Genomic DNA, 56,863 nt, shown 5'->3' on the forward strand with positions numbered 1-56,863 from the left:
TCCACATCTAAACTTGCAGCCCAGGCTCTTATCCCAATGCTGTTGGTGCAATGTCTTTTTCCACTCCCAGGAATGCTCAGTCCTTGTCTGTGAGTGTCCAGAAAACAGGCATCTACATCCTCATGGGCTGCCTTAGGTCCTACACAATACCATGTCAGTGAACATATACATGCGGGGCATTCTTGACCCTAAAGGAATGATTGTGCAGATCTTTGGGCAGAGACCTCCAACTACCACACCCAGTTGCTTTAGACTGCAACTTCACGATGCAACAGGAAGAGAAGAGGCAGTGAGAAGTGTCAGGGAGACAGTGCCCTGAGGAAATCAAGCCTCCAGATTCTCTTTTCTAAGTGCCCAGTTTCCAGTGACAAACAAAAGCTTAGCGTCTGGAGGTCAGGCAGCTGGATGGGCAAAACTTAATGAGAACCGCCCACCTATCTCTCTTGCATCCACAGCTCACATCTTTGTGAGGCCTTGAAAGATCAGTCTGTCCATAAAATACACCTGCCTTCTAACTTTGCGCCTACAGTTTCCACCATTTAATACATTTCTCTGGGTTATAGTGCTCTTACCTGCCGCCGCCACCCTCCAGTTTCTTCCTGCTTGCTCCCTGATGCCTGAAATTCCTTTAACATGGAACAAAGGCTTTCATTTCATAGAGAGTGATGAGGCTTAAAATGCAAGCACCCCTCAGAGAGCAAGCACAATGATTTAAATTCACACCGTGTAACGGAGGTATAAATGAGTGATCAGGTTTTTTTCCTGAGAGCACCTTTTTATGAGGGAAAGGCAAAAGAAAGAAAAAGTATCCTGGAAAAAAGCAGTGTTGAAGAAGGAAGGGTAGTCTCGAGAGGGTAAGGGGCATGAGTCTGTGACTTTAGCATCCACCTGCCCCAGTGGGTCCTGGATAGCACGGTGCGGGGAAGAGCTGGGGCCTTCTCAGGGCGTTGGCGCTGGTTTGAAACCCAGCTGTGCACCTCTGACATGCTCCCTGACTTCGTGCATCCTAATTTTCTCACCTGTAAAATGAGGGAAATAAAACCCACCATGCCCATCTGCTTTGGGGGTTATTTTATTTTAATTGTGATGAAATAACATAACATAAAACTTACCATCTTAACCATTTTTAAGTGCATGGTTCAGTGGCATTAAGCACATTCACGTCATTGCGTAACTGGCATCGTTATGTATTTCCAGAACTCTTTTCATCTTGCAAAACTGAAACTCTGTACCCGTTAAACAATAACTCTGCATTCTTCCTTCTTCTCAGTGCTTGATAACCATCATTTTACTTTCTGTCTCTGTGAATTTGATCACTCTAGGTACTTCAGCCAAGTGGAATCATACAGTATTTGTCCCTGTATGACTGGCTCACTTCACTGAGCAAAATGTCCTCCAGGTTCATCCATGTTATAGTACACGTCAGAATTTCCTTCCTTTTCTAAGGTTGACTTATATCCCATTGTAGGTGTATGCCATACTCCGTTTACCTAGTCATCCATTGATGGACACTTGGATTGCTTCTACCTTGGCTGTAGTATATAATGCTGATATGAACATGGTGTACACATTTCTCTTTCAGACTCTGCTTTCTTATCTTGAGGATCTCTTTGAAACCCTCACTTCTTCTGGGTGTATACCCAGAAATGGAATTATTGGGTCATATAGTAATTCAATTTTTAAATTTGTGAGAAATTGCCATACTATTTTTCACAGAGGCTGCACAATTTCAAATTCCCGCCTATGGTGCCCATAGGTTCCAATTTATGTATATGCTCCATGAAACGTGTTCCTTTCTCTTTTTTTATAGTAACCATCCTACTTTTTTAAGTTGAGACATGCTTGATTTACAATATTGTGTTAGTTTCAGGTGTCAGCAAAGTGATTTCTACTTTTCTGTTCTTTTTTCTATTCTTTTCCATTACAGTTTATTACAAAATATTCAATATAGTTCCCTGTGCTATACAGTAAGTCCTTGTTGTTTATCTATTTTATATATGGTAGTGTGCATCTGTTAATACCATACGCTCAATTTATCCCTCCCAGCTTCCCCCTTTGGTAACCATAGATCTGTTCTCTTTTGTATCATATTTTAGATTCCACATATAAGTGATATCGTAAACTTGTCTTTCTGTCTCATTTCACTTAGTATGGTAATTTTTAGATCCATCCATATTGTTACAAATGGTATTGTTTCATTCTTTTCTGTGGCTGAGTAATATGCCCTCACATATATGTACCAAACTTCTTTATTCATCCTTCTGTTGATGGACACTTAGGTTTTATCCCTGTCTTCGCTACTGTAAACAGTGATGCTATGAACATTGGAGGGCATGTATCTTTTCAAATTAATTTTCACCTTTTCCAGATATATGCCCAGGATGGGATTGCTGGATCATATGGTAGTTCTATTTTTAGCTTTTTAAGGAACATCTATACTGTTCTCCATAGTGACTATACCAATTTATATTCCTACCAACAGTGTAGGAGGGTTCCTTTTCTCCACACCTTCTCAAGCATTTATTATTTGTAGACTTTTGATGATGGTCATTCTGATCAGTGTAAGGTGATACTTCAATGTGATTTTGATTTGCATTTTTCTAATGATTCATGATGCTGAGCATATTTTCATGTGCCTGTTGGCCATCTGTCTTGTCTCCTTTGTAGAAATGTTAAATTAGTTCTTCTGCCCTAACCATCCTATTTTTTTAAATAGAACCTGAATAAACTCCCCATGTACATGTTCAAAAGTCAAACAACTGAGTACATCCAACTAGAGAAGACTTGGAGAATAATGTAGGATTATTAATTACAGACTTCCTTGAAGGGTGGAGGATGCCTCCTGCTCTCTCATTACCACACTGAATCTCCTCCATCTCCTCTGTGGACCTCATGCTTCTTCCTTACCATCCCTTTCCAAGCATCCCTCTCTCATCTGACTTGCCCTGCTGTGTCCAGCCTCCACAGGAAGCAGAGTCTGGTCTCCATCTACTTCTGTCTCTTGGAAAGCAGTTGTCTGGAATTCTGGTGAGTATATCTCTTCATTTTGTTAGACACATAGTGAAAATCGCTTGGTACACAGTAAATAATAAGTGTAACTAATCTTCTAGTACCTACCTCATAGGGGTATTGTGAACATTGAATACATAAATGCACACACAGTTCTTAGAACACTTAAGTGCTATCTGAGGTTAGCTGTTATTATTGTGTTGGTCATATTGGGGAGCCTAATTTGTCAGGACTTAATCACTTTTGAGCAAGAGATGCTGCCAACAACTTTGGGTCCAGGTGACCACTTAGAGGAAAGTCACCTTGAAGTAGATAATCTTTGGCTTTTCCAGAACTTTAAAGTGTTCCCTTTTAAGGGTGTAAAAGTAAGGTGAATTCGTACCATCGCAGTGGGGAAATGGAATGACAGAACTTTTGTAGGCTGACAAAACCTTATACCCTTCATAGGAGAAGGAGATGAACAAATCTATACACAGCTCAGGGAACCTCTTTTTTTTTTTTTTTTTTTTTGCCACACGGCCTATGGGCTCTTAGTTCCCTGACCAGGGATCAAACCAGCATAACCTGCATTGGAAGCATGGAGTCTTAACCACTGGACCACCAGGGAAGTCCTCAAAGAACCTCTTAAAAAGAAAAGGAGTGAGAGAGAATCCTTTCCTCATGAAGAGTCTGTGTTACTAACAGGACCTCTATGTGAGATTTGTGAGGTTCTGACTGACTCAGCTGACAGAATCTGGAACAGCTGTAGAGGGCAACTCTCTGAGAAGAAGGGCCCCCTGGACTGGTGGGGCAGGTCCGGGGGCTCAGCGGGAGTCGGGGAGGAAGGCAGTGAAGAGTTCTGGCTTCTGCCTGCCTCTGGCAGCCCCTCTGAACTAGAAGCATCCCACCACAGCAGTGGAGAAGAAGTAACCAGTGACTCTACAGCCATGTCTGGTGGCTAGTTTATTTGGAACTCCCTGTATTTCCATAGTTTTTCACTTCTGAAAGAGGCACAAGAACCTGAGAATCTTTCAGTTTGCGTGCCTAGCACCCAGCCCATGTCTGGAATGAGGCAAGTACTCACTAAAGATTGTGGGACTGGAGTAAGCCAGAAGGGTAGGCAGGACCAGGCGCTGGGAGCCGGGGCGTCTCTTCTCTTCTTGCCTCAGTCCTGGAACCGAGTTGTTCCAGTGCTGCGGACTCTGTGAGTGAGGACAGGAGCTTTCTTTTCTTCCTCATGGTGTGTCGTAGTTTCACTCTGCCTTTTCAGCACTTAAAATCATAGTGTTTAAAAATGGAAAATCAAGGTTTGTCCAAGGAATGAATCTTTTTCTCTTTGCCTCTCTTTTCATGGGTTAAAACCATAGTATACTGAGTCCAGAGCATTAGGTCCAAATGGTTTTGCTTACAAAGGTGGAAAGAACTGGCCTTTATCTAATTATGCAAGAATACTGAGCGACTCTAGAACCTGGCAAACACCTATCCTGCCTCCTGGACCAGAACAAGAGGGCTGGTCCGCCTCCTGAGTACTCTGCCTACTGTGTATACAGCAGCTGGCATCGCATAGATGCAGCACCATGGTAACTGGCACAGTTTCAGACCCATCTTTTTATTACTTACCCCTTTATTCCCCCTCTCTTAAATTGCCAAGAGTTGTGCAAAGAAAGCAAGTTCTGTGTGGTCCACCCAAGCACATAGGAAGAGCAGACTTTAGCAGGGCAACCAAGGAAGGGGAGGTAACATCCACCTATTGGAAGTGAGACAGTTCTGGACTTCTTCTCCACAGACTAGCTGTGTGACCTTAGAAGTGACCCTGTCTCGAGCTCCAGATTCCTTAAAGGTAAACTGGGAAGGACAGGAGTAAACTCATCTCTAGGCCTTTTTGGAGGATTAAATATACTAACAAGTACTGTCTGGTAGTTCCTGGGTGAAGAGTTCCTTTTCTGTGGGGGCAGCCAAGGGCTGTGTGTATCAGCCCGGGAACACCAGCGGGGTCTCCTGGAGGGATGGAGGTGTTCATTTCCCAGGCGCTCCCTGACATTTCCCCCATCATCCATATTTGACTAACTGCCGCAGGCATGTTCAGACAGAAGTTTCTGGTGTTCAGGACCTCCTCTGTAAACAGTTTACATCCTCAGGCTGCTTTTCAGTGGGGCCCCAGCAAAGGCTCCTAAGTAGGAACCATGAACTCCTTCCTCAAGTGCTGCTGTTCTGCTCAGGATGAACCGAGCCAGAGGAAGGCCCAGCTACCAGCAATTATGAGCAGCACTGCAGTGCTTGGTATCTCCCCGCAGGGCCCTTAGGCTCACATCTGGGGAAACAGTTGGTGGGAGAACTAGAAAAAAAGATCCCTCTTGTTCTTCCTGATGGGCTGTATTCCAAAGGCAGTGGTTGACAGGAGCGTCTTCTGGGCTTTTCCCAATCCATTTAAAGGCATCTAAAAGAGATGAAAATTGTCTTCACCCCACCCTTTCTCTGCTCTCCCTCTTTCTTTTCTTCTCTTTTTGTCGCTCTTTTCTATTCTCATCCCCTAATAGGGATAGCTTTTTCAAAGTATCCTGGTACCAACAGCTCCGTACAAAAAAGTGCTATTTTCCCCTAAACTGAAAAAACCTATTATAATAATAATTTTGAGGCAGAAAACTCAAGGCCAAGGTAATAAGTGAACTTTTAAATCTTTTTTTTTTTTTTGATGAATGTTATACTACACACTTGTGGGGAAAAGAATCCAATATAGGTATGGGGTGTTTGTGTGCTCAGTTGTGTCTGACTCTTTGTGACCCTGTGGACTGTAGTCTACCAGGCTCCTCTGTCCATGGAATTTTCCAGGCAAGAATACTGGAGTGGGTTGCTGTTTCCTCTTCCAGGGGCTCTTCCCCACCCAGGCATCGAAACTGCAACTCTAGTGTCGCCTTCATCTCAGCTTTTTTACCACTTTTTTTTTTAACCGCTTTTTTTTTAACCACTTTTTTACCACTGAGCCACCAGGGAAGCCCCCAATATATGTACAGTATATATATTTTATGCAATGAATAGGATAAAAGCCTTCCATTGTCACCCATTCCCTCAACCCTCTTCCCTGGAGGTGATCACTACTTAGTAGTTTGATATGCATTCTTCCAGACATTTCTATCTTTTTTGGTCATTTGGCAGTTATGTCATGCTTGCCTACTATGTTCTGGGCACAGTGATAAGTGTTAGAAACAACAGTGAATAAATGTATATAGATACACATACATGTATTTATCTGTCGTATCTATTGGCAAAAATGGGCTGGCCCTCAGGACTCACCGGGCAGGCAGAGCGGCAGCAGCACAGTACACCTGCCCACACCCAGCTGGCCAGTGGTAGCTGAGTTCACACGCTGGCCACCACAGCTCCCATTACAGCCTGCTGTCCTGCTCATCCTGCTTCTAGTGTCTCTTCAGCAATAAATTCTGTAGGCACCGATTAAACAAGGAGAAGGAAAGATGAAGAAATAAACTTGAGGATATGAAAAATGCAGCCAGAGGAAGACTGTGTGTGTGTGTGTTTTTCTTAAAAATAGTCACTTCTTCATGCCTGTGGATGGGGTAAGGAATGTGTGTGTTGGGGTGGGGGTGGGGAATGGACAGTGAGTCCTCCTTTGTGATTAAGAGCAGTAAATGCAGTTAGAGACAGTAAGAAGTTTTGCTCCATACTCCTCCCCACGATCTGCCCCACCCCAGTTTCCTGCTCTGGAGCTGCTAATGAATAACCCATCTTACCACCACTCCCCGGGCACCGTCTCAGGCCTGGGTGCTTCGACAACCCTGAGGTTCAGGGGACATTCCTCAGCAGTTACTTAGCTGGGTGATGGGGGAAAAAAATGCAGCCTAATTGGCTCGTGGCCTTTTCTAGTGAATGAAGGTTTCTGTTTTAAGAAGTAAAGTGACTTCTCAGCGGCTGTTGATTCACTGCCCACAGGGAGATTTTTGAGCAGAGGCTTCCTAGGCTCGGTAGAAATTTGCATACAGCCTCCACTTCCTGCTTCGGAGCCTGTTCCACGGCTTACCTGGGCCGGGAGAGGGTGGAGGGAGGCCTGGAGCGGCCCAAGGTGGGGCGGCCCCGAGAAGAAGAGAGAGAGAGCGTGACCACCCGTGGCCAGCCTGTCTGTCCTTGGCGGCTCCAAGGTAAGTGGTTCAGTTGTCACCTGACTGACCTTACTTCTTAACTTCTGATCCATTTTCCGAAACACTGTTTTCTCCTTTCCTGAAAGTGCCGTCTCGCTTTCCTCCGCCTGCCTCTCCCCACCTTTCATTTGTTGGTTCGTGTACGGAGAGACAGCTCCGGCTGAGAACATGACAGCTACGTGTCGGCTGTGAGACAGGGCCAGTGGTTTAGTATTTCAGACGGGAGAGCGAAGATTAACTCTTTGAGGAATAGACACACACACACACACACACACACCCCTGTGTTTGAGGACTTAGTGTCCCCACAAGTTTTGATGAAGAAGACAACCCCCCTCCCCCTACCTCACCCCCCTTCTCCAGGGAGGGAGCCGGGGAAGGCAAAAATGAAGACTTTGGATTCCAGCCCCGGGACGCTCAGTGGCAGAGGTGGAAGGAGAACTCCTGAGTTTTTTTCATCCCTCTTTCACTCAGGGGAAAAAAACCCCAACACCCTGTTTATGAGCCAGGAAGTCCAGCCCTGTTCCGTGCTGGCTGTGGCTCTGCCAGCCCCTCTGCCCCAGCCCTCCACCCTCCCACACCACCCAGGCATTTGCTGGCACAGATAGCCGGCCTGAGCCTTTAGGAAAAACAAGGAGAGAAGTGCTATTGTTTTCTCTTAGAAGCTTATCGAGCTTCATGTGACTGTCAAGTTCAAGGTGGTCTCTTAGTATAGGGGGATATTTTTAAATGAACAGGAAAATAAGTAATAAAAACAGAGAACCTGAAACTTGGTTTCAGATTCTCCCTTCTCTGCTTGCTGACTCTGTGACTTAGGCAATTTACTTTTTTTTTTTTCCATGAGCCTGGATTTCTTCATCAATAAAATGTGGGTGGGGGTGGTGAGCTAAGAAGATTATGTTGAAATTTACTTCTAAGAAAATAAGGTGAGGGTGATGAGAATCCCAGAGGGGCAGCCATAGTGGGCGGTCTTAGAGGATATGTGTTTTGTTTACTGATGATTCAAATATATTAATCTTACCTCTCCTACTAGATAGTCCCTGGAGGAGAAGGGCTTAATCCTTCTTTACCCTCTAGCACTCAGAATACTGTCAAACACCTTGGGGGCGTTCCGGTTTCTTCCACATAAACTGCTCTGATTCGTTTCACTCATTTATAAAAGCTGAAGCCTTAGTCTGGGTGAAAGGCTGGGTGGCTAGGGGAGGGTACTGGGCAGCCCCATAGCTCTGTGGGAGAGCTGCCTGGAATTTAGGTATTGTTTTTGACTCTAGTTAAATAGGAGAACACAGGGAGTTTCTTGAATTAGTTTCTGTCCCATTTGGGTTACCCAGGAAGACATGGCCTGTGCACTTGCCCAGAGTCCAGGCAGCACCAGAGAGCTGGCACACAGGCCTGGCTCCAGAGGGCTGTGTTACTGACTTAGCTGGAGCTGGAAATGACTCCTTGGCTAGACTAGTCGCTTTGTGTGGGGCCTTTAATGGGAGGTGAAAGGAAGCTGTGAAGCACATCCTGACACCATGTAAGGGTGATGACTAGGATCCGACACATTATTAGAGGGTGGACACCCAGAATTCTTAACCTTTTCCAAACCACTACATTGTTTTAAAAAAGAAAAAAAAAATCATTGTTTCTTTTGAGCTCATTCTCTCCCTCCATACAGTTCACACGGGCCCTGGTTGAGTGGGATGGGCTGACTCAGGGCTTTTGGTATTGCTCAGCTGTTTCTGTGGAATATGAAGGCCCTCGTATGGTCCTCATCATGCTTTCAGATGACTCTCTCTCATCCTTGGATGAGAGGACAGGAATTTCAAGATGTTTCACCTGTGACGCGTTACTGATTTTTATTTTCAAATAACATGCACCATTATCTGAAATCAAGTCAGCTGTAGTTTGCTGCCAGCCAAGCTTTGACCCAGAAAGACCACCCACAGACATTCTTCATCTTGTGTCATTTGTGATGGAACGGCCCCTGCTTTGCTCGGTGCTTGGGGTGGGCTGACTAAGCGTGAAGTCTGGGCGTGTTGGGGAGAAGACTATTAACTCAGGGATACCTCACTTTGGGAGGGTTCAAAGATGGAAAATATTTAAGCCTGCTTCTCTCAAAATCAAGGAGCTAGTGACTTTCAAATGCTCTGAAAATAAGGAGAAGGCAGTCATAGCTGCAGAAATTCAGAATCATAGTTGCAGGCACTCAGAAAGATCGGCTATGGGGGTAGTTTGCCTTAATTAAATCTATGTTTTGAAGAGTTGATATCTCAGAAATATCCTGAATTCGAATCATTTTTCCACGACAGACAATTTTCGATTAGTCTTTCAAAACACATATGAATTGCAGGCAACTGCTGCATGGGAAAAAAAAGAGCACACAGATGAGGCATATTAAACTTTAAATTCCTTTCAGATCCAACGAGATGACCCCTAATGTTTGATCATATTTCCTTATCAAAACAGCCCTGCAGTCCTTCCGTGAGAAAGTATCTGAGGATTAGAGTCAAGCAGCTCTCCCCCGGGCCTCTTCTGTTTCTTCTAGTGCGTTGTCACCGAGGTATTTTTAGTTCATGAAGCCCAGGCTGTCCTTCTCCCTCAGACATTCGACGTTCTTTGCGTCTCTTGCCCTGCAGGCCTCCTACTCACCCACATGTGTGTTGATGCCTGAGAGTTAAGCTTGCTCTGTACCTCTGTGCATGTGCGTGTGTGCGTGTGCATGTGCGTGTGTGTGTGTGTGTGTGTGTGTGTGTACGCAGAACTTCCTGGAGACTTGAAGCTTTAAACTGGCTGAGGGAGGAAGGTGAGTTTTCATCCTGCTCGTGACCTGTGAAGCTATGCCAGTCTGGAGTGATTTCCTGATAAGGCAGCTGAGATCAAGTTGTTTGGGACTGACGGGAGCCCCCAGCCCGCGTGACCCCCTTCCTTCACCCTGAAGACCCAGACTGGCTGAGGTCTGGGCAGCTGCTTCAGTGATGATGGGAACTTGGCTTTTCCCACCTCACTGTTTCCTGCACTAAGGGTTCCAGTGTTTTTCCTTCTTCCTCTCCCAGGCCAGGTTCCCAGGGCTCCCTCCCACCACCCTTCCTCCTCTGTGCTGTTGACCCAGACTCTTCTGGGCTCAGCAGCTCCCCTCCAACACTCTTGCCTTTTACCTGCACTCGTTCTCTCCCACCCCTTCCAACTGCCCCTTGTCTTACCCAGCAACATGTCAAAATCACGATTTAAGTGAGCCTCTGTCCTCCACCAATAAAGGACAAATTTTTTTAGCTTTTCCTTCAAAGTTTCTCACTCTTCTGACTTCTCTTCCATTTTCCTTTCCTCCTTTCCATCCCTTCTTCTCCCCCTCTGGATTTTTTCCTTTCTGCCCCTTCTCCTTCATTCTGGGGTCTGGACTGAATTAAGAATCACAAAAGTGTGTTTAGAGAAACCTTATCTGAAACAAACAAACAAAAGAAACCATGGGCTGGTTTGAGGTTGTTCTGGAAACGGTGTTTACCAGCTTCCAGCACGGTGGAGTCAGTCCATTCCCATTAGCCCCGTCAGCCAGTTGAGCAGCTCAGAGGAGTTCCAGAGCAAACTTCTAATCAGGTCGGGTCACGCTGCACTGCCTTCAGCATGCTGTGAGCTGTACTGTGCAAGACACGAACCAGGGCCAGTAAACGTTCCCTCATCTCCAGGGCTCACCACTGCTTCCAGTCCTCTGGCAAACCAAGTGGAAGAACTTCTCTGTCTGGGAAATTCTGCAAGTAAACTTGGAAATATTTACTCACTGGAATTTGAACCCGAGCCATACAGTTCACTCAAAACCAACTTCCACTAAGCCAACTAATGTTGGGAAAGTTTGCATGCATTTGGGTAGTAAATGAAGAATGTTAATGAGTTTAAAGTTTTGTTGTTGTTGTTTTGTAATCCAGAAATTTCAGACACTTATGGGGAAAAAATGACTCCCTGGAGAATGAAGTAAGACCTTGAGAATCTGTGATTGCAAAGATCTGATCCAAATTGGATCTGAGGCTCTTCCTAGCTGTAAATTTATACATTTATTGATATATCCCCCCAAAATATTCATGCTGTGTGTCTCTAAGGCCCTTCAACCCTATGGTTGACCCAAAGAATGCTTAAAGAAAAAAAATCCAAGCAGTTGGTAACAGCAAGACTTGATCATTTAGGAGTTAGTAATGTGGTTTATTACCCACTCCAGTACTCTTGCCTGGAAAATCCCATGGACAGAGGAGCCTGGTAGGCTGCTGTCCATGGGGTCGCTAAGAGTAGGATACAACTGAGCGACTTTACTTTCACTTTTTACTTTCATGCATTGGAGAAGGAAATGGCAACCCACTCTTCTTGTCTGGAGGATCCCTGGGATGGGGGAGCCTGGTGGGCTGCCATCTGTGGGGTCCACAGAGTCGGACACGACTGACGCAACTTAGCAGCAGCAGCAGCAATGTGGTTTATTAATTACTCAGGCTGCTCACTGCTGCCCTTCCTCTGCTTCATGCTCTGCTATTTGTCTTCTTCCAGGGACATAACACCTTCATTAAATCCCATCCGTCCTTGCCTCAGAGGCGTCCCCTGGAAAATATCCCCTCTCTAGATGCATCGCCATTTATCATCACCCTTTGTTTGTGCTCTGTCAACAAGTTTTCAATTTATTTTGAATTCAGTTTATGATTAAAATTTAATGAGATCCAATCAAGTGCTTTTCTCAAATCAAGATGCCTCGGCAATCTCACCCATATCCTCTATTGTAGTGGCATGAAGGAAAGCCATCACAGGTTTCCAGCCTGGCTATTCTTCATAAAACACAGGTGGCAGGTATCCACGCCTCCTTAGCTTCAAGGTGAATGGCTCTGAAATCTATTTATTCCAGAAACTTCTAAGGTTTACTCAGTTCCTGACATCCCCTTTCTCTGCTGCCCCCAAAAGCTGTGCAAGTCCATGCTTCCAACCAAGAGGCAAGATGGTTCAGTGCACAGGCTCTGGTGCTGAACTGCCTGGATTTGAACCCCAGCTCTGCTCTTTACTAGCTCTGTGGCCTTGAGAAAGTTACTTGACCGCCCTGTGTTTGGTTTCCCCATTCCTACAATAGGGCTGATGCAGTGCCTACAAATAGGGTGTCTGTGAAGATAAGTTAATACATCCAAAACACTTGGAACAATATTTGACCTGTAGTAAACATTTGACAAATATTAACAATCTTTGTTAGAAAGGGTCAGCTTTCTTAAGTATATCCATTTCATTAAGTTTATATTGATTTACCAGCATAATCTATATCAGAGGTTGATAAACTACAACCCTTGAGCCGAAGGTGGCCCATGGTCTATTTCTATACCTGCCTATTGCTAGGAATTTATATTTTTAAAGGGTTGTGTACAAATAAGCTAACTAAAAAGCAGAGTAGGAGACAAAGACAGTTTGTGGTCCACAGGGTATGAACTATTTATTGTCTGGTTCTTTACAGAAAAGGTTTGCAAGTGTCTGATCTATGTGGTTTAATGGAAAGAGTTTGGAAATCTATAGGCTGGAATTGGCTGTGACTTTGAAAAAGCTACCTAATGTGCCTAAGGCTCTCTATAGTAGGAATGGTAGTGATACCACATATCCCTCCTCTGACCCAGCTGTTTCAGGACCACATGAAATGATGTATACTGAATCTGTATACTGAATCTGCCGGAAATACACACGTTGGTTAGAAAGATACAGGCTCCATACACTTTGTTGTTGTTCAGTCACTAAGCCGCGTCTCTTTGCAACCCTGTGACTACAGCACGCCAGGTTTATGTAATAGCTTTAGCATCCAAGTATAAAACAAGCAAACATGGTCTAAAAAAACAGTTCCAAAGCCAACTATTTGCTGTAAAACTAATAACAAAATAACCTTTGTTTTTGGACAGCTTGATATGGCCCAGACTCTACAGTCAGCACTTTATTTATACCTTCTTCTTTTATCCTTGCAATACCCTCCTATGGGGCAAATGTTGTTATCTCCCCTCCACACACTTTACAGATGAGAAAAATGAGGCCCAGAGAAGTTCAGTCATTTTCTCAAGGTCACACATCTAATCATGCCACTTCAGTTCAGTTCAGTTGCTCAGTTGTGTCCGACTCTTTGCGACCCCATGAACCACAGCACGCCAGGCCTCCCTATCCATCACCGATTCCTGAAGTCCACCCAAACTCATGTCCATTGAGTCGGTGATGCCATCCAACCATCTCATCCTCTGTTGTGCCCTTCTCCTCCTGCCCTCAATCTTTCCCAGCATCAGGGTATTTTCAAATGAGTCAGCTCTTCACATAAGGTGGCCAAAGTATTGGAGTTTCAGTTTCAATCATGCCACTAGCAGAGAAGGAATCCAATCATAAGGAGCTTGACTCTAGGGCCTCTACATTTAAGTCCTGCATATTTTCCACACCATAGAAATATGTATTGATTCAGGGTAAGCCTGTCTGGATGGCAGAAGCCACAGTTAACTGTGAACATGGACATGAGATCTGAATGTGTGTGCTGAGAGAGACGTGTGTCCTATGCACAGCAGGGTTAGGGTCTAATCTAACAGACCTGCAGAAAGAGAGGCGGACATGATGAGAAGAAAAGAAGTTTTGGATGAACTATGAGATGAGAAAGGTGGGACTATGAGATCAGACAGATTGATAATTGGACGCAGGATGTGCTGAAGGAAAGAAAGTTTGCTGGGAACAGACATGAGCAAACATTTGGAGGCAACGAGAGACAGACAGACAGACAGACAGAATGAATCAGAAATTCTGTGAATGGGACACCAGGGAGCATTGCCACGGGGGATGCCAAAGCTGCTGATGTCTTGATAATTATCTGCGAAACCGGGCTACTCAGGAAGGAGAGAAAGCAGAAAGGAAGCCAGAAAGACTGGGACAAAAAACTGAGAGATTTGAAGAAAGATGCTGGTCAGAATCTAAGGGCTAGAACCACAGCTCACAGTCCAAAGGGCAGTGAGATTGTAGAGAAGGAAAACTGCTGTTTCTTGAGTCAGATTAGATTAAGAACCAGACTTACGTGCGTCACTGGTTCACCTGGTTGTGTGCACCTGGCGGCAGGGAGCGGCTTTCCAGGTGGCACCAGTGGTAAAGAACCCACCTGCCAATGCAGGTAGACATGAGGGACTTGGGTTCGATCCCTGGGTTGGGAAGATCCCCTGGAGGAGGGCATGGCAACCCACTCCAGTATTTTTGCCTGGAGAATCCCATGGACAGAGGAGCCTGATGGGCTACAGTCCATGGAGTCACGAAGAGTCGGACACGACTGAAGTGACTTCGCATGCACGCACGTGGACCTGGGACTAGTTTCCATTCCTAGCTCATGCCACTCCAGGTCCACCCATCCCCACTGTAGACAAATGTCTTCACCCTCTGCTGAATGGTCGTTTGTATTTTAAGGAACGGTTTACTCTCTCCTGGGTGGTCTCAGCAATGCCTCTCTCTCAATGATTCTTAATCTTTGTGGACATCAGAATCACTGGTGGAGCGTTTCCTTTTCCTTTTATATCTTGTAAGTAAATATACAGGCACTTGGTACAAAACTTAAAAGGTAAAAAATGCTCTGAAAAGCAAGTCTCCCACCCACCTCCACTCCCAGTCACCCAATTCCCTTCCAGGAGGCACCCCTCTGTTCCAGCTTTCTGACCAACCAGCTTGGGCAGAGACAGACTTAGATTGGACAAAGGGTAACATATACTCTACACACTGTTCTGCTCCTTCCATTTTTAACTTCACGATAAATTTTGGAGATAGTTCCAAATCAGTTCACACAGCATTTCCTCAGTCTTTTCAAAACGATGCGGAGTATTCATTGCAAGGCCGGACAACGGTTTTAAAAAAGCAGAAGCTTTTTGGGTGGGTGAGCCGTTTGCAGTCTTTGCTGTTACAAACCTTGCTGCGTTGCCTATCTTCAGGGCCTCTTTGTTTTTACAAAATAAGTGCATCTCTCTATAGAGGAAATTCTTGGAAATGAAATTACTAGGTCCAAGGACATTAGATTTAAAAGTCCCGATAATCATGGCCAAATCATATAGATGACACTTCCCTTGGCAAAATATGAGAGGACCTATTTACCTGTGGGACTTGGTGGTGGTGGTTTAGTCGCTCAGTCCTGTCTGACTCTTGCGTGACCCCATGGACCGTAGCCTGCCAGGCTCCTCGGTCCATGGGATTCTCCAGGCAAGAGTACTGGAGTGGGTTGCCTTTTCCTTCTCCAGCCTGTGGGACTTAGACACAAAAGGGCTCCCTGGCCTTATCTTAGACTCTCAAGGGGTGGGGCCTGGGCATCTGAATTGTGAGCCTCTTAGAAAGCGCTTCTGAGTCAGAAACTCTTCTGAGCTCCCTGGGTGGCCAGCCTCTCCCTTTCGCCATCCATCTGAAGCCATGAGCTAGATGTCTGTTGTCTGTTGGCTGCACCCCCAACAGCCTCAGCCTCTCCCGGCTTTCTGAGCTCAATGTCGTGCTGATAAACTGAGACCGTCCAGAGCACAGCCACCAAGGGGGTCAACAGGCCCTAACTGGGAGGTCTTCTGTCCCCCTCAGGGTCAGAGACTTCTCCAGATCATGGCTAGAAAACAGGGCTTTTTTTGCTTAAAGCCAATTTCCACCCTCTGAGGGGGAAGGGAACACAGGCTGTGCCAGGGTTACAACCACCTGGATGGCGTATAGAAGAGGTCTGGAATAAAACAGGGGAAATGGAAATGGTTAGGAGAGGTGGGGTACTGAGTTAATTTTTTCTAATGTCTAGTTATCTTTTTTATTACAATATTGACATTAAAGACCAAAAAACAAAACTGCCACTTCCGACCCAACCCACTGAGCTGCCCGTGGCCCTCTGATGTGGCGTTGTATTCTCTGTGACACCCTCAGGAGGGTGGTGGGGTTGTTCTGTCAGTTCTGGCTGAGGTCTAGGGTACAGAGGGGCCCTTGTGGTGAGGGCAGGCCTGCCCCACCCGCTGCTGAGGATGTAGGAGGAGACCGGGTACTCCGTGTTTGAGCAGAGAGAGCAGATGCCCCATCACGCTGTGGGGTAGGCTCACTGTTATTCTGCCAGCAAGGGTTCAGGTCAGCCCCGTCGTGGATGGGACCTCTTCAGGCCTGGCCTCAGGGCCTGACACTTAGTGGAGCTTAATACCTATTTGAGAGGAAGAGGGAAGGGTACCCATGTGGTCTAATTTCAAGAACTCTGAGGACTTGGCCCACCAAATCCTCCCCGTCACCCTTCATGGACCTGACTTCCTCACAGTCAGGGATCCTTCCAGCTACATGGATCTGTCTCCTCTCTAAAACAGGCATTGATCCTTCATTCATTCAACAAATAGTTATTGAGCACCTGCTAGGTACCAGGTATAATTCTAGACACTGGGAAGACAGCTGTGAACAGAAGAGTCAAAAATCACACCCTCATGAGGCTTACATCCTGGAGGGAGAGGAGAGACAATACACAAGGAATATTGTACTAGGTATTAGAATTGATAACGTCTCATTTATAGTGTATACAATGGTGACAACTGCTGAGAGAAGGATAAAGCAGGAAAGGGAGATGAAGTGACAGAAGCATGTAAAAATTTTAGAGGGTGACCAGGGAGCCCTCACAGAGAAGGTGAGAGCTGAGCAAAGACTTAAAAAAGAAAGAAAGAAAGCCATGCAGATATGTAGGGGAAGAGTGTTCCAAGAAGAAATGGCAAGTGCAAAAGCCCTTGATTTGTATTAGTTTGATTTCCTGTACTAGTCATTTTCCTTCAGTTAGATTACAAACCACTTGAAGGTAGGAATGTTTTATGTCACCAGAAATCATTTTGTTTACCTTTTATTAGATATCCTCTTGGACCTCTTGAGTTATGTGTCACTTGTAGGTATCAACTATAAAAGAATTTTAATTGAGCTTATGCTTCAGAAGAGGGGGTTCACAGCACAGTGTCAGACACTCTACAGGGTTCAGTAATCATTTGCTGTTTGAATATCTGTAGTGACAAATTTAAAACTTCAGGATTCACCGTGTTTGTTAAAAGTGCCTAATCCCGTAGTTCTCCTAAAAGGTTGTTCATTGCCATGCCAGGTTTATTCACTATCATCCAAGGACCCACTTGTTCCTTTTCAGACCAGTTTCAATTCTAGAATTCCCTCCCTAGGACACGACCTCAGAATCCCAGTTAAGTGACCACACTCCGGAGATGACCACACTTGTCACCCTTTTTATTAGCTTCCTCCAAGTCCTTGAAATCTCCTCAGCTAGAAGAGAATTTGCAACTTTTTAAATTTAATTTTATAATTTTTAGGGAAGTATTTCTAAGGCATTCACATCTGAAACCCAGGGAGAATATAAACAATTGTACCTGAAGTGTGGAAAATGAAAATGAATCGCATACCAAGAAATAGCCGACAGCATTTAGTTCTTTTGTTGGCTGGTTCTCAGGCAGCTTCTCCACCCTCCCCCTTGTCCTCCTCCCCGACCCCCATCATTCAGCTGTGGGTCCACAGATGCTTGCTGAAGTTTACGTAACATGCAGCCCAGTCCTTTGGAAAATACTTTTGCTTCCTGACCAGATGAAGAGCATGTTGTATGGCATATCCAGTTTCAGAGCTGTAGGAAAACTGTAAGAAAGAAAGGAAAACAGTGGTGAACATTTTTAAATACTCAGTAGTTGAAATATGTGTGTTTGGGGTAGGTCTAATCAACTGAGATCAGTTGAAAGGTGTGTGTTTTTCCAGGGTCTAATCAGTTTAGGTGATGAGGTCTCTGCAGAGCCATGGGGCAGGACGCACACCCAGACTAGACAGCAACCTAGAAAACCTGTGGCAAGGAGGGAGGGAGGGCTGGTGGGGACTTGGAGCCTGAGGGAATTTTCTCTTGTGAGAAAGTGGTACAAAGCTTGTTTGGAGCAGACGGGTAAGTCTGATACCAAGTAAGGGTCAGAGAAGTGTTAGCGGACATTCATTTGGCAGGGAGTGCAAGGAAAACTGGGGCTTTCCTGATGGATCAAGCAGTAAAGGATCTGCCTGCAATGCAGGAGACTCAGGTTCAGTCCCTGGTCCAGGAAGATCCCCTGCAGAAGGAAATGGCAACTCACTCCAGTATTTTTGCCTGAGAAATCCCATGGACAGAGGAGTCTGATGGACTACAGTCCATGGAGTCACAAAAGAGTCAGACACAGCTGAACACACATGGCAAACTGACCTCTCTTTTTATAGGCCACGAAGAAAAATGTGGGAAACCACTGATCCCACTTCTGCTCTGCGGGGCAGCATTTTAAAATGCATGTGACTTCCCTAGTGGTCCGGGAGCTAAGACTTCAGGCTCCCAGTTCAGCAGGGAGCCCAGGTTCAAACCTTGGTCCTGGTCAGAGAACTAGACCCCACATGTCACAGCTAAGACCTAGTAGCAGCCAAATAAATAAAAATATTTTCTAAAAGTGTGTTGCTTAAAATGCATGCTGTCATGTTGCCACTGGGTTGGGTATTAGACTCAAGAGAAGGGGAATTCCTATTTTTCCAGCTTGTCTTAGAGCAGTAACTGATGGGCATCATGCCTTGGGGCACAGTGAGTGTTTGTGGTTGAAATTCTGCATAGATGAAAGAGGAATTTAACGATCCAACTGCCAGCACCGCTCCTTTTCTCTGTATGGCATTTGAGGCATGTTATGTATGAGGCCTTCATGGAACAGACCGCTGGGGTCTTTTCTTGTGACTCCTTCACTCCTACTGTCCCTGCTCTGGCTCCCTGTCCTCACCTAGAGACATCTTTTCCCCTGACCTGCCTCCTTCCTTCCTCTGGAGCCTAAGTATTCTGGGGCATCATTTCAACCAATCTAATGATAAGGGGAGGCCAATTTTCTTTCCCATTCTGTCATGTTGGTTGAGAGTTCTATTTCTATGGGTAAAACGATATTCCCTGGACTGTGGGCTGACTACTGTGGGCTAAAGGCTAGTTTATTGAGCCTGTCCATGGAGCTGCTACATCACAGGCCAGATGGTCATGCAGGCATCATGCAAGAGGGAATTAAGTCCTCCAAATAACCTATAGCTGTAACTGGAAAATGTCACTATGACCTTTTTTCCAGTGCTTTTTAAACTCAGGCTTTAAAATTCTTTTTTCTTTTTCTTCTTTTCTTTTTTTAATTAGGCAATAGGTCACATGGAGTAATAGTTTAAAAGCTCAGAAGGTGAAAATTCTCCCTCATCCTCCTCTCCCTCAGCTTAGCCCCATTCTCAAAGGCAACCAATGCACCAATGTCTTATGTGTCCTCCATATACATTTTATATGTGTGCAAGCAGATGTGCATGCACACACACACATACTCACACATTCCCCTCTCCTAATTTTTTCCCACAAAATAGTAGCACCATTTACACATTGGTCTGCACCTTGCTTTTTTTCTTTTCTTTTCTTATCACTTAACAGTATATTTTGGAGGTCATTCCACATCTGTTACTGATATTTCTTTCATCATGGATTCCAAACACACATGAAGCAATCCACATTCTGATCATTTCTCTTTCCTCAGAAATTGGCCATTGGTTTTCATCTATGTCTTCCCCTTGCTGGTGTATGTCTTCTACCACACAATGGTCAAGTCACATTCTTTGAACAGCCTTCCAGAAAAAATTATCTTAATAAGTCTTAGTGCCTTTCCCTGGAGGATAAGTGAATGATTTTACGTGACTGGGGGCTCCGCCAGCATGTTGGTGTCACACTACTGTTAATTTAAAACACATCTTGAATGGGGTCCCTTAAGGTCATGAAGTGGGGACTCCAAGAACTGACCTGACTCCTGAGGCTGTGGCATGTTTTCTCTTGTTCCAGACACTAGAATGAACCGAAGCATTCCTGTGGAGGTGGATGAATCAGAACCATATCCAAGTCAGTTGCTGAAACCCCCCTCAGAATATTCCCTGGCAGAGGAGTCAGAACCGCCTGCTCCAGATGCAAGGAACACGGCACCTAACAACTTGTCTGCACCCCCAACGGCTCGGTCTTCCTCCAGAGACTTTCCTCAGGCTCACCCACCCCTGCAACTATCAAATCTCCAGCAGCCTGTGTCCCCGAGGGTCACCCGCCTGCGCGCTAAAGTCTTGGCAGAGAGTGAAGACAGCTTGTGGAGGAGACACCTGGATCCCAGCAAAGACTTCCGCTCAGGCTTCTCTGCAGCCGGGGAGCCCGAGACTCAGTCTGTGGCTGGAGCCCTCCCCCAGGAGCATCAGTTTCCCCTTACGGAAAAGCGTAATCAATGGCTGGGATCTTGGCTCTCAGCAACTTCCCCTGACACTGGCCATGACTCTGACAAATCCGACCAAAGTGTACCTAATGCCTCAGCAGACCCCCAAAGTGGTAGCCCGGAGATGGTGCCCCGGCCGCATAGGAGCCGAGCAGCCCCAGACCCACCTACAATAGACACAGGGTACGATTCACAGCCGCAGGACGTCCTGGGCATCAGGCAACTGGAGAGGCCGCTACCCCTCACCTCCGTGTGTTACCTCCAGGACCTCCCCAGACCGCTCAGATCCAGGGAGTTCCATCAGTGTGAACCTCAGAGACACCCAGCGTGGGCACAGATGCTGCCCCCCGAGCCCTCGGTGCAAGCTCAGTGGAATTATCACTACTATTGTCCTGGAGACCCCGACCACCAAGTGCCATGTAAGTGAATCGCTCTCCTCTGGATTCCGTGGCCCGGGTAACAGTAAACGGGAATCTCGCGCCAGTGTCTCACATCGCTAGACCAGCATGGGCAGGTCAGAAGGCAGGGAGGGCATTCTGCTTCCTGTGGGGCTCTCCATGTGTGTCTGGATTTGCAAGGGGCTTTAGAAGAATGCTTTATCTTGGCCCAGAGCCCGTCCCACTTGGAACCTGCCTCTCTAGGAAATGTTAAGAAGAAAACAGACTGCTCTCTAGGATAACTGAAGTGAAACTTACCTACAGGCAGGGAGCCATCCCAAATGACTTCTAGAAAATTTTGTTGTTCAAATTCTTGGGCATTCTTTACATACTTGTTCTCCATCTTAGATTTCTCAGAGAAAGAGACCTTCAGTCAAAAAAATCAGAAGGTGTCCAGAATGTCACCGAGACTTCAAATTCATGGCATTACCTGAAGGTCCCATCATTCCTGTATTTCTGTTGCTTAACGCCCTTTGGAGGTTGAACCATCCACACCGACCCTACGATCTAGCCACACTCCAGGGCTGGCGGCCCCCTAACATGTTGAGCTATTTCATAGACTCCTGCATTGTCCATATTCTCCTCTCTACCCTGGATTTTTCCCCTGCTTGTATACATTTGAGCCAGTTCTATACCTTTTAACTGTTTTCTCAAGTTCTAATGTGTATACTGTAAAGTTTGCCCTTCCTCGTTCATTGAAGAGTAGTGTATTTAGTGTATGCAGCCATCACTACATGCATCTTTTAAGGCTTAGCTCAGGTGTCCCTCCGACAGCCTCCCCAGATCACTCCCTTCTTCAGGCTCTCTGTTTCCTTATGCTCTGCCTATTGGCACATCTAAGGCCAGTATGGCGTCTACTCTGGGCCTTTTTCACTTCTCTTGTCAGACTGTAAGCTTTTGCACATCAGCACATTATGTATTTTTAACCCATAATTCCCCAGCATTTAGCACAGTGACCAATATATATGAGACTCTCAACAGATTATGTCCAATGAATGAATAAAATGCATCAGTACAGTAAGCATCTCTGAAAGTGATAAACTCTTAGACTGAGGTAAAAGGTCTGCTACAGTTCTTGATGTCAAGTCTCCATGAGGCTGCTGGAAAATAACAATAGGGCTTTACAGATGAAACACTGGCTGGGAGGCTGGGAGATGCAATATTTTTCTTAGCAAATAAACACCATATCAAAAACAGTTTGAAGAGTCTGACCAAATCTGATGCCTAGCTTTAAAATAAATTATGGAAATAATCACGAATCCTATAATCAATCATAATTTATTTATTTGTATATGTACATTTAATATAAAGCTTCCTAAAGCAAATTCAGCAACCAGGTCATTCATAGTTTAAAAAAATAAAATGTGAGGTAAAGGAATTTAACTTAGATGATGCCTGAAAGAAAACAGGGAAGAATGAATGTGAGTTAAGAATGAGGCTAAGAGATGAGGCAGCAGCAGGGCTTTGGGAGAAAGAGCCCCTGAGATCTACAACTGGGACTCTGGTGTTGGTGTTGGATGTTGGGTGGTCAACTGACTGTGAAGCAAAGATACCACTCCGAGTGTCCAGGAGCAGGGTGAGTGTGCTGGTGAAGTTCCTTAAGCATAAATCACTGAACCTTGGCAGGGTCAGGATTTACATTTCTTTCTCAACGATTTTTAGGTTAAAAAGGAATCCCACAATACTTTTTTTTTTTTTTTAAGATTCTACTCTGCATTTAAAGATAATTTTTCTGATCATAATAATAATATTTGTTCACTTTCAAAACTCAAATATGTCCAAAAGTCTAATTCATGTTTCTATCACCCAAATATAATTCCTTATTGGGGTTTGACATATGTACTGTTTTTTTTGCATGTATATATTTAATATGATATTAAAATAACTTCAGTATAATTTTCTAGCATTGTTTCAAAATGTTGCATAGTATTTTGTCAGATGGATCTATCAAGTTGTTTTTAAGCTGTTTTCTGTTGTGGGATATTTTACTTTCCCGTTTCTGATCCAATAAGCAATGATACGATACGTCACATACCTACGTTCTTATCTGCATGTCTGGTTCATTCCTTAGATTAAAGTGTGGAAGTACTAATACTTCATCAAGGGCTTTGTGATACTAAGTCCCAAGCCTTAAACCACTAACAAGAGAAAGCCTCATTGTGATAAACAGAGAAAGCGTGGACTATTATCATTTGGGGGTCCCAGAAAGATCTTCCCACTTGAAGATATTTTTCCTGTTGAACCCTGAAATGTCATCACTAGCAATCTAGTCCTTGGAGGGAAGCATTGCCCTCCTTGGGCAGGCTCTGTTAAAATGCAAACGCTCCCACTGAGAACACTGTTAGTCTTTAACACCTGCTTTCTTTATTCAGAATGCTTCCCCTTGTGCTCTGCATTATTTCTTTCTATTGACTTGGGGAGGAAGGAGGGGGCCCTAGGATCCTGGGAGTGAAGACAAGTGATGAAAGGCAGAAAGGAGAAAACTGGGACAGGAGAAGGGACTAATTCACGGAAGGTGTATAAACAGCCAATAAGTGTATGAAACCAAGCTTCACATTACTGAATTTAAGAAATGCAAAAATTTTAAATATATATTTTTCCTAATCAGATACACAAAAATAAAAAGCCTGGGACAATATCTAGTGTTAGTGGGGTTATGGGAAAATGAACATTCCATTCTACTCTTGTTTTGTTTTTTTTTAATATATATTTTGTGATTTTATCTATTTTTGGCTGTGCTGAGTCTTCGTTGCTATGCTAGGGCTTTTCTCTACTTGCAGTAAGCAGGGGCTACTCTATAGTTGCCAGTTTCTAGGGCACTCAGGCTTCAGGAGTTGCAGCACCCAGACTCTAGAGTACAGGCTCAATAGTCATGGGACACAGGCTTCGTTGCTCTGCGGCATGTGGGATCTTCCCAGATCTGGGATTGAACCCGTGTCTCCTGCATTAGCAGGCAGATTCTTTACTGAGCCACCAGGGAAGGCCCCATCTATTCTTGATAGGAGTATAAATTGGTATAGTCTTCCAGGAGGCAGTTTCACTATCAAAATTTTAAACATGATTCGGTCCAGCGTCTCACTTGTAAGAATCTATTCTATAGACACATTCAATTAGCATGTAAAAATACATGAATAAGGGCGTTTATTAGAGCATTGTTGCATTAGAGTAAGAATAAAAAATCTAAAATGCCTATCAATAAGGGGGAAATTATTGTCAATAATTATAAATAATTATCAAATTATGTTATAAAGGATATAAATTATTGTAAATAAGTTGTGATTTATTTATACAATAGACTATTTGGCCCCTGTTACTACACTCTGACATAAAAAAGATTAAAGGAGAAGCATGCTATGTGGATCCCATACATGCTATTTTTTAAACTATATATGTTTAAAAACATTAAAAAGACTGGAAGATGGCCACAACCATTAACAGTGATCGTGAGGGGGAGGGGAATAAGGAATTAGGAGAGACAGGGAGATTTTTCTTCTAACTCTCTATACTTTTGTTAAATTTGTTATAGCAAACAGGCATTACTTTTATAATGTAAAAAATAAATACAAGTTAAAAAGAAAAAAGTAAAAGGAAATGAGAACATGTGGGCTCACCCTAAATCACCCCGCATGTGCCTTGGCCCTGGCCTCCAGGGGCCTCTCATTACAGGGAAGAGGGTCAGGGTTGGGCTGGTTTTGTCTGGGAAAACCAGTGCTTATATTTTGTCCTCAGGGCACTGCAAACTCAGAATACTTCTGAAGCCTCCTATAGCAATAGCTCTCAAGAAGGTTGCTATGAGGATTAAATGCGATAATGTATTAAAGACACTAGTAAAGTGGCTGGCTTGTAGTAAGCTCTCAATAACCAGCAGCTCTTAGTAATTATTGCTATTATTTAAATAGATCCTGCAGCCCAGCCCTGTAAAGTACCCCTCTACTTCTAGATCCCTCTCGTTGGCACAGATTTTAAGCATTCAAAGCATGTGTACAAATGCTTAGTTTCGTGTCAGGGCTATCACTGCACTTAATTACCAACAAAACCGCTTCAAAAGAGCTGTTCACCTAAGTGATGCTCTTGCAGTTGGAAACCATGGCTACCTGATTCTACGTGGCTTTAGAAGAGCATTACTTCCTCGTCTGTTAGTGAAAATATAAATAAACGCTCATCATGCAAATGGCACAGCTTAGCCCCTGCAAGTTAAAGCGCAAATGGTTACTAGTCACTCCTTTCATGTAAAAAAAAGTTATCAAAGCAGGTGAAAACAAAAAGTGGAAAAGTCTATTTCTTTCCTTCCCCATTAACCCCCAGAGAAGTCAGCCTCTTCCTGCCTCAAAATCCTTCCTCTGAAGGTCACCAGAATGGAGGTCATGGCTCTGCAATCAAATGAAACCCTTGATGCAAATAAATTGGGGGGGAAAAAAAAGAATGTATTAAATCTAAAGTGCTCTTATCTTACTGTAAAATTTTTGCTTTCTATAACAAAGAGACTGAATAAAATAAACCCGTAGACACATGCCCACTATTGCTCATATAGACCCCCAAACATGATTATTTGTGTGCTAAAATGTATGTACAGTTAAAAGTAAGGCAAAAACAAAGCAGATGGAAGAGATGATAAAGAAAGGCAGTCCCTTTCAGGAACTACAGCTGTTTACAGCTGGGAGAGTTCCTGTAACAGTTTATATTGGCCACCTTGTCTTCCTGGCTAAACTGATTGTGTTATATCATCATTTTTTTTTTTTTTTGACAACTTGAAAACCACATTTTACTTTCTCCCTCATAAATTCCTTTAATATCATTCTTAATAAGGAAGAAAAATGTTGAATGTTTTGACTGATAAGTGGAAAACCTTGTTTAGGATTTGGTTTACAAATTCCAAGTGGTCAAAGCCCAGTAACACAAAGACCGTGGGTAACTCACGCCAAGAGGATCATAAGATTGACGAGCAACATACAGTTCTGGGCACCCACGCATGATTGTGCAAGATTTGTGTTTTTGTTCTATGATGAACGCTGCGTCAGAATCTAGGAGTTACTCTGCTAACAAATCACTTGTCTATCACATCCCCCACCACCTTCTAGTCTCCATCTTCTACAGAATACAATCTCTTGATGGAATTTTAGGCATGGAACACAAGTCTCTGGGGGAGATATCTTGGGGAGCTGTTCTTAAGTCTACCGTGTAGGTGGCTGCTGGCTTGCATGTCTCCTACTCATACACTAACGAGTGTGGGTTTATGTTTCAAAACAGACATCCACAGACAAACAGATTTTCTCTTTCTCTCCTGGTTTATTTTGAGCTGCTCAGGAGAACTATAGCCTATTTATCTCTAGTCATTGCATGCCTAGCCATAGAAGTTCAGTAATATTTGTTGAATGAATAAAAAGAAATCTGTTCCCTACTTCCTAGAAAAAGAAGTGATTCCCTAATTATGAGTAGAGGCTTTGTGATCTCAAGCCTTTGAAAGGCCATCTTTTTACTTGTCTTATGGGAGGGCAGAGGAAAGAAAGGAGGTCACTGGGATTTAGAAACAGACCTGCTCATTTGTTCATCAACTTAGTCAAATATTTGCCCAGTTCTATGCTAGGCACTGGGTGTACAGTAGTGAATACAACATCCTGTCTTTGTGGAGTTCATAGTCTACTGGAGATAAGTCTACTGATAAGTAGAAACCAGCATACAAAATAACAAAGAGTACATGTTATAAACAAAATAGCCAGGTGTTAGAGCAAGCATTAACAGCATGGTGAGAGGAGGCCTCTTTGAGGAGGACACATTTGAGCTGAAGGATGAGAAGGTCCAGGAAGCAAGGACTTTAGTATTGTTAATGTACTGAAAGCAAGTGAGTGGAGATAGAACAGAGTGAGCAGTGAGAGAATGATATGCTAGAAAATGAAGGAGGCAAGGACTGTGATATGGAACTTGGATTTTTTACTCAGTTTAACTTCATCTTCAGGAAAGCAAAAAATTGAACTCTATAATTCAGTTCCCCTGAATAAGGAACTTAGAACAGTACTTGGCATGTAACAAGTACTCAGTAAATATTAGCCATTATTATACATACCATACCCAACTAAACTAGCAAGCCTTGGTCAAAATAGTAGAAGGAAACTGTCAAAACTTGAGCAATGAAAAGACGTTCATTTACCTGAAAATGTAGATTTTATTTCGCAACTTCTTCACACAACCAGCCAAGTTCCAGTGGAACCAGTCAAGTTCCACTTAAAAAGGAAATCTTATTTTTGATTGACCCTCTGATATTCAATATTCCTTTGTTTTAAACAATCAAAAGACAGCATAGAGAACTATTTTGTCAGTACCCTATTTCTAAAATTGAGGTGGATCATTTTCATCTGCTCACATAAACCATTGTAAGTTTTTATCACAGGTGGCCATTTCAGAAACAAGAGTTACAGCTAATCAAACACTTAGTCCTCATGCCTTAGTGATTTTAATGATATGATTTGTTGCTATGAGACAAAAACATGTTGTGCGAGAAATAATCTGTTCGAAATCATATGACCTTGCTTCAAAGGCTTTTGATTAACAGCACTAACATACACTTTCTGGAAAAGAAACAAACCCTATGATTAGAGCTTGGTAGTCCTTTTAAAGCAAATAAAACCTTATCAGCCATTTATTAATAGATATGGGAAGCAAGAATGGCTCCAAGCATTAAAAACTTTCAAGGCCACTAGCAAATTTGCTCCTCTCTTACATTTTCTTTCTTGTTCCTGCCTCCAAAGGAGACCCTGAAAAATACCCCAGTTGGATAGCAGATGAGAAATAGATTGCCTAGAAGACCCAAGACCTAGCAGGCAAATTGTGCCATCCTACATGGCTTTGCTTGTGCGTATGTATGAATTTGACTTTGTAACTCTTCAGTCTTCATTCATAGATTGAGCATCCCGCGGGTATTGGCACTGTGCTTTGAGATGTGGAGGCAAACAGACACAGTGCATGCTTTTACAAAGCTTAGAGTCAAGTAGGAAGTAGGCAAGGCAGGCAAGAAGTTGACAAGTAGGAGTCATGCTTACTTACACAAACATGAAGAGTGCTAGGAAGAAAGTACAGTGGTGAGATGGGATAAGTAACTGGTGAACAGATGATATCTGAGGTGAGCCCTGAATGTCAAGAAGTTGATCTGTAAAGCTACAGGACAAAACACTCTGAGCAGAGGGGATGGCAGACTCAGGCTTCCAGAGGTGGGGACTAGCTTGTCGTTCAAGATGAACAAAGACAGCCAGGGTAGCTGGGGCTTGCTGAACTTTTGAGAGTGTAGTAGGAGATGAAATCGAGAATGGCAGGGACCCCATTCATGCAAGGTGGATTTTAAATGCAATAGGAAATCTCTGGAGGGCTCTATCTATAGCTAGCTTTGTAAAGGGTCTATCCATACAAGACTCGCCTAAAAACATGGCTAGCCCTTGCCTAATGAGCTGATGGCAATGGCACTTTTTGCCCTGTTCTAACTGGGGAAGGGCCCTTCGTGGTGGCTCAGTGGTAAAGAATCTGCCTGCCAATGCAGGAGACATGGGTTCAATCCCTGGGTCAGGAAGATCCCCTGGAGAAGAGAATGGCAACCCACTGCAGTATTCTTATCTGGGGAGTCCTGTGGACACAGGAGCCTGGAGGGCTATAGTCCATGGGGTCTCAAAGAGTCAGACAAGACTTAGTGACTGAACAACAACAACTGAGGAAAAGAGCAGCAGGAGAGACCAGTCCTATAGTCCCGAAACTCCAGCAGGTGAGGTGGACCCCTTGGAACTTATCTGACCTGAGCCAGGATGGCCATAAGAACAAAACCTTGTTTCATCTTGTTCTAGATCATAGCGGGTCTCTGTGGTCCTGTCTCCCCATTCTTAGAGATGCCTTCCAAGCCCTGGTCTTTGTCAGCCAGGGGGTAGGCCCAGGCAGATCCTTTTAGCCTCTTCCCCTTCCTTAAGCCCCAGATATCATGACCAGGCCTAACCAACAGCAGGGCAAGGGTCACGGTCAGGGTCACAAGACAAGCTGTGTTCAGAGGGATGTGGTCAGTTTTGCCAGAGGAAGCATGACCTGGTGTCATGGGTCAAAGCAGACAATAGACTGAATCCAGGGAATCTGACCAAGCTTGAAAGACTGGCTGGGGCACATTTGCAGGGTCACCCAGTCAAGTTTCCTGAGCGCACATAGTGGGGACCCGCTAGTGGCCACACTAATGAACACACATATTATTAGTCTTCTGTACTTGAGGCCATATTCCTCTAGCTGGTTCTTGACTACTTAGCAAACCAAGAATAAAAATCTTAACCACATTCTCACCCTCCACATCCTGGTGCTGCCGACTTGCTTTTTCTGTTATTTCTTGCTTGCTTGCAAGTTTTGTTTCACCCTACTTCCCTGCAAGTATCCTACCTACACAACAGGCAAATTGGTTACTACTTTTATAATCAGAAGAAGAATAAAGGCCAGTTAAGATCTTTTGAAGACCAAGGTTCCTTCTTGCCCTAACTGGCTATGCCTGCTTGATCATCGAAGTTCTTACTTGGGCAGAGGTGGCAATGCTTGGATCCCCAGGACATGCTCGGGGGGCGATCCACGTGGCTCTTTTTGCGGGGTTTTACGTGCCTCTCTCCAGTCCTTCTACAGGCTAAGATCACCCCAACGTGCATCCCAGCCTCTCAGACTTCCCACACTCGAGCCCCGTTGGATCTGGACAGTTCCCTCAGAACCTTCCTCTCCCACCCTTCCTGGGTTCCTTGCATCGCTCCTCTGGCCCTCACTTCTCTTCTCTCACCGGGTCAGGCTGGTTGCCTTTAATCCTTTGGGACTCTGTAACTCCTGGGCCTGGCTGGGGCTAACTTTCTCCCAGGTAAGAAATTCATATAAGTTAATGTGAGGACTGTCTTTGCTCTAAGACCTGCCCTCTTCTAACCACCTGGCCCCAAGTGCACATGGCCTTTAGCAAGAGAGAGCTGAGACAGTTGAGAGGTGTTGCCAACTGCTTGGCTACTTCCCAGGGATATGAGCCAAGTTTTCATTCATTTACTTCTTCCTAAGAGGGACTGAAAAAGTTAATTTGAAACTCAACATTCAAAAAACAAGGATCATGGCATCCATCCCCATAACTTCGTGGCAAATAGAAGGGGAAAAAGTGGAAGCAGTGACATATTTTTTTTTCCCTTGGGCTCCAAAATCATTGCAGTTGGTCACTATAGTCATGAATTTAAAAGACAATGCTCCTTGGAAGGAAAGTTATGACAAAACTAGACAGCACATTAAAAAGCAGAGATATCACTTTGCTAACCAAGGTCCATCTAGTCAAAGCTATGGTTTTTCCAGAAGTCCCATACCAATGTGAGAGTTGGACCACAAAGAAGGCTGAGTGCCGAGGAATTGATGCTTTCAATCTGTGGTGCTGGAGGAGACTCTTGAGGGTCGCTTATATGCAGAGTACATCATGAGAAATGCTGGGCTGGGTGAAGCACAAGCTGAAATCAAGATTGCTGGGAGGAATATAAAAAACCTCAGATATGCAGATGACACCAACCTTATGGCAGAAAGTGAAGAAATAAAGAACCTCTTGATGAAAGTGAAAGAGGAGAGTGAACAATTTGGCTTAGCACTCAACTTTCAGAAAGCTAAGATCATGGCATCTGGTTCCATCACTTCATGGGAAATAGATGGGGAAACAGTGGCTGACTTTATTTTGGGGGGCTCCAAAATCACTACAGGTGGTGATTGCAGCCATGAAATTAAAAGATGCTTTACTCCTTGGAAGGAAAGTTATGACCGACCTAGATAGCATATTAAAAAGCAGAGACATTACTTTGCCAACAAAGGTCTGTCTAGTCAAGGCTATGGTTTTTCCAGTAGTCATGTATGGATGTGAGAGTTGGACTATAAAGAGGTCTGAGCACAGAAAAATTGATGCCTTTGAACTGTGGTGCTGGAGAAGACTCTTGAGAGTCCCTTGGACTGCAAGGAGATCAAACCCAGTCCATCCTAAGGGAAATCGGTCCTGGGTATTCATTGGAAGGACTGATATTGAAGCTGAAACTCCAATACTTTGGCCACCTGATGTGAAGAGCTAATTCATTTGAAAAGACCCTGATGTTGGGAAAGATAGAAGGCAGGAGGAGAAGGGGAGGACAAAGGATGAGATGGCTAGATGGCATCACCAACTCAATGGACATGAGTTTGGGTAAACTCTGGGAGTTGGTGATTGGCAGGGAGGCCTGGCTTGCTGCAGTTCATGGGATCACAAAGAGTCAGACATGACTGAGCAACTGAACTGAACTTGAGAGCAAGGAGATCAAACCAGTCAATCCTAAAGGAAATCAATCCTGAATATTCATTGGAAGCACTGATACTGAAGTTGAAGTTCCAATACTTTGGCCACCTGATGAGAAGAGCCGACTCATTGGAAAAGACCCTGATGCTGGGAAAGATTGAAGGAGAAAGGAGAAGGGGGTGGCAGAGGATGAGATGGTTAGATAACACCACCGACTCAATGGGCATGAATCTGAACAAACTCTGGAAGATAGTAGAGGACAGAGAAGACTGGCATGCTACAGTCCATGAGGTCACAAAGAGTCAGACACAACTTAACAACTGAACAGCAGCAAAGAGGGACTGGTGTGTGTGGGGGTGGGGTGGGGGGGTGTCCAGGGAAGGACATGAGCAAGTAGTGATTCTGTAGCTATCACGAGGATAATTTCTCCTAGCCTTGGGTTTTAAAACTGGGGGAATTATGGTAGGAATAGTGGCGATCTGGACCCCTTGAAATGTATGTGACCTGACCCAGGAAGGCTGTAACAGCAAAACCTGGTGATATAGCTCATCCTAGACCAAAGTGTTCTCTGTGGTCCTACCTCCCCATTCTCAAAGATGCCCTCCAAATCCTGGTCTTTATCAGCTGTGGGGCTGGAATCAGCTCAGTTTGGATTATTTTAAGCATCTTATTTAAACAGGGGCCTGTGTGGAGCTCTGTGTTTCCAGTTTAAAACATTAAACTCATGATTTCACAGATGTTCTTGTTTAGGAAAACAATAAAGACAATGGCTCAGTTTAATGAAAACTATAAAGTAAATAATAGTACAGAAATGTGGCAAACATCTCAGAGGTGGTAAATGATATATGGAACCCTCAGTTGGTATAAACACAAAAATTTGCACTGAGCTTACCTCTCCTTTCATGCAAAGGAGCCACAGTCAGTTTTCCCTGTTTTCTTTGCTGTCTTCACCTACAGATGGCCATGACTACCCTCGAGCAGCCTACCAGCAAGTGATCCAGCCAGCTCTACCTGGGCAGGCCCCACCTGGAGCCCATGTGAGAGGCCTGCACCCTGTGCAGAAGGTCATCCTGAGTTTTCCCAGCCCCTGGGACCAAGAAGAGAGGCCTCCACAGAGAAACTACTCTCCCCCAGGTCTCCCCAGGTATCAGTAAGTACAACTGATGGGGCCAAATTTCAGACAGTTTTAATATGAAAAAGATTGACACCAATGCAATCAGTATGTATCAGAACTCTATTCCTTTGCCACGCAGGCTGGTGACCAAGTCACACAGTTGAACACCCCACATAGACTTTTCAGGTCAGGAGGAAACGGAAGCTGTGTGATAAGGATCTGTTCACCAGACACATGGAGCCACTGATGACTAGTCAAAATGCCCTTGAAGGAAAGGCTCTTAAGATGCTAAGTCACACCAGCTTTTACTTCCAGATCTCTTGGCCTTTTGGATCAAGAAATAGGTTTTCATTTTCACCATGACTGACTTCCAAGGCTACAGTTCTTTTTCATATCCCTAGTCTCTACACCTGTTTAAGTCCATTTCTTACTTTAAAATTTTAAATTCAATTGGTTCTCAATAGAAATTTAAAACAACTGTTATTTTGTAATAAAAGCATTCACTCATGTTTAACACCATTTTTAGGTCTTTCCAGTATTTCTTCCAGTGAAATAATTTTGACTTTTCTTGACTTTTATTGTCTAATCTTTTAATCACATTTCTCTTCATTGTTCTTTTTTTTCTCAAGTTTTTGTTTTGTTTTGTTTTTTCTCTTCATTTATATATCTAAAATATACAGGGAACCCTCATGTAAATGGGGCTTCCTAATTTATGACAAAATTGGAAAGAGAGTAGATAAAACATTTGCTCTTGCTCAAGCACAACTTTTATCTATCACTCAAAGTAAATCTATATTCCATTTTGAGAATGAAATGAGATATGAACCTCTTATTGAAGCAATTTTTTTTCAGAAATGGAGAAATAGGTAATCAGCTCAAAAAGTGAATTGAAAAAAAAGCCTACTCTATTTACAATGGCAAATAAGGTGCCTTTCCTCTTCACTCAAAAGTCAACAACCCTCAGATTTCCTTTGCAGACAGATGCCTTTTTTTTTTTTTTACAAACAAAATTGCATGGAATTTAAGTAAGGAAATAAGTAATGATTTTATAGTCAGATCAGCACTCTTGTAGAAAGCAATCTAAAATTCCAAGAAAACAAAATTTAAGCATCTCCATGTGTAGTGTTGAATAGGAGAGGCAATAGTAATTTTTAAAATAAGCTTTTATTTTGAAATGATTTGGGATTTATTTATTGTAAATAGTACAAAGCAATTGCTTTTGTAACATCAATTAATGCCTGCTATGGTCTCCGAGGATTTATCATTTTATAAGATAATGAAAAGTAAGTTTAGGTAATGAGATTAATTCCCTTCTTACTGATCTTTGGAAGGAGAACCTTGATACAGAAAGATTACTCTGTCATTACTCTCCATGATATTGCTTTTATATGAAAGCTTTTTTTTTAATAGTATCAAGGCCTTAAGATTTCTTTGTCAAATGAGCATGCATGCATGAAGTCGCTTCAGTCATGTCTGACTCTTTGTGAGCCTATGGACTAACGCCCTCCAGGCTCCTCTGTCCATGGGATTCTCCAGGAAAGAATACTGGAGTGGGTTACCATGGCCTTCTCCAAGGAAGAGCATGGTATCATGTTCTTCCCAACCTAGGAATCAACCCGTGTCTCTTAGGTCTCCTGCTTTGGCAGGTGCGTTCTTTACCACTAACGCCACCTGGGAAGCTTTGTCAAATGAGCAATCATCTTTTGTAAACAACTAAGTAACTTTGGGTACAAAGGCACTTAATGCAAAAAGAATATGGAATTGGATCACCATTAGATGAAAGCTTATTGTGTAGAAATTTTTTTCTATATTAATATAAAATAAAAATAATTTCCTCAAATACCACAATAAGAAATATATTAATAGCATAGTTGAGATTTTATATAATTTTAAGTCTTGTTACATAGGACTTTCAGAATTTTTTGATTACTCTTTTGGATAAAAATATGAAAGCATAAGCAATAACCCACTAAAACTAGGCATATCTATTACATTCAAAACTTTTTTAAAATTTATAATATAAAACAATTGCAAACACATAACAAGTAACTTTCCTGTTCCTGCTACCTAGATTTTTTAAAAATGTTAACAATGTCACATTTACTTCATATTTTTTTTGAAGAAATAAAATATTATAGACACAGTTTTAGTCCCCCCTAGCACTTAGAATTCAGTTACAGAAAAGAGAAACAACACTAGCTGTTGTAAACAGAAGGGATTTAATATAAGGAATTGGGTGCTTATGACATTGGAGGTTGGAGGTTTTAGGTTGGGCTTCCAGGAATGGTCCCAGGGCAACATCACAGAACAGGGGACCAGAGGGCTTGCTTCCTTTGGCCTGGTCAGAGAGGCAGAGGGCCAGAAAGCCACCACAGGGCTCTCCATTCTAGGCCAGGCTGCCAGCACCATCCAGAATCAGGACGCTGCCACTGCAGCTATTGGAAACATTCCCTGCCTACAAGATCTGTGCTGGCAAAATACTGATGCCCATGCCTTCCCTTGACTCTGTGAAGCTGTAATGGAACACAGGGAGGCCTCCTCAGCACCCCGTGACAGCACTTACCAACAGAAACCACACAAGTGGCAGAAGCATGGCCTGCATGCCCTTCTACCTTCCAAATCTCACAAGAGTGCATCTGACCGTTCTTCTCAGCAGACTGTTCGTAGGAATACTGGTGACCAAAATGATAATAAAGACGCCTTATGATATTATGGTAGAAATGTCTTTAGTAGGTCTTCAAAATTGGATTTTCATTTGTGAAATATTAGCAGCATAGATACTTTTTTTTTTTGGCTGTGCCATGCAGCATGAGGAATTTTGGCTCCTGGACCAGGGATCAAATCTGCGCGCCCTAGAGTGGAAGCAAGGAGTCTTAATCACTGGGCCAGCAAAGAGATCCCACAACATAGATACTTTTAAACCTTCATGGTCTTTTCTATCTTTTAATACATAAGTAAATGTTATCTGTTGTTGTGTTAGTTGTGACTCTTTGTGACCCCATGGACTGTAGCCCATCAGGCTCCTCTGTCCATGGAATTCTCCATCAAGATTATTGGAGTGGGTAGCCATTCCCTTCTCCAGGGGATCTTCTGGACCCAGAGAGTGAACCCGTACCTCCTGCATTGCAAGCAAATTCTTTACTGTCTGAGCCACCAGGGAAGCCCAAATGTTATCTATTATGAACTTAAAGTTCTGTCTTTTTATCTGAATGCCTAAACATCAAACCTTCTATGTCACCCATTATATTACTTCGTTTTGTTGGTGGTCTTGTCTGACCTGAACATAAGAATTATCTTCCCCATTATACAGTCCTTAAATTCAGAAATCAAATCCTGCTTCCCTCTTTGACCCCAAGCACAGGCCTTTACAAGTGCCAGCTGGCTGAACTGCTTATTGACAAAAACTCTGCGGAAAAAAAAAAAAAAGCCCAGGCCTTTGTCCTTCTGGCTCAGAAAACAAATGGAGGCAGAAGAAAGATAGCTCACTGGTATTACCCACAGTCATTAAAAGCTTTCTGTCCCTCTAGGTTTGCCTTTATGCAACATGAATATTTACTGTGAATGTATTCCTTTCCAGGGACCAGCTGTATAACCCGCCACCTAATAGAGGTGGAGCTCCTGAGGGGTCCTTGGAGTGTCCTGCCGAGTTGAGGCCACAGGATCCCCAGGCTCCATCGCCAGCTGCTGTCCCTAGACCCCCGAGTCACCCTCCAGCGAGAGGAACTCTGAAAACAAGCAATTTGCCAGAAGAATTGCGTAAGTTGTTTGCAATGTTGTTTTTTCCTTCTTCTTGGTCACGTCTTACACTTTGAGAGTACTTGATGAGTCTTCATCTATAATCTTGGATATTTCTCACATACTACACAGTGAAATGAAATGTCCTTTTTTGCTTTTTGTTTAAAACTAACCAGGATTTTGTGTGAGTGTTTGTAGTAATTTTGATACTACCTGCAATACTCCCAAAGTGCTTACCAGTAGATTTTCTACAACTGTACTCCAACAACAAATAACCCCCATGCTTTCTCCCTCTTCTAAATGATTCTCTTGAGTGGATTTGTCCCTGGATAAATTGATTGGATGTCCATGTGGTATTGGCCAGGGACCTAGTGTCTCACCATAAATTAGCAGCAGCCTTCAAGAACGAGGTCATTTCCTGTAGGAATGAGCAATCGTGTTTGGAAAAACCAGTCTCACATTCTCCGTACTTCTGTACAACCAAATGCAAACTAAGCCTTTTATTTAAAGAAACATTCGACTAAGTGTCAGGTGATGATGCTTTTTCCACATTTTGCAGCCAGAACCAGAAATGTTGAAATATCACCAAAATGTTCTCATATGAAGGTCAGTCGGGACAGTAAGTTCCAGAAATCTTAAGAAAACAGTCACCACTTGTGAAATTGTTATATTCTGTTGTGCTTGCCGTAATTCTAATAAGCCCTTCCCAAATCTAGGCACTGCTTTGAACTAAACTTAAAATTAAGCCCTTTGCATTCATTAATTCCAACTGGGGAATCAATGTTCTTTAGTCATTTAAGGCTCTGAAAGATTTCTATGACAATTGTTTTTTATTAAAAAAAATTTTGTTTTAATCTTAAAATCTTAGTTAAATTTTGAGCATTTCTGGAGAATGGATAATGTTGGGATATAGTCTGGATATCAGTGTACAGAGCATATTAATTTTACCATAACCTATAAAGGAAGTCCTAAAATTCTTACAGAGGGATCAGTTGAATATTAAATGTTGAGAAGAAAATGTATTGAGTGCCATCAATATGCCTGGCTGCTTAAATGAGTCAATATGACATCGAACATCCTCTCATTTGAGAGATGTGCTTTAAAAACAAGAGCCTAGGTCCCCTGGAGGAGGGAATGGCTACTCACTCCAGTATTCTTACCTGGAGAATTCCATGGGCACAGGAGCCTGGTGTGCTATAGTCCATGGGGTCGTAAAGAGTTGGACACGACTGAGCGACTAACACTTTCGTTTCTTTTTTCTTTTTTTTTTTTTTTTTTGCGGCTAACACTTTCAAGCGTAATAAGTGGGTTCTCTCCAACCCTGCCCCCACTGTCTTCTCCACCCTCTGCCCCAGAGCTTCCTGAGATGTAGCCAGTTGATTTCAGACTAAATGCCAACAGAGAGAAATTATTCATCTACTACGTTAACACGCTAGCCAGATAATTTACCCAAGATGTTAACCTGGGAGGACACTGATTCTCATCCTGACTGGGTTAAGCTTGCGGGCACAATGCCATCTGCTGCCCTAGACTGACTCACGGATGAGTAAGGGAGTCAGTGATGCTGGACTGCCCAGAAGCAGGATCTCTGCCTAAAGCTACTGAAGCTCTTGATAACATTTCTGAGCTGCCCTGTATTCTACTCCAACTTCCTGGACAGTCCCCGGCCAATAAGTAGTGAGGGGAAGGAGGCGGTGGAGAACCACTTTCTCCCTCCCCTCACTTGCTCTCATCAAGTTCAGGGCAGCAGAGAGCATCACATCATGAGATCAAAAGAGGACACGGCTGGGTGGCCTCTTAGCAGGGCTCAACTTCCAGGCCTGCTGTGAGAGCATTTTCTTGGGCACAGTGCCAAGTGCGTCTCATATACCCGGGGTGGCCTGATCTTAAGGCCCCGCGGGTTCTGGATGATGGATTTTTTTGTTGTTGTTAATGTATCATGTGGTTTTTCAGAAGACCTCCTCTGCTTGTCTCAACCTGCCAGCACTCTCTCTGATGCACCCTGGGCAGTCTGCACATCCTGGGACAGACCCCCTGCCCCTCTGGGCCTGCAGATCTATGTCTTGAGGACAGTAATTCACCCTGATGCAGCCATAAGCCCTTAGACTGCCCCCTCATTCTGAGGAGTCCCTTCATTGTTCTAAAAGGCCGAAAGATACTGCATACAATTTGCAAGTGTTGTTTAGAGTGGCATGATTTGTCTAGTTTCTAATAACTGACAAAAATCTCTCTTTAGGGAAAGTCTTTATCACTTATTCTATGGACACAGCCATGGAGGTGATGAAATTTGTGAACTTTTTGTTGGTAAACGGCTTCCAAACTGCAGTAAGTATTTTATCCAAAGAGAAGACTGAACAATTAAAGTGAGTATAATGAAAACAAACAAAAAAAAAAAAAACCAAGAGAAACATGTAAAAAGTTGTTGATAGCTTAAACTCTATTATTTGATTTATGTGCTCATGACCTAAATGCTTATGGATTTAGGTAATTGTTTTCTAGAATTCAAACTCTCCAGCATGTTTTTCCTGCATGCCTTTTGAGTGACCCCAAGTGCCTCTGAGGACTTCCCTAGGGGCTCAGAGAGTAAAGAATCTGCCTGCAACGCAGGAGATCAGGGTTCAATCCCTGGGTTGGGAAGATCCCCTGGAGGAGGGAATGGCAACCCACTCCAGTATTCTTGCCTGGAGAATCCCAGGGACAGAGGAGCCTGGTGGGCTATAGTCCATAGGGTCACACGGAGTCAGACACAACTGAAGCAACTAAGCAATAGCAAGGGCCTCTGAACAGCTAGCACGGTATTAATGCCCCCACTGTATGCAGCTGGTGCCCAGCCTAAAGGAAAGCCAGGCTCTCACTGCACTTGGCACCTTTGCCCTTCCTCACCAATCATGCCTGCTTTGGTTGGGCTTCTTGTGGTGCACGAGGCTCACGAGGTCACCTGCTCGTTTGACAAGATCCTGTCATTCTGCACTGGGTTGCAGGGTTTGCAGTGGAGGCCCGGCAGCCTGGGGCCCCCACCCCACTGTGCACAGCGGGCAGGCCACACTTGGCTGCTGCAGCACCAACAATTCTGAAGAGGGAGCCAGGTTCTGCAACCCAGGGCCGGGTTCTCAGTTGGTCTAGGCTAGCTCAGGAAGGTGGACACCCCAGCCCTGCAGTCCACTGTGATCTGAGGCCAAGAAATTTCAGGAAGCACACACTCTTCAAGTGCCCTGCAGTACCTTGGAAAAGCACAGCTTACACCCATGTAAGTCTTCCTTAGGATAAATAGAATACCACAGGAGGCTACTCGGAGGACTGGCTTTCCTCAAACACTGATATCACTTCTCTTCCTTCCCCGAGGCCTCCTCTGGGTATTTTAAAGAGTAGTGATTTTAAAGTGGATTTTAAAGAGTAGTGAAAAATTAAGGGAAATATCTACGAACACAAATGTTGAAGAATAAAGAAAGAATATTTAGTAACTAAATGTCCATTTTAAGGATTATTTAGCATTTTTAACAGGAGTCTTATTCAAATATTTCTTTAGTCTGTAATTACTTTCAAATGAAAGTATATGAAAATTTTTACAGATATACACTCTATACCTCAACTTCATTATTATATAGATATATGAATATATAGAGATCAACATTTCAATTTCTCGTTTCTGGGATAAGAAACACTGGGGCAACTCATATAAAATCTAATTACAGGACATAGGCCAACATTGTAGAAAAGATCTTACTTTTAGTCCTCTCCACATAAGCATATTGATTGCCCCCGGAGAAGAGGACAGGTTTTTGTGACCTTAACAATTAGGGGCTGCCTAGGCCCAATTTAAATTTGTCCCTAAACTCTAATCCTCATCATTATGAAGTGAAAAGTGAAAGAGTGAGTTGTTCAGTCATGTCGGACTCTTTGTGACCCTGTGGACCACAACCCACCAGGCTCCAGTGGGAATGGAATTGTTCAGGCAAGAATACTGGAGTGGGTTGCCATTTCCTTCTCCAGGGGATCTTCCCAACCCAGGGATCGAACCCAGGTCTCCTGTATTGCAGGCAGATTCTTTACCATCTGAGCCACCAGGGAAGTCCTTAAAGCCCATGGTAAAATCCCAGAGCCTCATCCTGGATAGCTAAGTTATTGTATCGATACATCAAGATCCCCTTAATGGATAAGAATTAATTAAATGGGTAATTTAATAAATGGATCATTTTCAAAGTTCTAGGTGAGTCTTAGGAAACCCAAAGAGAATGAGTAGTGCAATATCCCAGGACAAGCAAAAGCCAGGAGCGTCTACCACCCTGAGGCCTAAAAAGGCAAGGGAGCAGTGACTCCTACAACCTAAAGGGGGCGCTATATTGGTTTGCTGGGTCTGCCACAGAGTACCACAGGCTTGGGAGCTTAAACTGTCCTTTATTTCCTCTGTTGTGAAGGCTCATAGTGTAAGATCAAGGTTTCGGCAGGGCTGGTTTCATTCTGAAATGTCTTCCTTGTCTTGTAGAGGACCATTGTCTCCCTCTGTCTTCCCCTGATCTTTCCTCTGGTCTTTCTTTATAGTCTCCTCTTATAAGGACACCAGTCACACTTCATCAAAACCCACCTACGAGACCCCTTTTACTTTAATCACCTTTTAAAAGCCCTATATCCAAATATAGTCATAGTCTGGACACAGGAGGTTAAGACGTATATTGAAACAAGAATTTGGAGGGACACAATTCAGCTCATAACAGTAGCTGGGTGGACAAGTTGGCCTGACAGAAGCTGTGTATTTTAGTAGATGTCTGGAGAGACCAGTGGAAGATCTTCAGCACATTGCTCCTTCCAGAATGTCTACCTCCATAGCAAGGAAGAATTTAGGTGCTGGGATAATAATAAGAATGACCATTTATTGAGGACTTACTTTATGCCTGGCATTATGATATGCCCTTTCCACTCTAACTCATGATAATCCTCACAAGCACCCTAAGAAGTAGGATTATTAACCACATACTACAGATGAAAATAGTAAGACTTAGAGAACTTCGGGAACATTTTCAAAGTCTTCCAAGTGGAAAAAGAAAAGCCACGCTGCCCATCTCTTGTCAGCCCTGACATACATTGCTTCTCTCTCGTAAAACAGAAGTGGATAACTGATGCAATCTCAGAGAACTCAAAGCCTCTCTCAGGGTTGCCTAATGTAGTCATTGGCCACTGAACATTTTAAAGCAGGAATCATCCAAACCAAATGGAAAGCCATTCCATTTTTTATGTTCCATCAGTTTAAAAATACATATTCTGAATTTATATTCTATACAGTATGTATCTGAGTTTGGTGTAGAGCAGGATCTTGTTCTGTAGGAAGCTTAGAACCCGGCTCAAGAGATAAGCCAGACATCCATGAGACATTCAGTAAATGAAAGAATGCCATAATAAGGTGCTCATTGTCCAGTACCACCAGTAGTCACAGTGGGGTAGAGTCCATTAAGGGGAGGAGAAGGAAGTCAGTCTGTGGGGAGGATGCACAGAGCAGGGGGGCTTGCACTGTGCTTTTACGGCACAGGGAGTGCAAATGTGGAGAGTCGAGTAGATAGGACATGTGTGGGGGAAAGAGGTGATGCTGGATCGTGGACGGCATGGAAATCTTGCTGAATGGCTGGAACTTGACTGGCCCTAAATGGGAACATGACATTGAGGACAATTGACATGGGAGCAGTGTGGCTGAATCCAATCACCCCTCTTCAAGGACTCTCCCCCTGCATCACCCATCCCTGGACATAATCTGTCTGCCAATCAAGAGCACCTTGTGCAGACACACACTCCTCTCTGGCTGCAGGACAAGCCTGAGCCCAAGAAAGGTCTTGTTTGGGCTTCTGTAAAATGAAAAATAACTGGTTTTTCTCCCCTTCAAAGACTTGATATTTAATACCAGTCTTTTCAAGGCCCAAGAGTTCTACTTTTCAACTTTCATCATAAAGCTTTCCCCCACTATCTCAGTAATTGTTTTTGTGACTGTTTCTTGGATTTGCTTCAAGTTTCACACAATCCTTTTTAAATATATAGGTTGAAACTGGATATAATACCATAATAACGACCTGGCTAATGCAAGCAAAGTACCATATTGTATCTCAGTAGTTGCGTACGACACATCCATTAAAATCCTCCAGAATCATGTTTGCCTTCACATTACAGATATACATATACATATATATATGCATATGTTTTGTGTATATATATATATTATGCATATGTTGCTGGCTTACATCCAACTTGGTGGTCTACTGTGTCTCTCAAAATTTTAAAACATAATTACAAATATTAAATACTCAAATGCCTACTAATCTTGAAGTAGGAAACATTTTAAGAAAATTACATCTTGATTTTTAGACTTTCAGGCTCTTCTTTGCCAAAAAGCATCAGTGACTTTTTCAGCCTTAAATGAATACAGCCTCTTGTGCTTTCTCTTGCTTTGCATCTAGACAGAGCTTCTCATTAAGAGCCACTTTCCACATCTTTTTTTCTTGTAGATTGACATATTTGAAGATAGAATCCGAGGCATTGATATCATTAAGTGGATGGAACGCTACCTTAGGGATGTAAGTACATTCCAAAAGTCTGAGCTTGTTTGCTGGTGAGAAGGACAATTAGCTCGTGGAGTTGTTTTATGAAAGAAGCACTGGCATACCCACCAAGGCCAAAGCTGACCAAGTCCCAACAAAGCTTCCCTTGTTGGCAGCCGTGCAAAGACTTGGGAAGGAAGGATGGGGTCACCCTCCTGGACATGCACAGGCAGGAAATAACTGTCGAACCAGACACAGGTGGTTGATAATAATCAGAGCAAACAATTTTTTGACCAGAATAGGAAAGGAGGAAATGAAGGCGGGGAGTAGGGAGGGAGCAGCAGAATTCAATTTAATCTGAGGCCACCACCAAGTGTTTTGCAGGATCAGACTGAAGAGGTTCCCTGGGCAGCCTCACAGGCAGGGCAGCACATCGCCCACCCCCCACCCCCAGACGCCCCGTCACAGCCTTGTGATTTGTTTTTCACTGACAGAATCTATACCGGCCACTGGGACACGTTGTGCTTTAACAAGATAGAAATTGATTGCCGCCAGCCTGTCCGCGTCAGCCGGTGGGGGACGGAGGCTGAGCTGGCTGGGGTTCTGAGGCTTTTCCTTTTGTCTGCAGCCTGATGTTCGCTTTGTGCTGAAGGGTCTGCTCCTCCCGACTGGGCTAAGCGTCCGCAGCAAGCAGGGCAGTCAAGGGTGCAGTAACTGACAGCTTAGCTCCCGCTGGCTGCCGGAGGGAGGCAGAGGCTCTCTGCCACAATGCAGAGTTACTTAGTCATTCCGGTTTGCATTAGACCTTTATTAGTGATGGTTGCGGAAGATGGAGGGCAGAACCGCGTCCATTTAGGAGAGCCATTGGCTCTTGTGTTTGAAGGGAGCTGGGCAGGGAAACAGGGCGGGGGGCGGGGAAGGGGGTGGGGAGCCAGGAGTCTGCCTGGGTTGGGGCCTCGCCTTTCACTTTCCGTGGATGGGGGCCGGCCCTCCACCCTGCAGTGTTTCAGAAGATGCTCACAGTCTTGCTGGCCGGTTTCCAGCCTGCCTTCCCCAAATGGACCACACGCCACACTTCCATAAACATGCTTTCTCCCTCTCATTAACAGAAGACAGTGATGATAATCGTAGCAATCAGCCCCAAATACAAACAGGATGTGGAAGGCGCTGAGTCGCAGCTGGACGAGGATGAACATGGCTTACATACTAAGTACATTCATCGAATGGTGAGTGATGAAACCACAGCACCTTGCCAGCCCTCGGAGTCGGGTTTCTGCTTCTGTGAAAGCCTGTCCTTCACTGGATACCCACTGAGGGCGGGAGCTGATGGTTGAAGAATGAGGCCGGAGAGGCGGGTGTTGGTTCTGTTCCATCTACCTTGGGGACTTGGGGCAAGTCCCCACACCTCTGGGGCTCCGTGTTCCTTCTCAGTAACAGGGAGATTCATCTTGATCTCGAAGTTTCAAGATTTGGGAAAGCAGAACTCTGCTGGTTTAACTATTTACCCACAGATGTGAAGTCCTAGGAGGGCAGGAGACAGGGCTGTGAAGAGAGCAGGCTCCCTGCATCTGTGTCCAGTTCTGTCCTCTCGCTTTTCAGAGGGCCAGAGTAGCACATCCGAGAGGACGCGCAGTGTAGTGTCAGAGAGCCCGTGTTCAAATCTGGCTTCCTCCTGTACAGGGTGTGTGACAGTGGAAAGTGAAAGTGTGAGTTGCTCCATCGTGCCTAACTCTTTGCAACCCAACGGACTGTAGCCTGCCAGGCTCCTCTGTCCATGGAATTCTCCAGACAAGAATACTGGAGTGGGTTGCCATTTTCTTCTCCAGGGGATCCTGGAGAAGATCCTGACCCAGGGATCAAAACTGGGTCTCCTGTACTGCAGGAAGATCGTTTACCATTAAACCTCTTTGTGCTTCCATGCCAGTATTCAAAAAATGGGTCACTAACAGTGTTGTTGTGAAGATTAGGTGAAATAAAGTCTATAGAGCATAAAGCCTAGATCAGATGTTCAGTCAAGGGAAGGGATGGTTCTAGTTCATGATAGATAGGCAACACCTGACCTCTGGGGGCCTGGTCAAACTAAAACCAGCAGAGGAAACTTACAGTAAGTTAGACTTAGCATCTGACAGAACATTCTCGCTGAAAATATCATCCAGCTTTGAAACAGACTGGGTTACGGGCAAGCAGCCTCCCTGCTTTCCGTGATCATACCGACCCCTGAGGAGACGGCGCCTGCTTGACTGGGATGCCAGACCAGGCTTGTGACGGTCACACTCTCCCTTGAAGCCGCCCTGGTGCCCATACCTGCTGGCACCTCTCCCAGGGCTGTCTGCCTTTCTCGGGCTTGTTTACCAAGGATCCTGAGACTTAAAAAGGTTTGAAACTCACTGGACTAGCACTTGTAAGCTCCATTTCAGCTTGAACATTCCACAAGGCGGGGAAGGCCCATTACGACAGGAAGATGGGGCAGGAAGCAGAAGTGGCTCAGATGGAATAAGTAAGCAGCACAGGGTAGCTGGGGGCCAGGGGGGCAAGGACACGCGGCTTTACCTCAAGGGGAGTGACTGAAATCCTGCGGCTCCGGAGGAGCTCGGGGAAAAGGCAGGCTGGACGTGTGGATATCCCCATCTGGTTCTTCAGAGTCTCTGGTTCCTCTTCGACCAAGTGCTGACCCCTTACTTGAGCTCACAATCAACCCAAAGTAAAAGCCGAGGCAAGGTGGGGAGGTCAGAGAGTGGGGCCAAGGAATAAGATGAGTGTCCCTCTTATTTCATCCTTACCCAGCCTGGCAGCCCCCGGGTGGAGCCCAACAAGGGGTACTCTTTCTGCCCTAAAAGTCACCCCCGGCTCTAGGTGCTGTCCCCCTTCACTGTCTGCCAAAGCACTTCAGGGCCCCAGAGCACTCCATCTCTAGGAACTGCCAGTCCCCAGGCCATCGGCTCATGTGTGTGCTGAGGGCCCCAGGTCGCTGCCAGGTCCCCAGGAAACCTGTCAAGCTCTGCTGGCGTGTGGTGTCGCCGGGCAGGAATAGGCAGCTGAACCTCGGGGCTTGTCTGACAGTGCCCGGCCGTGAACCAGGCTGTCTCCAGACTCCGTTTCTTGCGACGACAGTGTCTCAGGCCCTTCCTCATCAATGGAGAGGTCGGAGAGGCCAGATGGAGAAGTGCCTTTCTGCCCAGCTGGCTGACTTCCTGGTCCCCTCCAAGCAGCAGTAAACTCCAGGGCAGAGGGATCAAACAGAAACCCAGGAATAACTGCATCCTAGAGCCAACAGCTTCCCAGAAGGTCCATCTCTGGAAGCATGAGAGAGGATGAAAAAGCACTGTCGCTGGGGTAGCCTAGTAGACAAGCAAAATTTTACAGGAGGCAGTGTCCTGGGAACAGAGACCGAGTCCAGCTCTTCACGTTTATCTTACAAGCGCTATGCCCTTCCTCTCGCCTGTGTGTACTCGTGTGGTCGATGCTTTTAGGTACACTGCTCTAGCGCCCTTGTAAAATAGGCTCTTTGGGTTATCTTCTGATTTTTTTTTTTTTTTTAATCTTCTGATTTTTAACAGGAGGTGATTCTGAGAAAACACCTCATGGAAGATTTGTGTGTGTGTGTGTTTATGAGGGGGTTTCTATGGTGATTTTAGTCATTACCACTGTCACTTTCCTCTCTGTTTTGTTTTTATTCCCATGCATGGTGAAGATTTCTCAGTTATAAAATTCAGTTGGAAGATGAGATAGTTGGGAACACATAATTCCTCATCTCCTTCGTCATCAGATGACTGAAAGCTTTGTGCTGGTCACAGGATTCGGAAGACTCTAACTCCTCTCATGCTGAAATTTCTGGTTTTGATCGAGTTTTTGGCAGCTAAATCTTTTTGGGGGCCGCTGCTGTGTCAGAGTAAATTGGAGGTGGTGTGGGGAGCCTAAAGCTTGGCAGATGGAGCTCATCTTATTGACCTCTAGCTTCGCTTCCCTCACCTTCCCTGGCCCCCCTGCATTTCTAACCAGTCCCAGCCCCCAAACATTCCGTCACACCTCCAGACATTTGCTCATATACTGTTTCCTTTGCTGAGGCTGTCCTTCCCCCACCTCGCTCCATTTTCCCTACCTGAGCAAATTCTTCTTTTCTTTTAGTATCCAAATGACACCCCCCTTGTAACTCCTTCAAACCACTGATGTAGAAAAGGATGGCCCCCATTGGGCTACCACGGCAATTTGTTCATACTTTTCACACTGCACTGTGGTCAGTAGTTTTCCTTTCTGCCTGCTCAGTAAGCTGCTGGCTTGACAGCTGTGGTACCTGGTAACCTGATCCTCAAAAAAAAAAAAAAAGGAGGGGGAATCCTGATTTGTAGCATTTGTCCATTTCCATGGTACAAATACGCTCACAGGGCCGACTTCAAACCACCACTGTGAAGTCACTGAACACAGACTTGGGAAGAGATACACATGAGTGGCTTCTGTGAACTGCTGTCCGGCAGCTCAGAATACCTGGAAAGTATCCTAGTCCTTGAAACCCCAAGTCTAACACAGAGCTTGACTCTTAACAGGCTTTCAGTACATGATTGATCAATGAGCAAAAGGCGTGGATGTGTGATGGACAGTTTAAAATTAGGAGTGTGTGGTGCTGACGGAAATCAGAACAAAAATCCTGTGTGGACTTGCATGATTGTGAGAACCATTAATTTCTCATCCTAAGTCCTGAAATTAAACCTTCAAGTGTGTTCTGTTCCAGATGCAGATTGAGTTCATAAAACAAGGAAGCATGAACTTCAGATTCATCCCTGTACTCTTCCCAAATGCTAAGAAGGTAAATAAACAAACAAACGAATCTTTAAGTCCAGCTTTGGTTTAAAATCTCCAGGATTTTAGGTGGAAAGCCTTGTCAGCTCTTTATCAGTCCTTTGAGATAGCAGTGTTGCCAGAAAGATCAACAAGTTGTACCACTCAGCGCAGAAGCCTGAATCAGGAAGATTTTAAAGCTTTATCTGATAGACCATCGCTGTCCTAATTGTTCAAACAGCCATCACACACAAAAAAGTAGTTTGTGTTTTTAGCCCATGAGATGAAAAGAAGCTGTTCATCTGATACTTCTTATCTCTTGTACATAAAAGTCAAGATGTGAGCATTTTTGGCTGGCCGTTGCCCGGAAATGTTTTGTTGAACATAGCTTAGTGCTCAAAGCTGTAGAATACAGGAATTAAACCTACACAGTTACCAAAGGGAACTCTGCTGTGGCTCATAGGAGGGATTGTGTTCGCTAGCAGGGCAGGCCAGCAGATTTGGAGAACAGGGACAAAAAAACATCTGAGAGCCTGTGCCAGGCTTGGAGAAGTGATGGCAGCTGTGTAGTGAAGGTCTTGGGAGCCAGATCCCAGCACCCTGAGCTCAGGCCCAGCCCCACCCTGGAGCAGCCCTGGATGTCAGAACTACATTGAGACTTCTGCCCTGGATGAAAGAGGGTCTAGTTTATGGGACCAGGACCCCTGGGCTTGCCCAGTTCACAACCTGCCCAGCAGTGTGCTTCCAGCCTCTGACGGCTCTCGTTGCACGATCTCCTTCCTGGCTGTGCTGTGTCCACTTTAATTCTGTACCAGCCATCCTCTGCTCTGCCATCAAAGAGGAACATCCAAAATGTAGATCTGATCTATCTGTCTCCAGCTTAGATGTTTTGTGGTGGGTTTCCTACCGGCTACAGACCGCATTCATCTTCCTTGTGTGACATACGAGGCCCTTGAGAAGAGGGCTCTGCCTGCCTGCTCAGCTTTCTGCCTTGCCACTGTGCACGCAAATGCCACTGTGCGCTGGTCACTGTGGACCGTTTCAGATGTCCTGCCACGTGCCCCACTCTGGGTGTCTTTGCACTTGTGTCCTCGCTGCTTGCAGCGCCCTGCCCCGGCTTCTGTCTGGTGAGCGCACACTTAGCCCTCTAGCACCCAATCTCTTAGCCTTTCCTGACTGCTCCCCCCCATTCCCCAAATATTGAATAGTCCCTCTCTTGAGAGTACCTGGAGTCAACAACAGTATGTGGCTGGGGGTAGGAGAGTTGGGAGTAATTGTTTAGAATTACTGGAGCATGGTGACAGAAAAAAGCAGACTCACTTTTAGTTGGTTTTGTTAATGTTTTTTTAAACTTCTTCAAACAATCCCCTTATCACCCACACTAGGGGCAGATTGCTCCCACCTACCTGTCCCCTTGGCATGCTACTGCCTGGAGAATAGTTACATTTTGACTCCATCATAAGACTACAAACTCCTCAAGGCAGTAACTGTGTCTTTTTTTAAAAAAATATTTGTTTGTTTGGCTGCATTGGGTCTTAGTTATGGGCTCAGTAGTTGCCCCACAGCATGTGAGATTTTAGTTCTCCAACTGGGGGTCAAAGTTGGCTCCACAAAGCTTCCTCACTCTACTTTTTTACATCTTTACTTATTTTCTCAGTGAGACCTTTCCCTGTGTGTGTTCAGTCTCTCGGTTGTATCCAACTCTTTGCGACCCTTGGACCCCAGGGGAGCCGGCAGGCTACAGTCCATGGGTCTCAAGGATTGAGCGACTGAACACTTATAAGGGAGGGTCTCACTGAGAAAACAAGTAAAGATGTAAAAAAGGAGAGTGAGGAAGCTTTGTGGAGATCTTCCCCTAATACCCAACTTAAAACCACAGATGTTTCATCCCTGCCCAGCGCTCCCTACCCCTTTTCTCGGTTTGATTTTTCTCCACGGCCCGCATTGCCATTGAACACACTAAACCTCTGCATCATCTGTCTGCCCCCAGCAGAATGTCCACTCCCTGCGGGCAATCTGAACTGCGCCCTCTCGATCCCTGGCTGACAGGTTCGGCTTTTGCCGGATCGCTGGGATCTGGGGTGGGAGAACCACCTTCTTCTGCGGGTCAGACCTGGGGCTGGAGTGAGAGGATAAAGAGTTGGATGAACGCCCACAGCCTTGGCACACTTCTGCCGGAGCCACTGGGGAATTCACGTGGCTCCGTGTGACCTCTGTCCCACCCCTTTTAGGGGAGGGCGGTGAAAAGCATGCTGAAAGGCGAGGGGCAGGTAGCCTGGGAGACTGATGGGACAAGCCGTGCACACGTGCTTTGTGTAATGAGCTGCACAGCTGGCATCCGGAGCCAAGAGCATTTCACACGCAATCCCCTTCCGAAAGCAAAACAGCACAGCCTCCAGGAGAGTTTAGCAGGCGATGCCTGTGAAGGGAAAACCACGGATGTTGGGAAACTGAGCCCAGGATCTGGGATCCAGGTGTTTCTCTGACGGCTTTTGCTTCTGTCATTCTCTCCTTGCCCTAGGAGCACGTGCCCACCTGGCTTCAGAACACTCACATCTACAGCTGGCCCAAGAATAAAAAGAACATCCTTCTGCGGCTGCTCAGAGAGGAGGAGTACGTGGCTCCTCCCCGAGGGCCTCTGCCCACCCTTCAGGTGGTCCCCTTGTGACCCTGCACCCCCACCCCCAGATTACAGCTCTTGTGGTTGAGGCCGGCTGGCAGCATTCAGGGCTGTTGTTTTCCATCCCTCCTCGAGGGGCCTTCCAACCCTAGGAAACCTGTTCTGCAGGGGCCGCTTCCTCCTGAGACCTTGAAGGACCTTGTCTTTGAGATGGAGGCCATGACTGTTCTGCATTCCCTGCTTCTTAAACCCACTGCCATGCACGTTCCCCCAACACTCTGAGTATCCAGAATGGCCCTCAGCGCCTAGCACGTAGATAATACAAGTGACGTTACTGTAAACACCAGCGACCACAAACACCCTCCGCTTAGGGCAACATTTCTGAGTTTGCCAGATGCTATGTGTCCTCAGACCAAACTGATTCATGTACAAATAATAAAAGGTTTACTCTTTTGTAAAACTGTGTTTCACTTATCTCAAAGGAGATATATATTAATTTTTATGGGCCTTTGCTTTCGGGGACATCGATAAATCTACTTCAGTATAACATTAGACCAATGTAAGAGACTGCTTTGTATTAAAAGATTAAGGCCAGATGTTTAAAAAAGCATCCCCTTTTAACTTCATCTTGAAAGTTTTATTCTTTCAGTAGAACTCTATAACAATACGACTTTGTAGCACATACTACCATGATCCTGAGTAAAATCATAGCTCTTAGGGCCCGGGCTACATATATCAAGATGTCTGTGGATTGTATGATGAAACAGGGGGATATACAGTGCAGGCTAGAATTGTGGTTTGGGAGACCTGAGTTATAGTCTTGGGTCTGCCACTAACTAGCTTTGTTTCATGCCACATGGCCTGAGGAATGGTTCCCTGTCCAGGGATCAAACCTGTGCTCTCACAGTGAAAGTGCCAAATCCTAACCACTAGGCCACCAGGGATCGCCTCTGACACTAACTAGCCGTGTGACCTTAAGCAAGTCCTTTCGCTTTTCTGAAAAACCAGAGATTCACTTCTATAATTATGGGGACAAAAATATTCCTAATGATCCTAAAAGGTTTAAGGCCTAGAACCTAAGTTATAAATACTCTTGAGGAGTGACTTGAGTTTCCATTTTCATAATAATCTCCTGGGGGACTGAAATTACATTTTCTCAACAGGGATATTTTCTTCTTTTTAAAATACCTTCAACAGTACCTTCACATGAATAATATCTTGCTCATCTGGTCTCCACGGAAAGCATACACAAAAACACCCATATATGAAACAAATATATATATACGCATATATGTATATGTATGAATATATATAGTATATATATTCTACTACATAGAACAAGGTGAAATTAATTGTGGTCCAAGATAATAAGCTGATATGAAGACTTCTGGCAGGGCTGAGAGCCACTGCTTTCTCTTCTCTGTCTAACCTCTTAATCGTGTCCAACTCTTTGCAACCCACGGACTGCAGTACACCAGGCTTCCCTGTTCTTCACCATCTTCTGGAGTTTGCTCAAACTCATGTCTGTTGAGTCAATGATGCCATCCAACCATCTCATCCTCTGTCACCCCCTTCTCTTCTTGCCTTCAATCTTTCCCAGCATCAGTGTCTTTGCCAATGAGTCAGCTCTTCGCATCAGTGGCCAAAGTATTAGAGTTTCAGCTTCAGCATCAGTCCTTCCAATGAATATTCAGGGTTGATTTCCTTTAGGATTGACTGGTTTGATCTCCTTGCACTCCTAACCTCTTAAACAAGGCTAAATTGTATTACAATATAGTCCAACCCTTATATGTCATCATGAAAGTGAAAGTCGCTCAGTTGTGTCCGACTCTTCAAAACCCCATGGACTATATACAGTCCATGGTATTCTCTAGTCCAGAATACTGGAGTGGGTAGCCTTTCCTTTCTCCAGGGAATCTTCTCAACCCAGGAATCGAACCCAAATCTCCCATATTACAGGCGGATTCTTTACCAGCTGAGCCACAAGGGAAGCCCAAGAACACTGGAGTGGGCAGCCTATCCCTTCTCCAGGGGATCTTCCCGACACAGGAATAAAGCCAGGGTCTCTTGCATTGTAGGCAGATTCTTTACAACTGAGCTATTAGTGAAGCCCATATGTCACCATAGGCAAAAAAAAAAATACTTATCAATTAGAAATAAGGAATTTTGCTGATGAATTGCAAAGAATACTAGTTTTCTTTACATTATAACCTAGATATCTACTGTGTACAGTGAATGTCTTTGCTTTTAAAACTAGGAAAAGGAAAGCTCATATACTGGAAGTCCTCATTCCTAAGACTCTATGATGAGTACCTTTAAGCATCATAGCATTTGAGACCTGATAAAACTGATGTGCTTGTTTAATTAACTCAAATTGCCTGGAAAACACCCCACACACAAACATTAAATCTTATTTCTCTCCTTCTATTATCTTTTTTTGTGGAGGTGACAGCATCATCAAGGATTCTATACACAGTTGTAAAGAAAAAAGGCATCAGCAAGAATTACTCTGAAATGTTTCTAGTTTGCGGAGGTTTAATAATGTGATGTTATTACCTTTCCCTCTCTTTGGAGACCTGTCCTGAGCCCTCAGCCACTATTCCTCCCCCTAGGTGAATAATGAGGGAAGGTCCCTCGTGTTACACGAATAGTCATTAAAGTGTTACAGCTGGTAGCACTGGTAATGAAACACACACACACACACACACACACACACACACACATACATACACACAACACCTAGCCAAGTGATGGATTTGACCCCTGGAGTTTCTATGAAATCTGATGACCACGAACATCAGAGGAATTACAGCAACTATTTTAGAGCACCGACATAGAGATTAACACTTGGTTTATTTAGACACTACCCTGGTCCTCTTGCACTCATCTGCAGATATTTGTGGGGGGGAAGTGGGGTAGGTCTGACTCAATAAAAAACCTCTTAGCCTCAAGGCTTTGTTCAGACCTAACCTGAATATTTAAAATGTAATATTTAGGGAGTTCCCTGGTGATGGAGTGGTTAGGACTCGGCTCTTTCACTGCCGTGAACCCAGGTTCAATCCCTGGTTGGGGAACTAAGATCCCACAAGCTGCACGGTGGCCAAGAAAACAACAAATTTTTAAATATTTTAAATGTAATTTTTAATTGCAGTGACTAGTTCCAAAGCATCTGTTTAACTTCTGTATTATTCAAAGACATCTCAGTTCATGGCTGTAGTCAAAGTATTAGACTACTGTCAAAGTCTTTCTCAGCTCAGTGCTCAGAAAAATTGTTGATACCCTTTTTCTTTGCTTCCTATTAAATAAATCATCTATTTAAAGACTGGGTTTTTCTCAGAGTCATGTCAGCAAGAGAGGCAAACCCTCCATTTTGAACATTCCAGAACTTGGTTCATGATGTTTTGCCAACAGCATTCTTCTTAACCTCAGTCACTTCATCAACCACCTCATCCACTTTGCCAAATGCCCCATTGTCACCATCATGTTTGCCAAATGAATTGCAAAGCCCTGTGATCACTGGGAAATAATCCAGAAAGTCTCTCAAAACACAGGATCTTTCTGTTTGTTCTTAATTAACCAAGAAGAATCAGTCAGACCCACCTCCTAGTGGCAAATGAAAGAGAAGGAAGGTGAGACTGTGGGAAAATGTCCCACGAAGAACAAATGCCACTTCTCTTGAAGAATCATGCAGTATTTTTCAAGATAAATAGTTCTGTCCAGGCCCACTAACCAGTAAACAACCACCCAAACCAAAAAGGATGAATGAAATCACCAATATAAACTTAATTCTGGTATCATTTATTTCTGCCCTGGAGTCTTTGGTCTGGAAAAGACCTAAAACTCACACACCTCTGCAGTTTTGTTTTATGCATGAGAAAAATGGGGTACAGAGAAACCACGGCTCCGCCAAAGCCTCATCCTCAGGCTAGAAGCCAGAAACCCTGACTGCCCATCTGCAGACATTTATTCTGTGAACCTAGAACTTTTCTAGGGTTTGAAGGTAGATTTATTCAGCAAATGATCCAGTATCTCCTGGAGGTAAACTGAGCCTCGTGAACATAGGAAGCCTGAGGGAAGCTGCGCCTCGGTGGCTGAAGGATTAAATGATCACGTTGCAACTTGTTCTGTGGGAAATTCTTTGGGGGATTAATTATGGCTGTGATTACATGGAGTGTGACTTTTCTTAAAGTCATTTGGCATATTTATTTTATCCTGCTAGTCCAGGAAACTGAGGCATGGTTGAAAAGACCTTGACACCTTCCAGAAGCCTACAGAAAAAACCTGCTAGGAGATTGGTTTCTTTTTATTGTATCTGTCAATTTCCAAAACAAAAACAAAGCAAAGGTTTTTATTGTTTAACACTGTGATAGTCATCTTGCCCTCCCTCCTTTTTTTTTTTCTCCCCCTCTCCCCTCTTCTGATTCTATAAGAGTAACCCCGGTTGGAGTGATAGATAACTGCTTGGAACACCTGGACTACCTTTCAGATGAAGCAATGAGAAATGGATGGGTCTGGCTACCTCTCCTGTGGGTAGGGGGGAGGCTTTGGGAAGAGATGAACGTCAACAACATGAAGGAGCCCGGCTCATTCAATACAGCTGGCGTTTGGGAAGGCCGGGTGCCCAGGCAGGACAGCATGTTCCTAACGTCAAACTGATTTGTTTCATTTTCTATTGCAAAAGGCTTTCAGATAGAATCATGAGATGCTGGTGGGAGGCTTTCAAAGACCCTGGGCAGTCACGTGCTGCCAACCCATCCACGTGTGCCACAGCCCTTCCATCTGTGCCGGGCTTTTGCTCCCAAATCTTTAGCCTCAAGCCAAGCAGGTGGGGCCTGCAAGGGGACTGTTCAGTGTAGTTCAGTTCTCTATTGAATCTCCCAAGGAGTGTGAGTCTGGGGCTCAGTCACACTTACACAGGTGTTTAGGAAGTGATATTCGAGCCTTTGCTAAACAATGGAAGTCTTGGATCGGCACGTACCTGGGCAAAGGTGACCATGGGCTGGACCTGCCTGCTCTTTTCCAGAAACACTTGTATGGAAGGAGTACTTGCAGCCCCTGTGTTTCCCAGGACCTGTGAACCAAGACCAGGAGGCCACAGGCTTCTTGTCCTTTGCCTGACCTCCCTTGGCTCCCTTCACCAGGAAGGTGCCGATGGTAGATGGCAGCGGGGGAGAGAGGGAGGGAGGGCGAGGGAACTCATGCCTGATGGATCCCATTAGGCTTAGTGTGCAAAGCAAGTTGAGATGAAGTAGCTGCTCTGGTATGCAGCCAAAACTGCTGTTCTATTTTTAGCCCCTCCTGCGTGCTTCTCAGCCCCGCATTGTACGCCTGGGCACCTGGGTCGGCAGCGAGACGGGGAACTGAGCCACTCGTTTGTAAAGCTGGAAGGAAGGAGGCATTGATGCGGGGCTTGTTTATCGCTGACAGGGAAGGGGGACCTGGAATGTTAATGAGGACGGCTCTCTGAAGCATGCCTTCATGGTGAGCTAGGAGTTCAGAGGAGGAGGCTGGATCAGTCCTGAGCCCAGCAAATGTGAACCGTTGATAGAAGGAAGGAGAAATCAATTATGCTGTCGCAGGCCTCATGTCATTGTGCTGGAGTTGTTAGGAAAGGTAGGACAAGGACCAGATCTCAAAAGGAAACAAAGCCACATGGCCTTGAAGTATAACGAGTTTGCCATGGCAACTGATGGAAATGAGCCTCCGGGGCCCTGAGCAGGTGTGTTATCTTACAGAATAAACAGACTTCTCTCACTCCCAGGTTTTTATAATAAAACCTGTGTTTGGATTACTTTCCCCTCCTCTTTGTTACCGGGAGAAGCTGGCTGTTGCTCAATCAGCCCAAGGCTCTGGTGAGGGAAATGTAATCAGCGTTATCAAAAGGGCTGTTTTTGAAAAGCTGGCACTCGGCTTGGCCGCCAGCCTCATCACTGAGCAGCAGCTGGGCTACAAGTACCTGTCTGGCCTTTGCCACCTTCCAGGTGATGCCTGGCCCAGAAATCTGCCTGCTCACACGTTCAACGGTGTGATGGGGAGGTGGGGCTCTCATGCTGGCGGTGATCAAATGCTGCAATCTTTCAGGGAGAGGAGAAATGTGTTAGGTGAGTCTGGGACCCGACCAGTTTTCAGCATCTTGCATTATCTGGGATATGGGCCAAGGGTTTACTGAGTTCAGGGATTAACTAATCCTACCTCCTAGTCTGTTGCTATAACAAAGTTCAGTTACTCAGAACTTTGCAGAGAGCTGCTGTTTCTCTGAGCTTTAAATCCACCTGAGATGGGGTCTGAGGTGACAGATTCTCATGTCCAAAATGTACACAAAATATGGAGATTTTGTAAAACCCTCCTAAATCAGAAAGAAAAGTTGACACTGTATTGTTCCAAGTTCAAAACCAACACAGCAGGATGGTCCTATTTTCATTGCTCTCACTTTGTGACTAAAGGAAAACTTCCACTCTGGCTTCAAATTGAGTTTCAAAACAAGATGCTCATTCACAACAGGCTCCTAGGACAGGGACAATTCTATACTAAAAGTGAAGTTAGTTGCTCAGTCATGTCTGACTCTTTGTGACCCCATGGACTGTAGTCTGCCAGCCTCCTCTGTCCATGGAATTCTCCTGGCAAGGATACTGGAGTGGGTTGTCATTCCCTTCTCCAGGAGATCTTCCCAACACAGGGATCGAACCTGGGTCTTCTGCATTGCAGGCAGATTCTTTACCATCTGAGCCACCAGGGAAGTGCAGTTTTACACTAGGTTTGGGCAAAACATCCAACCCAAGGAGAATTTTGCCACCAGCTGTGTCCAAAACTCTCAGGCAGCAGTTACTGCTCCACAGCGCTACCCTGCACCCCCTGCTTCTTTCTTTCCTCCAATAAGATGGCCCACATCAGCTCCTGCCCCTCTGTAGAGACCTATCCCCCCAGACAACGCCCAGGCCACCCCTCCATGCATTGCCTGATCTTTAAGCCCAGTAAGATAAAATGGCCTGAAGACTAGATTTAAGCTATAGTGTCAGTGTGGAAACGATTTCATGCACTTC

At 44.6% G+C, this 56,863-nt stretch overlaps 1 protein-coding gene and 1 long non-coding RNA gene across 3 annotated transcripts; one reads left to right on the forward strand and one right to left on the reverse strand.

Moving 5' to 3' along the window:
- Nucleotides 1-4,994: 4,994 nt before the first annotated feature.
- Nucleotides 4,995-7,533, reverse strand: LOC136150845 (uncharacterized). Its single transcript, XR_010659943.1, has 3 exons — nt 7,169-7,533; nt 6,280-6,425; nt 4,995-5,425 (listed from the first exon to the last, which is right to left on the reverse strand). It is a non-coding gene; the product is annotated as an uncharacterized lncRNA (long non-coding RNA).
- Nucleotides 6,701-50,283, forward strand: TRAF3IP2 (TRAF3 interacting protein 2). 2 transcript variants are annotated; one of them, XM_065911636.1, is made up of 9 exons: nt 6,701-7,139; nt 19,942-20,772; nt 32,021-32,213; nt 35,755-35,933; nt 38,149-38,237; nt 42,398-42,466; nt 43,540-43,656; nt 47,157-47,231; nt 49,725-50,283. In XM_065911636.1, the coding sequence occupies exons 2-9, from the start codon at nt 19,950-19,952 to the stop codon at nt 49,869-49,871; spliced, it is 1,692 nt and encodes a 563-aa protein (XP_065767708.1). In that variant the 5' UTR covers nt 6,701-7,139; nt 19,942-19,949; the 3' UTR covers nt 49,872-50,283. The 2 variants fall into 2 exon arrangements, with proteins under 2 accessions (XP_065767708.1, XP_065767709.1); XM_065911637.1 differs by having other exon boundaries at nt 32,021-32,207.
- Nucleotides 50,284-56,863: the final 6,580 nt, after the last annotated feature.

The sequence above is a fragment of the Muntiacus reevesi genome, chromosome 19, assembly GCF_963930625.1.
Source record: "Muntiacus reevesi chromosome 19, mMunRee1.1, whole genome shotgun sequence".
Taxonomy (NCBI): Eukaryota; Metazoa; Chordata; class Mammalia; order Artiodactyla; family Cervidae; genus Muntiacus; species Muntiacus reevesi.

Coding starts and splice junctions, on each gene's coding strand:
- TRAF3IP2 (XM_065911636.1), top strand. CDS start 19,950: ATGAACCGAAGCATTCCTGTGGAGGTGGATGAATCAGAACCATATCCA. Junction 35,934..38,148: donor CAATTTGCCAGAAGAATTGC/GTAAGTTGTTTG, acceptor ATCTCTCTTTAG/GGAAAGTCTTTATCACTTAT. Junction 43,657..47,156: donor CTAAGTACATTCATCGAATG/GTGAGTGATGAA, acceptor GTTCTGTTCCAG/ATGCAGATTGAGTTCATAAA.